At 41.6% G+C, this 60,948-nt stretch overlaps 1 protein-coding gene across 1 annotated transcript; it reads right to left on the bottom strand.

The window, feature by feature from the left end:
- Positions 1-1,728: 1,728 nt before the first annotated feature.
- Positions 1,729-17,405, bottom strand: PLET1 (placenta expressed transcript 1). Its single transcript, XM_036743314.1, has 4 exons — positions 17,216-17,405; positions 10,541-10,742; positions 6,843-6,904; positions 1,729-1,844 (listed from the first exon to the last, which is right to left on the bottom strand). The coding sequence occupies exons 1-4, from the start codon at positions 17,403-17,405 to the stop codon at positions 1,729-1,731; spliced, it is 570 nt and encodes a 189-aa protein (XP_036599209.1).
- Positions 17,406-60,948: the final 43,543 nt, after the last annotated feature.

The following is a 60,948-nucleotide window of genomic DNA, read 5'->3' as shown; positions in this document are numbered from 1 at the left end:
TTAGGACATGTGGTCAGGAATACCACACATTTCATAGTTTTCTCAAGTATTGATGCTGGTTGACAAAGGTCAGAACTTTATGTGAAAGGGATAGGGCTACCACAATGGGATTTCAGGTTTCTGCCAAAGGAAGAGAATATTTGTGAGGGTGGGGTATGGGACCTGCTGGGATTTCTGAAAAGATATCCAGCTGGTAGTCATTTGACAAATGGTGAGGACCAGTCCTGGACAAAGAATCAGCAGATTTACTAGTTTATTTCTTCGTTTTGAAGGCAAAGCTTCCTAGATTATTAAGAGTCACTGCTAGGCTCTTTCAGTTTCCATGGTAGCCAGTTAGTCCAATCTTACATGAATAAGGATATCACCTATTTACACAAGGAAAATCTTAACATGAAGAGATGGGGAGTAGCATTAGAGAACACAGCAGAGGAACGAGGCACATAGAAAATGAGAAAAACAGGAAAACTGGGAAAACCACATAGTTCTTAGGAGACAGAAAAGATCTTTTAAATTTATGTTTTATAGGTGGAATTGTCTACTCCCTCCTCCCCGCCCTCCAAAGGCTCTGAGAGGCAGCTGGAAAAGAATGTTGGTTTATTGGCTTATAAAAGAAATTTGACCATTTGTAACTTGTGTTAAATGAAAACAAAAACTTTATTTGATAAATGGCACAGGAGTTTTTTGCTTGTGACAAATTCGATTCTAGGAATCTCATATTTTCTTTACATATATATATATGAATTACACCAATTTACCTAAAAATAAATTATTTGGAAGGGGAAATGGCCAATCTGGTCTATAGGAAAATGGATGTTGAGATACTATCTACCATTATGTCTGGCCTTGAACTTAAAAACAACCCCAAAACAAACACCCAAACCAAAAAACACACAATTACACTTTCCTAATGCCTTGATTTATAACTAAGGAATGAATGTCATAGTCTCTGTCTTAAGTGAAAATGAATAGAGACTATACTAGGATTTCTACTGTGTCAATTTATCTAGTTTATCCTCATAATTCATTGGGTACAATATTGAAAAAAATTTCATTGGAAATGAAAAGAAATTAGTTTTTTAAATCATTACTCTCTGCCTCTCCTCCCCATCCCCCAAAACTGGTTCACCAAACATTGTCTTTTCCTATGTTGCCCTTCAAAAACCTGACAGTTTGAATGAAATGAGAGTTTTCCAGTAGAAGGACTGATTTCAGCTCATTTCCTTTCTTCCTCAATAAATTAAAAATGCTATCAAATGTAAGCATTTTAAATAATCTAGATATATTTGGACCAGAAATCTGATCCCTCCTGGCCATTCCTTCCATGACTTTCAGGGGTGCAAGGGAGTCATTTGGCATCAAGTGAGGCTTGGATGAGTGTGGGATTGGCCATCAAAGTGATAACTGAGGATCATCTTCAATTTACACTCTGGCCAAATGGCTACTGTTATCATCCATTCTTTCTTTCACCTGGCTTGGCTGGATAGAAGAAGAGAAAGCCTAATTTCCAGTTCCAGAGATCTATTTGGCTGTCTTACGTAGCTTAATTTCACCCTCTAGTTGATTGTCAAACCTCTAGCACTGCATGCAGAGTGAATCCTTTGTCTCTGCTACAGACTTACATTGTTGTAACAGTCATACATTGTGGGAAAGTGGAACTTCCATTCACGTGGTCTTCACACCTTAGCTCAAGAAGGAGAGAAGGCCAGGGGTGCCAGAGCGTATGCTTCCCTATGAGATCAATTTGCTGGTGAAATAGACAAACAGGAGCTGAATGATGTCAATGACTGAACTGGTGTAGGCTTTTTTGGCAGCACTTTTGGGGGTGGTTAGCGATGGGGTTGATGCTGGAAAAGAAAGATCAAACATTAGGATCACTGCTAGGCAGGTGGATGGAAAATAAATCTTCCTACGTGTGAGTCCTATCACACTAGCTTGTGAGAACATCCTGTGTACCATGAAGCACTATAGTAATATAAACTAACTTAATATTGTAACTACATGTATAGTTTATAGTATATAATATAATTACATATACATATAAAACTATATATAGTGTTACTATAATATAAGACTATAGTAATATAAACTATCTGATAATAGTTATTTTAATTTTAACAACAATAATAACTGAGCAGGATTGCCAGCTTTTTGGAGGAGAGAAATTATTATTTTTTTTTCTGATTTAATATCTTATTTTTCCCAATTACATGTAAAAACAATTTTAACATTCTTTTTTTCTTTCAATTTTGAGTTCCAAATTCTCTCCTCCCCTCCCCCACATTGAGAAGGCAAGCAGTTTGACATAGGTCATACATGTGTAGTCATGCAAAATACATTTCCATGTAAAGTCATTCTGTGAAAGAAAACACAGACAAAAAACCCTAAGAAAAATAAAGTAAAGGAAAAGTAATTTTGATCTGCATTCAGCCTCTACCAGTTATTTCTCTGGAGATTGACAGCACCTTTCGTCGTGAGTCCTACAGAATTGTCTTGGATCATTGTATTGCTGAGAACAGCTAAGTTATTCATAGTAGACCATAAATACGACTGTTAAATGTGTACAATGTTTTCCTGGTTCTGCTCATTTCACTTTGCATTAGTTCATGTAAATCTTTCCATGTTTTTCTGAGAGCATCCTGCTCATCATTTCTATTTTTTCCTTAATAGTATTTTATTTTGTTCCCAATAACATGTCAACATTCGTTTTTGTAAAATTTTGAGCTTCAAAGTTTTCTCCCTGCTTCTCTTCCCTCCACCCTCCCAAGACAGCAAGCAATCTGATATAGGTTATACATTTACAATCATGTTAAACACATTTATACATTAGTCATGTTGTGAAAGAAGAATCAGAACAAAAGGGATAAATCACGAAAAAGAAAAAAACAAAAGCAAATGAAAATAGTATGTTTTGATCTACATTCAGACTCCATAGTTCCTTCTCTGGATATGATTAGCATTTTCCATCACAAGTCTTTTGGAATTATCTTGGATCATTGTTTTGCTGAGCTAAGTCTATCATAGTTAATCATCACACAATATTGCTGTTACTGTGTACAACGTTCTCCTGGTTCTGCTCACTTCACTTGGCATCAGTTCTTGTAAGTCTTTCCAGGTTTTTCTGAAAGCATCTTGCTCTCATTTCTTATAGCACAATAGTATTCCATTACATTCACATACTTAGTACAACTTGTTCAGCCATTCCCCAATTGATGGGCATCTCCTCAATTTCCAATACTTTGCCACCACAAAAAGAGCTGCTATAAATATTTTTGTACAGTGGGTACTTTTCCCATATTTATGATCTCTTTGGGATAGAGACCTAGAAGTGGTATTGCTGGGTCAAAGGGTATGCACAGTTTGATTGTCCTTTGGGCATAGTTCCGAATTGCTCTCCAGAATGGTTGGATCAGTTCACAACTCCACCAACAATGCATGAGTGTTCCAATTTTCCCACGTCATCTCCAAAATTTATAATTTTCCTGTTTTTCATTTTAGCCAATCTCATAGGTGTGAGGTGATACCTCAGAGTTGGTTTAATTTGCATTTCTCTAATCAATAGTGACTTAGAGCATTTTTTCATGTGACTATAATTTCTTCACCTGAAAACTGTTTGTTCACATCCTTTGACCATTTATCAATTGGGGAATGACTTGTATTCTTATCGATTTGACTCAGTTCTCTATGTATTTTAGAAATGAGGCCTTTATCAGAAACACTGGCTATAAAAATTGTTTCCCATGTTCATCATTTCTTAGCATAATAATATTCCATCACAATTTTATACAAGTTGTTCAGCCATTCCCCCGTTGATGGACGTTGAGGGGAGAAATTATTGTAGCGAACTCTGGCTTCGATGTGTTAATTCTGATATTAATTCTGCCTGGTTGCTATTATTAACGTTAATAATAATAGCTGACTTCCATGGTGCATTATGATACCTAGAGCGCTCCTACCAAAGGCCTGTGAAGTAGGTAGTGTATGGATATCCCTACTCTACAGATGAGGAAACTGAAGCACAGAGAAGGTAAATGGCTTGCTCAGCATCCGCAGCTGTCTCTGACTCCAAGTCCAAGGCTGCTCCTACTACATATCTCATGAGTCTTTTTTAAAATTATTATTGAAGGGGACTTGGCGGCTCCATGGATCTGAATCCCCTAGACCTGGAGTCAGGAAGCCCCGAATTCAAGTCAGGCCTTAAACGTTTGCTAGCTATGTCACCCTGTCTGCCTTGTTTCTTCATCTATAAAATGGGCCTGTAATAGGGCCTACCTCCCAAAATTATGAGGATAAAATGTGGTAATAGTGAGAAGTGTTTTGCAAACTTTAAATGCGAGCTATTGAGTATCATTTTAATATTATAAATCTTTCAAAGAATACAACATTATTTTTAATCACAGCATCAATACTTTTTGCAATGGTGTTTTCCTCCCTTTCAACTTGTTTCAAAGTGCTCAAGAGCAATGCATGTTGATTGCATCTATGATCGAGAGGGCGAGACTCTCTCGTAACCTTAAGGATACCACACTTCTAGATTTTCTTAGGATCAAGGATCCATATGCAAGTGTTAGGCACTCCCAAATACGGTGAACTGAATTGTACTTTGATTCTCTATGCCAGGAACTTTGGAGTAATCAAGTCATGTATGGCCTAGGCCTATGGAATAGCTTGACTTGAGCCTTCTTGTTGGATTCAGAACCTTTATTTAAGAGGAACAAGGCAATGACCCCTCCACAATGTGTGTGTATATAAGAGAGTTTGAAGGCAGCTTGGTGGCATAGTGGATAGAGTGCTGGGTCTGGAGTCAGGAAGACTCATCTTCCCAAGTTCAAATCTGGCCTCAGACACTTACTAGCTATGTGAACCTGCACAAGTCAGTTAACCCTGTTTGCCTCAGTTTCCTCATCTGTCAAATTGAGCTAGAGAAAGAAATGGCAAACCGCTCTAGTCTCTCTGCCAAGAAAACCTCACAAAGAGTCTTTCATGACTATATAACAAGGGAGCTTGAGTTTATAGAATCAGGGCAAGGGGGACTTCTAGTGGTTCACTTAGGAACATGCCTTTTTTTGAGAAAAAGCATTGTACACTGGATAGAGAGCTGGCCTTGGAGGCAGAAAAGCTTGAGTTCAAGTCCTGGTTGTGACATATACCAACTGTGTGACCCTGGGTCACTTAACATCTCAGTGCTTTAGGCCAGAGTGGCCTAACATGAGTGGCCCACAGTACTCTGAGTGCAGCCTGAAGAAGATTAAAATGTAATTGGGAACTGTTTAATAAAATACATAAAAATACAACAAAACACAGATAGTGTTAACATGCAGTTTTCTAAGACGGTGTGCCAGCAGGGATCCTCATGACACTTTAGTGGCTTCTCCCATACTCGCCTTCCCCTTAAGAGTTTGACACCACTAGGGAGCTCTCCAAGACTCTTCAGTTCTGACCTGCATTGTAGAGGGGCTTTCTTCACCTGCCAATGCAATCACAAACCAGGCCCTATTCCTTAGTCTTCTTCTGCTCTGGATGTACATTGCAGGGCTGTCACATTCTGGCATTTTGTGGCTTCCACTCATGTCATGCTGCAACACCTTATTCAGCATTTCCTCATGACAAATGTTTTCTGGCTATCTCCTGGAACAGGTGGGTTTGAGCATAGCACCAGAGGTTCCAATCCTCTTTTCACTGAAGGATTTTGTTGACTTGGAAGCTGAGAGGTAGTGACTAGGAACAAAACTATCTGCTTTCTTAGCCCTTTATACCCATGGAAATTATAGGAAAATAAGCTACAGTTAAGAGGAAAGAAAACAGCAAATGCCAAACCTTGCCAGTCAGAGAAAACACTAAGAGAAGGAGCTTATGAAATGTAATTGCATGTGGTTAAAGCCCCCTGGGAGTGTTCCGGGTTGCATGATCTCTAACCACTTCTGAATTTGTTGTTTAAAATGGATTTTCCCTTTAACATGTTTTATGACAAGTGGTTGGCAGGACAACCGAGTATTCACTGCATTTTTCATCGTTAACTTTGAATCCTGTGCTGCTGGTTACCAGTGAGGAGGGCATGTTACTGGATCAGACCCAATCAGTTTCCTGTTTCTAGGTGAACCTTGTAATTAAGAATTTAATTGAAAAAATGACCTGCATGGTACATTTGTGATACCCATATAAACAGATGCTCTGGAGGAGAAAGGGCCAGGTTTCCAAGACACAAGAGGCCAGGAAGGTTGCTTTAGAATCCAGCTGTTTGGATGTGACTTAGGAAAAACTCATTTCCCAAGCTAGAAGGGGGCAGGGTTGTAAAGTAGGAATAATTGATACTTCTTCCTGAGGTCCTACAGGGATTCCAATTACCCATCCCTGCTAGAGATGAGTAGAAATGGAAAGAGCTGTGATTTGGGAGTCCTGGGTTCTATCCTGGCTCTGACACTGCTATTCTGCATGACCTGGTAGGTAGTTGGTTTATCTTCTTGTGAGCCTTAATTTTCTCATCTGTAAAATGAGGGTGTTGGACTAGATGATTTGTAAAGGTTTCTTCTAGCTCTTGCATTCTAAAAAACAAAACAGTACAAAAACACCCCTCTCTGCCTTCCAAGCCCTCCAAACCCTAAGCTAACCTTTGAAAACAAAGACAGGCTGTGATTCTTTGGCGTGGGGAACTTCTCCCTCTGCAGGTTATCACATCCATTGCAATTTATCTTCTAAGGGATTTACCTAGAACTGACAGATTAAGTGACTTGCTGCTGGGGTCATTTCAGGTAGTACGCGTCAGAAGTGAGATTTGAACCTGGGTTTTCCTGGCTTTGAGGCCTTTACCCAATCCACCACACCGAGATGGCTCCAAAACAACTTACCTTTCCTGTCCAGTTTGAATGAAGAGAAGGTGGCCCCATAGTCGAAATAGAAGGTGAAGGCCCTGTGGGAAGGTAAACAACAGGAAACAGGGGTGAGAAGCTCAATCTATTTCATGTTTTCCTCCGTTATGGAGGAAAGAGTCCAGCTAAGACATCTATATACCAGGTAGAAGAGCCCATGTGTTAACTAGAGAGCCATCACTTTGATCTGACCCACAGAAAATGTGAATCTGGGACTGCCTTCCATTAACATCTTAACCATGAAACAATCCTTAGAATGGCCTCTTCAGGGAAGCCTTCCCTGCTGGCCCAAGCCCACTGATATTTCCCTTTAACAATTTTTGCCTTCCCTCTTTTTATAGTAGAGCACAATTAGCTCCTTATTATATACCATGTTGCTTTCTATTTTATTTTATTTTTGTTTGTTTGTGAGACACAGTAAAGAAGGCATGCGGGGGGGGGGGGCAGGGAACCTGCGACCTCAAGGCCACACGAGGCCCTCTAGGTCCTCAAATGCGGCCCTTTGACTGATTCCAAAGGCCCCACACAAGGACCTAGAAGGCCACATGTGGCCTCAAGGCTGCAGGTTCTGTACCCCTGCATAGTCCTTTATTAGGACAGCATAGAATGCTGAAGTTCACCAGCTGCCAAACGCCAATGATAATTAGGGATACATCACAAATTGTTTCCCAGTTATGTCTTGTCTCTTCCAACTAGACCATAAAATTCTCGTGGTCAGGTACTGTGTTTTATAATTCTTTTGTGGCCCATAGTGCCTAGGAAAGGGCTAAAAATATACTAGGTTCTCAATAACCACTTATTAGTTCTCTATAATTGGTCAGTTCCATGCTGCCTCCCCCTCACCTCCCACTACCCTGTGTATTATTAACCTTCAATTAGATTGAAAAATCAAACAAGCCTCATGAAATACTTGAATCTACATTTCAGCACACAAATATTTGTCTTCTACTAATCTCAGTTCATAGGAAGCATTCAATAACTCTTGTTTATAACTACTTGTGAAATAAGTTTGTTTTATCAGATGGGGAGGTGTAGCTAGAGAGGAGTTAATCTGAAAAAAAAAGTTGGAATCTTAGTGGATTACACTTAATGAAGCTTAATGACTCAACAGTATGATTGTTGTTGTGCAATTGTGTCCAACTGTTTACTACCCCATTTGTGGTTTTCTTGGCAAAGATACAGGAGTGGTTTGCCATTTCCTTCTCCAGCTCATTTTATAGATAAGGAAATTGAGGCAAACAGGGTGAAGTGTCTTACCTAAGGTCACACAGCGAGTAAGTATCTGAGGCCAGATTTGAATTCAAGAAGATGAGTCTTACTAACTCTAGGCCCGGGCATTCTATCCACCATGCCACATAGCTGCCCCAACAATATTACATGGCAGCCTAAAAAAGCTAATGGAATTAGAGGAATAGTGTCTAGGACTAGGAGGGGATAGCTCTGGAGTATTCTGCCCTGGTCAGACTAGACTGGGAGTATTTGTTCAGTTCTGGATAGCACATTTTGGGAAGGAGACTGATAAGATGGAAAATATCCAGAGGAGGACAGTCATGAAGATTAGTAGCTTCAAGTTCATGCTTTATGAGAAAGCTGACCAAAAAACCGGGGATACTTAACGGGGAGAAAAGACTTGTCGGTAGTGGTGGTGGAAACAGGACAGCCTTTAAATATTTAAAAGGCTGCTGTATGGGAGAAGGATTAGGCTTTTGCTTAGTGTTAGAAGGCAGAAAAATCAAGGAATGGATAGAAATTGCAAAGAAGCAAGTTTAGGTTTGATGTAAGGGAAAAAAAAAAACTTCCTAACAGAATATTCTAGGAGCAGAAGGGGCAGGGTTGGAGTGGGGTTGGGGGGAGGTAGTAGGTTATCTTTGATTAGAGGTTTTAAAGCAAAGTTTGACTACTTGGAGATTGAAAAAGCAAAGATATTTTATAGAGGGGATTCTTGTTCAGGCATGGATTGGACTAGATGGCCTCTGAGGTCCCTGCTATAATCTCTAAAATGGCAGCTATGGCAGTTAGGTGGTACAGTGGATGGAATACTAGAGTCAGGAAGATTCATCTTCCCGTGCTTGAATTTGGCTTCAGACACTTACTAGCCGTATGACCGTGGGCAAGTCACTTAACCCTGTTTTGCCTCAGTTGGCTCATCTGTAAAATGAGCCAGAGAAGGAAATCGCAAACCATTTTAGTATCTCTGCTAAGAAAACTCTAAATGGGGTCATGAAGAGTCAAACACGACTGAAAAACAACTGAACGGCAATCCTCGCCAACTCTAAACCCAATCCATACTGAAGAATGATTATTCTAAACTTGAACATTCTACAGCACCAGGGAAAGGATAGTTTCTGTGGAAGGATATTTGAGTTATCAGAAATTTCTGGGAATTTGAGCTGCTTATTTGGAAGAGAGGGGCCAACGGGAACTGACTGCTTTCCTTCCAGTCAGTTCCAGCCTGAGCTTTCTCTTTCATTTCTGTCTGGGGGTGTGGAGGCTTTTAGTGATCTGGAATGAAAGGGGGTATGTTATCTTACCCGGTCGGCTACTGAACCGCCGCTGCCGTCCTCCGACTGGCAGGTCAGTTTCACTTGAGATTCTGCTCATCTGAATCACTCCGTAGACATCTTACTACCCTCTGAACATATCCAGCCCTCCCCTCAAACTAATTCAGCTGATCAGCTGAGGTAGTGCTTGGCTGTCCTCATTGTTCCGTTGACACCAGCAAATGTTTATCAGGCGCCCATAGTGACTCTGTAGTCAAATACTCACTTTCATGGGGAAAAAGATAGACTCGAAGCATGTGTGGGAAAGCTCCCCTGCTGAGGAGTAAGAAACTCAATAGCTGCCAGGAGACAGTGGGGAAGGAGATAAAACCAAGGTGCAATGGGAGGCTCCTGTTAGCCTCCAGGCAGGGCTCGGCTCAAGCATTTTGGAAGAGGATGGAATATTAGCTTTATCACGACGACATGACTTAGCCAGTCCCTGAGCAGTTAAAAAACGAATCAGTTTTTTCCATCCGTTGTTGCACCTACTGATCTTCTAATAAGATGTTATACTGAAAAATAAGACAGCCTGGTACAGAAGAAAGAAGGCTGGCTGTAGAGAGAAAGAGCCTGGGTTCAGATCCTGCGTCTTATTAACTGTGTGGCTTTTGGGCAGTCACTTCAGGGCTCTGGGCCTCAGTTTCCCTATCTGTAAGATGTAAGATTCCCATTTATAGGAATGTTATAGGAGCAACAATAGTACCTACTTTACAGGGTTGGTGTGGGGATCATCTCAAATGTGACGATACGTTTAAAATGTTTTGCAAACCTTAGAGTGATATGCAAATGTCAGCTTTTACCAGACTAGGTAGGAGCTCTTCCAGTTTTAGATCTATCGTATATAATAGATTATATATATATGTATATATACACATATATGTATATATGTGAAAAATATATAAAATATATTTACTATATGGAAGGATTGAGTGAACACAGTGTCTCTAAACATTACTGTATATTGCTCAGAACACAGTTTGATTCCTGGGGTGTAGACTGATGAATTCCCATTTCAGATCTATTCCAAATTGCCATTGGCTCTTATGGAAGAAAGCCACAGACTCTTCCCCCTCTACTCTCCCTTGCCAAAAAAAAAATAAACTAAAAATCTTTAAGCAAATCAGAAGAGCTTCTTACCGTATCTCAACTTCCATGATGTCTGAGCAATTAGGGGATGTCCAGTTTGCCTGGAAGATGGTACCACTGAAATTCTTCAGTTGGTAGAGGACAGAGTCATTGCATAGGTGATCAGGATTTTGCCAATGGCCAATGGACTTGTTGTCCTTGTCCACAGCTTGCAGGATCACAGAGTAGAGGTTTTCATTCCCAGAAAAAGTCACTAGGAGGAAATGATAAAAAAGAAAAGTAAGCTGTCTGTTTCCCAAGGAAAGTCACGGGAATTGTGAGGACCCAAGTGAATACAACTATATCCTGCATCTGGAGGAGCCGGCTATGACCATCCCAGGCTGTGTGTGTGTGTAAGGTCAGAGGACAGCCTTTGAGCAGCTACCACACCTGGTGCCCCTCACACTCACCTGGTGCCCCTCACACTCACCTGGTGCCATGCCCTTCCACCTCCACACAGGTACAGAATCACCTTGCTCACAACCCAGGGTGGGGTCTTGTCCAGTTTTACAGGTCCTGATGTATACAAGGCAGGTACTTGGGAAATACTTGGGGATTTGATTTGAAGTAGAGGAAATAGAGGAAACTTTGCAACCTTCTTGTGAGTGTTTTGGGGGTGGAGGTGGTGGTGGAAGATGTGGTTTGGAGTCAAAGACTGAGGCTCAGACATACTTATTAAAGCACACTAATAATAAATTGACATTTTACATAGTATATGGAAGTCTGCAAAATCCTTTATATATATGAGTTCATTTAAGCCTTCAAACAACCCAGTAAGGTAGGAACTACAGGCATTTTGACCCCCATTTTACATATAAGCAAACTAGGGCTCAGAGGTGAAGGGATTTCCCCTTGATTACATAGGTAGCAAGCGTCAGAGAAGAGATTTGAACCCATGTCTTTCCGACTCCAGCCTTAATACTCTATCCACTATAGGTAAAGGGCTGCTAAGTTGTCCAGAAAGTCTATAGAGTGCCAGTCTCGGGGTTACAAGGATGGGTTTAAGTCCTCAGGCACTAACTAGCTATGTGACCTTGGCCAGGGTATGTAACTACTCTCAGCCTCAGTTTCTTTATGGGAACTACAATAGCATCTACTTTACAGGGTGTTGTGAGGGTCATCTCAAATGTGATGGTATGTTTAAATTGCTCTGCAAACCTTAGAGTGACGTATAAATGTTAGCTTTTACTAGTGATAATCTTTGTTGTTCAGTTGTTTCAGCATCTGACTCTTCGTCAACCCATTTGAGTTTTTCTTGGCAAAGATACTGGAGTGGTTTGCCATTTCCTTCTCCAGCTCATTTTACAGATGAGGAAACTGAGGTAAATAGGGTTTAAGTGAAGTGACTTGCCCAGGTTCACACAGCTAGTAAGTGTCTGAGGCCAGATTTGAACTCAAGATTTTGAGTCTTCCTGACTCCAGGCTTGGCACTCTATCCACTGAGCCACCTACTGCCCCTTTAGTGATTATAGGATGCTGCAAACCCCACCTTTAAAGTTTACAAAATAGTTATATCCTTGAGCTTTCCAACAATATTGTAAAATAGGTACAATCATCTGCTCGTAGGTGAGGAAATAGAAGCTGGAGAGGGTTAGTGACTCATCCATTATCACACTGCTAACAAATGTCAGAAGCTGGGTTTGAACCCAAGACCTTCTGGCTTGAAATCCTGCCCTTGGTCCTGCCTCTTACTGCCTTTGCTATCTTGGGCAAGTCATAGCCCCTCTGGCCTCAGTCCCATTTATCTGTAAAATGATAGAATCATTTAAACAATCTGGCCCTCACTTTCTTCATCTGTAAAAAACGTGATGGTGTTGGATTTGATATCCTAGTTCTCTTGTGGATATAAGCCTACGATCCTTGGATCATAAGCAACTGTCTACTCCTTCCAGAAGAACCATGTAGCTGGGCGCTGTGTCATAGCTGGTGCTTAATAAATGTTTGTCCCATGGATAAAAGGGGTGCAAAGACAGGCCTGAGGACTTCAGTATGAACTGCACACCCTCAAGGGACTTCTCGATCTTCTGAGGAATGCCTCACATTTCCTCCACTTAAAGAAGAGGAAATATTTATATTTAAATTCCACTGAGCACAAACCTTTTCTCCAGTATTTTCTTATAGATGAAGCGGTAGCTCCTCTAGTCAAGTCTGGTTCTGATGCCTCCTCCCAGGGTTATAGTGGTGACCCTGGGTTTCCAAAGACTGAGAACTTTACAAACTGGGGCTGTTGCTGCCAGGCTGGAAAGTCTTCCATTACAGGCTTGGTGGGAACCCAGTTTTGGTAAGGTGGAGGTTTTCTTCTCCAGAAGAGGATTATTATTGTTATCACCATCATCAACATTATTAAACTAAGCTAAGTAGTACAGTAGATAGAGTGCTGGCCCTGGAGTCAGGAAGACCTGAGTTCAAATCTGGCCTCACATACTTGCTAGCTGTGTGACCATGGGCAAGTCACTTAACCCTGTTTGCCTCAGTTTCCTCATCTGTAAAATGAGCTGGAGAAGGAAATGGCAAACCACTCCAGTATCTACCAACACAGAGAGTCGGACATGACTGAAAGAACTCAACAACAACATTCTCATAAAATTATTGGGACAATTGCATTTTACGTTAGGGAGAATAGTCTCACAGATGAAATCAGATCTTTTGAAGTAAAAAGTAGGAGGTATATATCCTTACACAGAAGGACCTGAGCTGACTCATTGAGGAAAACCCCCTTATCTGTCCTACATCTGTCTGTCACAGCTGCCCTGGTGACGCGATGAGTGTTGGAGTCACCTCTGACTCATTCCCTTTGCCTAATCAGTCTCCTGGGCCTGCTAATTCTTCTCTCTGAATGCTTTTAGTCACGGCACTCTCCTCACACCTGTGTCTCCCGACACACCTTTCTCCCTCATTCTCACTCTCGGTATCTTTGCTCATGTTGTCTCCTCCTTGCTCATCCAAGTCTGACCCAGCCTTCAAGGCCCAATAATACTTGTACTGCCTACCTCACAGGTTTGTCGGGAGTAAAGCATCATGTCAACTGTAAAATGACATAAATGCGAATTGCTGTTACTGTAGAAACACAGCTGGTCTATAGTGCTGTGATTTGACAATAATGTTTTACTCTATTTCCTTTTTCTTCTTGAGGGAGCATAATAGACAGATAGAATACTGGACCTTGAGTTGGGAAGACCTGAATTCAAACTCTACCTCCAAGGCTCTTCCATGAAGCCTTCCTTGAAGATTTCAGTCCTCACTTATCTACCCTTTTTCTGAATTATCACAGTATTTTATAGTCTATACAGTAACAACAACGATAGCTCACATTAATATAGTGCTTTAAAGTTTACATGCATTATCTCATTTGATTCTTATAACAACCCTATGAGGTAGATACTATCATTATTCTCATTCTGCAGTTGAGGAAACAAAGAACCTCAAAGATTTGCCCAAAGATATCCAGCTGGTATCTGAGGCAGGATTTGAATGTAGTTCTTCCTAAGTCTAGCATTCTATCCATTATACTTTAATACTTTGTGCAATGTGATTTGGTTTTGAATTATACAGTCTTGCAACATTCGTCCTTATTTCAGTCATATTCATTTTGCAACCTCCTTGACGGTAGGGACAGATCATGCCTGTTACTTCTGAAGTTTTCAGTGTTGAGTGCTGAGGGGGAGGGGGAAAGCATTTGTAGAAGCTTAGGATTCCAGAAGACAAGTCCCATTTTCCCTGTCTGTACAATAGAGAAACTGGAGCCAATGTCCAGATAAATGTAACTCTCCCAGCACCTGTCTGGTGACTTTTCCCAAGAGCATCCACACTGGTGATGTGATTCCTCCTTGTATCTGTTAAATCACAAGTATCATGACTATATGCGGACACAAACATAGTGAAAACCTGAGAACAAAAGATTTCACCCCATTCTCATCCCCAAATGTTATCAGTGTCTTTCTTTCATCTGTTTCCTTTCTAATTCTAATCAGTCCCAGATTTCTTGCTTACCTGCTCATCTCTTAGTTCAGTCAATAAGCGTTTATTAAATACCTACCATGTTCCAGCCCTGGGGCCAGAAGCCTCTGGCTCGGCCATTCACTGACTGTAGCAAAGATTCAACTGCAAGGACTCCTGTATAGTGCTGGGTCAATCCCCCTTGGAGAGAGATGAAATATGTGCAGTGTGTTCTCTACTTACAGAGGGGCAGCAGCAGTCTTTGTCTGGCCTTGGAGCCAGGACAGACCCGAGTTCAAAGGCCCAGACCTAGCACTTGGTAGTTTTGTGACCTCTGGGCAGGTCATCTCTCTCCTCTGAGACTCAGGTCCCTCATGTATAAAATGGAAACAAAAATACTTGTACTGTCCACCTCACAGGTTTGTCGTGAGTAAAGCATCACGTCAACTGTAAAATGACATACATGCGAATTGATGTTACTGAAGAAACACAGCTGGTCTATAGTGCTGTGATTTAAAAATGTTTTACTGTATGTCCTTTTTTCCTCTTGAGGGAGCACAATGAATAGATAGAATATGGGGCCTTGAGTTGGGAAGACCTGAATTCAAGCTCTACCACAAACACTGACTAGTGGTGTGACCCTAGGCAAACCACTTAACCACTGTCTGCCTTAATTTCCTCACCTGTAAGATTGGGACGATAATAGCATCTACCTCCCAGGGTTGTTGTGAAGAAGAAATGAGATCTTCGTAAAATGCTTTGCCAACCCTGTAGTTCTATATAAATGCTAGCCATATACAGGTTATTCCAAAAGTCTTAGTGCATCTTTAAGCTATTAAAACTTAACACTCTCTCCCTCTCCCTCTCTCCCTCTCTCCCTTTCCCTCTCCCTCTCCAGACATGAGTGTGTAGTCACCTATAAGTCTTTCAGAATTCTCTGGAGCTGCTCTCACATACTCACAAAAGGAATCTTGGAGTTTTCCCTTACTCCCCTTTCCATCTCCTCACTTCTCCAAATTTCATGTCTTCTTCCTTTTCACTCCCTCCACAACTTAAGTTCCTTTTACAGTTCCTACAGATAAAACTCCTTTCTGGGGACCAGGAACCTAATACTTGCAATGTTCTTGCTGGCTTCTCTGATTCTGGCTTCTTTCCTCTTTGGGGAGTTCACAATGCTGTTTCTAAAGTCGACTTCTTGATTCTTAGCTCAAACTACATCGGTCTCTTAGGTCCCTACTAGACTAATAGTGTGCGTGGGAGTGGGCCGGGGGAGCCAGCAGAACTTGTTCAGCGTAGTCTAAGATGGAAGCCCCTGCGGGGCAACTTCTCTGAAACCCCAAAGAAAATGCAAGAAAGGCATGTGATGATACTGCTTGCATTTTCGCCAACTAAAAGGTGATTCTTGAAGCCTGAACTGCTCATAGGATTATAGATTTGAAGATGGAAGGGATCTCAGAGGTCATCTAGTGAAGTCCCCTCATCTGACACATGAGGAAACTGAGACTCAGAAAAATAAAGGGACTTGCCCAAGATCACATAGCAATAGGTGGTACAGCTAGGATTTGAACCCAGGTCCTCTGACTCCAAATAAGGTTCTACTCACTGCACCTTGTGGATCAGTAGTGCATAAGCCCTGATTCCCCTCATTCTGGTATAATAGAAAGAGTACTGGACTCCGAAGACTTGTGTTTGAGGATTGACCTCTTTGCCAGGGGTATATAATGCTGGTACCACCTCCCGACAGGACTATCTTGAGAAAGTACTTGGTAAACTGTCAAGTGCCATATTGATGTGAGATGCTGTTGTTATTACCTGTAGAATATAGGCATAGCTACCACCGAGACACCCCCTACAAGGTGGTACAGTGCATAGAACACGGGGCTTGGAGTCTGGAAGATCTGAGTTCAAATCTTTCCTCAGACACTAGCTGTGTGACCCTGGGCAAGTCACTTAATCCCTGTTTGTCTCAGTTCCTCATCTGTAAAATGGGGACACACTGGAGAAGTAAATGGCAAGCCATTCCAGTGTCTTTGCCAAGAAAGCACCATGGACAAAGTCCAGGGGGTCACGCAAGATTGGACATAACTAAACAATAACCACCACCGAGACAGATACTATCTATAGGACTTAGAAGCTGAAGGACCCCCAAGAGAATAACCAGAAAGTGATCATCCCTACTTTTAGTCTCTGCTAATTCAAGAAGTCAATTGCGGACTAGTAGGAGAGACCCCTAAACCTTCATTTATACTGATGATAGCAAGGCACTCATTTTATTGAGGTTTATTGACTCTTTGTGGTTGTGGTCTGCGCAGGGAAAGTACAGAAGGCAATGGACAAAAAGTTATATTATTATTATTATTATTATTGCATTTTAGAGATAAAAAAGACCTCAGAGACCACCTTCATCATTTTTGAGATGAGTCCCAGAGAAATAGAGTGACATGTGTCAGGTCCCACTGCTATTATGTCAGAGACAGGATTAGAACTCACATCTCCTGACATCCTCTTCAGGGCTTTTCCCATTTACCATGGCTGCCTTGCAGAGCAAGGGAGACAGTCCTTGCCATTTTCTCCTTCACTCCCTTAAACATAACTTCAGTCACTGCCCTGGTAGCTCCCCCGTGGCAGGGGTGAGATATGAGATATAGAGCTCTGCATATTTTGCCTCCACAAAAGCATCTCACACAAAAATGCTAGCCATGTCCCTCTGTAACAGAGTCCAGGACTGAAGAACAAGTTGATCTCACTTACCTGTATAGGTTTTGTTGGTTTTGTAAATGTTTGAATCTGCTTTGATGGAGAAGTTACTGGATGTGTTGGCTGTTTCAGGGAAGATGCAGTCTTCAGGGGAACTCACAGCCAAGCCTGGAAAGAGTAGTACCTGGAGACCCAGCAGCTGTACAAACAGCAGCAGCTTCAGGGCTGAGCTGAGGGCTGCCATTGTCTCTGCTTCTGTCTGAGAAACACTTGCACCTGTGAGGAGAGAGGACTGTCCTATCTGCAGCACCCTGCTGCTTATATACTCCGGGGCAGGATGACGTCAGGCAATCACAATTTTTTCTTCCCACCCCTTTCCAGAAGGAGATTGTTTCCTGAATCTGGAACGAGATTTCACCAGAAGTAATTGCTTAGTAAGCACTGGTATCTTCTTTCTTTCTTTTTTTTAAAACAAATGCCAACTCAGATCAAGAAGACACTCCGGAGTCAAATCTCTTTGGTATTTCACTTCTAAGCTGTCTCAGTGGGTATCATTTGAAATGAAATCAGAGCAAGTGCCCACCCTTCAGCTCTGGTTGACTCCTTAGCCCATTCCCCATGGTAGCTTCTTCAAACCATTTCCAATCCTCTTTGGCCCCAGTTGCACACATCACTGCCCATCTCTCTCTCAACAGATAACTTCTTCTTTAGTGAGAAGCATAAAGCTCTCATGCATACATGCCTTCAATTCTCCTCCTCTTCTCTTTAGTATTTCTCTATATTTTCAGCCATTTTTCCTCCTCTTTCCAAAAGGCAAAGTAAAGTTTAAAGTTGAAAAGATTCAGAAAACTATATCCATGTGGCAGGATTGTGGAGAGGGCTTGATGCAGTGGGGAGCACATTGAACTTGGAGCCAGGAGATCTGAGTCCAAGTTAGTTAGGTGACCTTGAACAAGTCATTTAATCTCTTTGAGTCTCAGTTTCCTGAACTATAAAATTGGGATAATATTTGCCCTGCCTATATACACACATATGTATAACATGTGTATATATACGGACAATATATGAGCTATTGTGAAAGTTAAATGGAATATATGCAAAAGTACTTTGTAACTATAACTGTAAGGTAATAATTCCCATTCTGGAAACATCAGATTTTAAAAAGTCCAACTGAATTGTTTTCTATTAATAGATACTTGTTTTATTTGCCAAGCACTTATTTCAGCTTTTTACTTTACTTTTTTTATGGTGGGGAGACAGACAGACAGACAGAGACAAAGGCAGAGAGAGAGACACATATACAGATACACACACACACACACACACACACACAGAGAGAGAGACAGAGAGAGAGAGAGAGAGAGAGAGAGAGAGAGAGAGAGAGAGAGAGAGAGAGAGAGAGACAGACAGAGAGAGACAGAGAGAGACAGAGACAGAGACATAGAGAGGACAGAGAGAGAGAGATTTTATTTGTCTGTTTGGTCTGTGATGTTTTTCACAGTAGCTTTGTGACATAAGGATGGTACTAAAAATCAGAAGAGGGTTTTTGTGTTTTCACTCTAACTCTTATGATATATTCTTAGCAGGATAGTTGGGAGAAGGAAGTAAATTTTCAACAATATAGTAAGGTGATGTTCTACTCAGGGGTGGTTCAGAATAGTGGAATGGGTTCTGGACTTGCAGCCGGAAAACTTGGCTTCGAATCCTGGTGCTGACATGGATTAGAGTATGTGACCATGAGTGAGTCATGTTACTTCTCAGTTCACTCATCAGTAACAGGAAGGTGATAATACTTGCACTCCCCATCCACCTCATAGGGTTGAAGTAAGGAAAGCGCTTTAGAAGCCTTTAAAGTGTGATATAATGGTAAGTTATTATTTGTGGGTAGTTTGTAGAATCAGTTTCTTCTTTGTGTTGAAATTTAGGACATTTGCTTCCTTCTTCCCATACTTCTTTCCTGTCTCCCTTCCTTTTTTCTTCCTGCTTTTCCTCCTCCCTTCTCTCTCTCTTTCTCTTTCTTTCTTCCTTTCTTTCTCTCTCTTTCTCCTTCCTTCCTTCCTTCCTTCCTTCCTTCCTTTCTTTCTTTCTTTCTTTTGTTCTTTCCTTCTTTCTCCCTTTCTTTCTCTCTATCTCCCTCCCTTCCTTCCTTTGTTTCTTTCCTCTCTTTCGTATCCATTATGTATAAACATTATGCTAGGTGCTGGACATGGCATATAAAGATTTAAATAAGACAGTTATATTTTTCTTTACAGAGTTTGTCATCTAGGAGGGGGATGTATTCTGTACACACTCAAATAACTATGGTGCAAAATAAAATAATAGACGAATAGGAAAGGTATAAGCAAAATGTTTTGTGAGGTGTGAGGGGGGAAGATCATTACTTATTATGGAGTAACAAGGAAGACTTCTTGGAGAAGGTAGTATCTGATCTGGCCTTTAAAGTATATTTCAACAGAGAAGGCAATGAAAGGGAGTAGGGTAGAGCATTTTAGGTGGAAGAAACAGTCTGAGCAAAGACATAGAGGAGGGACAATGTGGAGGTATATATGTAGGGTGACGTATAGTTTATTGTTCTGGAGTTCACAGAGTATGCAGAAGGGAAGAGTGTTGAAGTCACAAGGTGAATGGTGCAGACTGTGAAGGGTCTTGAATGGTGGGGTAAGGATTTTGAACTTTTTATGGTAGCTTATGGCGATCATTGAATGGTTTTGAGCAGATAAGTTACATGTTCAGATCTATGCATAAGAAAGATTAGTTGGTTTCACTATGAAGGATGGAATTGGAGATGGGGAGAGATTAGCAGGTAGGATGGTCTAGTATGAGGATGGTGACAGATGTAACCGAGGGGAACGCCTAGAGAAGATAACTGGTTCTGTTGGTTGGTTGTTGTCTTTTGTTCTTGAAGAGGACCAAAATGACATCAGTATGTTAGGGTCAAGTTACAATGTGTCTGACCATGGCTGATCAGACCAATACGAGCTTGGAATGCACAAATAGTCCATGTGAACATTTGGGGCGGATTCTCTAAATTTGTGCATCTTGTGTTTCTTTTGAGCTACTTCAATTCTGCTTTGCTTATAGAGCACAGCAGCTTCTCTGATGAGGTCATGCCGTGCTGGGCGGTCCTATGCCAGTGTCTCCTATGTCATAAATCAATTCTAAAGTTCTTAAGAGAGACCTTGAGAATGTCATTGTATCTCTTCTTCTGACCACCATGTGAGCACTTGCCCTGTGTGAGTTCTCCACAAAATAGTCTTTTTGGCAAGTGTACATTTGACATTCAAACTGGTTCTGTAGTATCTTTCTGATTTTCCACAGAGACACAAAAGATATTGCAGAGGTAGAGTCAATAGGGTCTGATAAACTGATACTCTATAGGAGGTGAAAGAGATGAAGAGTTAAAGAAAACATTAAGGTTTCTAACGTGGGAGTCATTGAATGCTCATCCTTTTGAATGGTGACAGAATGAAGTCAGAGTAAGAAGCAGGTTTGAGTGGAAAGATAATAAGCTTGGCTCTGGAGAAGTTAAGTGTGAGTTGCTGATGAATCATCCAGATAGAGATGGATCCAACTCCAGCAGTTGGAGATGTTCATCTGGAGCTTGGAAGAGAGTTAGGGCTAGACAGATGTAGAGATTTGGGAATCATCTACATAGAGGTGGTCTTTGGAGCCATGATTGTGAATGTAGAGAGTCTAGAGACAAAAAAGGGCCAATGCCTTTGGAAGATAAAATATCCAGAAGTAGTGTGTAGTCAATTGTATTAAATGCTGTAATACTACTAGAAATACTTCATATTTATATAGTGCTTTAGGGAAGGAAAGAAAGAAACAAGCATTTATTAAGTTCTTACTATATGCCAGGCACCATGCTAAGTAAGCACTTTAAATGTCTTGTAATCCCTTAGATCCTCACAACAACCCTGGGTGGTAGGTGCTATAATTATCTCCACTTTAGGATGGAGGAAGCTGAGGCAAATAGAGGTTAAGTGATTTGTCTAAGGTCACACAACTAGCTAGTAAGTGTCTGAGACTGGATTGTAAACTCAGGTGTTCCTAATTCTAGGCCCAATACTCTATCCATTGTACCAGCTAGTTGCCCAAGTCAAAGAGCATGGAGACTAAAAAAAGGCTCCTAAAATTTGTGGTTAGAAGATCGCTGATGACTGTTGAGAGGACAGTTTCATTAGAGTGATGGAGGTAAAGGCCAGATTTCAAGTATTTGAGAAGAAAGAGTGGTAAGGAAGTAGAGGCACCAGTGTAGATTTATGCACTGAATGGGAGGAAAGAGATTTAGCACAGCTGGATGAGGTAGAAATAGCAAAGGAAGGTGTTTCTTTTCTTTTCCTTTTTCAAAGGATTGGGAAGAATTAAGTTTGTAGACAAGATGGGAAGATGCCAATGGATGGTAAGAGATTGAAATCACTTAAGAAAAAGGAGATGGTTGATGGAGGAAGATCATAAGTGAGTTGGGAAGAGAGGGAGAAAATTTGGAACTTAGAATTTTATAAAAAATGAATGTTAAAAATTGTCTTTACGTGTAATTGAAAAAAATAAAATACTATTAAAATGAAATAAAAAAAACCTCTCCTTTAATTCCCTGAGTGGAGGTAGTGGATGTGACCATTGTGGAAGTCAAGGTGTCTCTGGGGCTGTGTCTGATGGTTTTGCCACTTTCCTATATGCATAGACATCACGTCTTTGTTCTTATACTATGCTGGGATAGGCAAGGCCCCAGTGAATTTTTTTTTCTGTCTTACACTTAGTACATGCTTAGCAAATCTTTGCTTATTGGTTGATTCATTAGAATTTGATCAAACAAAACAGGAAGAGGGTGTGCTGGCTCTAGAGGCAGGACACTTAGGTCCTGAGGTCCAGCTCTGACCTGGTCTTTCTCGGTAGCCCTGGGCAAAGTGTTGTCCCTTTCTGAGTCTTAGCTTCCTAACCTGTAAAATGGGGATCATAATACTTAACACAGATTGCATAGGATTGTGGTGCTGAAAGTGCTTGGTAAACCTAAATGTGCAAATAAGTGTGTGCCATTGTTCTTTGTTTTCTTTGGAGAATCCAGAAATTCCCTAGGAAAGATTATTGCTTCCTTATTGTTCAGCTGGGGAATTCATTAATGAAGATATATCCTGGGCCAAGACAGTCAGTGGGGCAGGAAATACCAAGCACAGCTTTGGTTATAGCTTCATTACTCAGAAAACTCCAGTTTGGCAACACATAAGGGCGGTGACAAAGATTCTTGGCCAGAGAAGGAGGTATCTCCTAGGTGCGACTAGGAAGCAAAAAAAAAAAAAATTAAATCATCCCCCCCCCCCAACTCAACAACAATAATCCCACACCAATTTATCTTGAGAATATGTGCATGAGAAATTATGCAGTAGTGGCTGGAGAACTGGTCTTGGATTTAGGAAAGCTGGCTTCTGGTGGGCAAGTCACTTGGCCTCTCAAGGTCTCAGGCAGCTATTCCATGCCATAAGCTGCAGAAATCTGCTTCCCTACAGTGTTAGAGGGCATTTATCACCAGGAATTCCTTATATCAGTGAAAACCACAGGTTTGGTCTTGTCCCATGTGTCTTGAGAACATTCTTCATTATGACATGGCTCTTGGAAACTAGATCAGAATCCTTCATTCCCTGTTGATATCCTTAGCTCATATAGGCAATAGGTACTCACCATTAATTTAATCTCTCAAGTGCTATTGTTTTCTGTCATTCGGTTTGACTAAAAGGACCTAGAAACACTATTATGGGCAGTGAATGCTGGAAGCTTTTCCCCGTTTCCTCTCTCTTTCCTTTCCAAGTGATTGGGAAGGCACAATAATGAATGGGACTGATGATTGGAAGTCTAGAGAAGAAAGAAGGAAGGCTTGGAGTGAAGCAGTGACAACCAGAGGAGGCTTTAGCCTTTATCTTTCAGGCATCCATACAAAGAATGTTCAAAATTTGTATTCACCTTTTTTGAGAACCTGGTGGGTGATTCTGCTGTGAAGCAGGGGGAGAATAACCAGGAAATTAGAGAGGGAGGAAATACTGTCACGCAGGTGAAGAAGTGGAAGATCTGGGTTCTGAGTCTAGGTTCAATTCATTCATCAATAAGCATTTATTAAGCACCTACTATGTGCTAGGCCCTGGGCTAGGTTCTGTTGCTTATTAACAGGGTAACCTTAGACAAGTCTCTTAGCCACATTAAGCACTGAACAGAAATTGTTAAACTGAGTTGAAACTTAGTCTGAGTTTTTCTGATCTGAGGATAAAAATACTCTACCTCATGGAATTGTTTGGGAGAATCAAATGAGATAATGTGTGTAAAATAGTTTGTAAAAACAAAGTTTTATCTTTATGTGTCTATATAGAGGTTTATAGATCTCTCTCCTCCCCCTTGCTCTCTTCATATATGTATGTATACACATATGTATATAATACATATATTTATATATATGCTATTTTTACTCTGGGAAGGGAAGGTATGCTTATGAAAATTTATTGATCATGAACAAATTAAAATATGAACAACAAATGAAACTTCCTAAATGAAAAAAATGACTTTTTTTGGTCTAGACCTGTGATTCTTTTTTGTACTTCTTTTAAAAATATTTATTTATTTTTAGTTTTCAACATTCACTTCCATAAGATTTTGAGTTTCAAATTTTCTCCCCATCTCTCTCCTCCCCCCACTCATGATGGCATTTAATTTGATATAGGCTCTACATATACATTCATATTGAACCTATTTCACATTAGTCATGTTGTAAAGAAGAATTAGAACCAATGGGAGAAACCATGAGAAAGGAGAAACAAAAGAGAGACAGAGAGAGAGAGAGAGAGAGAGAGAGAGAGAGAGAGACAGAGAGAGACAGAGAGAGAGACAGAGAGACAGAGACAGAGAGCAAATAAGATGCTTCAATCTGCATTCAGACTCATAGTTGTTTTTTTTTTTCTGGATGTAGACAGCACTTTCCATCATGAGTCTTTTGGAGTTGTCTTGGATCCTTGCATTGCTAAGAATAGCTAAGTCTATCAAAGTTCGTTACTGTGTACTATGTTCTCCTGGTTCTGCTCACTTCACTCAGCATCAGTTCATTCAATAGACTTTTGATTTCTTTTGTCAATAGAGCTCCTAGATAAGGAAATTCCCTGAGCCAATGCAAGTTGGAAATCAGTCTTCCATTTTTAATATTAGAGTATTGCCTGGGTCACTGAGGATAAATGGATTGCATAGGGTCTCACAGCCAGTATGTGTCAGAGCTGAGACCTGAACCCAAGGCATACTGACTTTAAGACAAGCTAGCCATCTACTGGAACATGCTGCTTCTCTGTTCTTTGTTTATGATATCCTAAATAAGATAAGCTGGTGGAGATGCTTCTGTGTGTATATGTATGTGTTTCTATGTGTATGTATTATGTGTTAGGCATGTATGTATATGTGTGTGTGGATGTGTGAATGATGGCTGTCCAGGTTGGAGGGAAGGTCCTTAGGTCTTATGCTCCCTCTATGACTGAGTACCTCAGTAGGGAAATTTTGTTCTAACTCCCTTGAGTAAGTTATGGGTCTTCTCTATATGGGTAGAAGGGAAATGGTGATTCAGACATGGTAGAGACAAGATCATGAGTTATGACTCCTGGAATTTGCAGCTGGAAGGAACCTTGGAAAATGTCTTCATTTTGAAGGTAAAGAAATAGGTTCGGAGAATCAAAAAGACTTGTCCATGGTCACATGGGTAGTAAGTAGCTATTCCTAGGTTGTGTTCACCCCCAATGTAGCCTAGGCCTCCTACTCTCAGCCCCTTGAATATCGGCTATTATTTATTACTACTACAGGTCCTTTGAAGTCTTACCTCTGTTGTTCTATTTAATAAACATCTTGTATTTTTAAGCAGACCAAAAGAATTAAATTTGACAAAAAGATTTGTTCAAGGTCCATCCTTTAGTCTTGGGAGTAGGCAATTCTATAAGCAAATGCTCTGAAGAGTTTTTAATTTGCTTCTCAAATTCTCTGAATGTGGCCCCAGTGTCTTATCTTTTACATTTCCAGGATGAAGCCACGTCTTTCTTCTAATCAGTTGAAAGGCCAAACAATTGCCAAACGGTGATGTGACATGGTTGTTGTTCATCCATTGGCCGTAGATTTAGAGCTTGAAGTAAACTGGGAGATTATCTAGTCCAGTTCCTTCCTCTTTCAGATGAGAAGATTGAGGCCCACACATGGTCACACAGGTAGTGGCCAAACTAGGATTTGAACCCAGGAACTTTGGTGCCACATACAGCATTCTTTCCACAGCACTGTGTTGACTGTCTCCCCTTCTATGTCAAGAACTGTGCTATGTACTGGGAGAGATACAAAAGTAATCTGGGCCTCCCTCAGTTGCAGGATCCCTGAAAGTGACACTGTTTCCTGCGTGCTTTGAGATAGCATCCATTCAAAACTATAGGTCACTAGCCCTTGCTTCATCAGCCCAATGAGAGGACTCCTAATTCAAAGCAGAAGATGTTTAATTATACAAGATACCAAAATAAATAACAAGAAGCATCCCCTCCCTCTTCACCGCCCCAACCCCTGTTATGCGCCTGAATACATGCTCTCACAAATTCGTCATGCACCAGAATACATGCTCTCACAAATTCCCATAACAAAACACTTCCCTGCTTACCAATGATGAGCTTACTCCCTGCAATTCTCCTTTCTCCTTTCACAGTGCTGGAGAGGAAGCCAGGTAGCTTACTGGCAGTTGCACCGGCTCTCGAATAGCCCTTTTGTCTCCCCAAAACAGTGAGGGGGTAGTTGCTCAGCAGGAGAAGTTGCTTCAGCACTTGGAGTATGCTAGAAATCTCATCACTGGCATAGCAAGCATCAATTACAACGATATGGTACCTCTGTACGAGAACTACAGTTGATGGGAAGGTCTTATGTGGCTGGTTCTACCACAGGTGCACTGCATTTGCATGGTTTAGTCCAAGAAGTCCTTAGCTTTGTTTGTGTCTTGGATCCCTTGGGCAGCCTGGTGAAGCCTGGGGACCCTTTCTCAGCATAATTCTTCTAAATGTAGAAACTAAAATAGATGGGGTTACATAAGAAATCAATTACACTGAAACACAATTATCAAACTATTAAAAACCCCAACAAATTCACAGATTCCAGATCAAGAACTCCTGGTCTACACACAGCTCAGTTAGTCAAACCATGATGCTTGGTTTTTTGGTCCAGACCTGGCATTTCATCAGTGTAGGATTCTCCTGGGTAAGGAAACTCCCCTAGCCAATGCACATTTGCAACCTGTGTACAATTTGTAATATTAATAATATAATAAGGATTTCCTGGGGGTACTGAGAATGTAACTGCCTTGCTTAGGGTCACATAGCCAGTAGATGTTATATGTATGTGTTTTGAAGTGCCTACTATGTGCCAGGTACCATACTAAGCACTGGGGTCACAGAGAAAGGTAAAAAGCTGGGGGGAAAGCCTCTTGGAGGGAGATGCTAACCTTATATCTTGCTTCTGTGTAACGTCTGCTGTTTCTGCTACCTAGAAGGCATTAGACATGGCAGCCTTAATCTCTTCCTGATTATCCTTTGTACAGAACCTCCCATGCTCAGAGAAATGTCCTGATGCTGTGCGCCCCATGTACAATCCCTCTGGGAGGTGATGACTCTGGCACCTCTCCCACTGAGTGTAGCTCTTTGCCCCAAAGCCTCGTGGAGGACATAGTTAAGAGTTTAGACCTATCCATATATAAAGGGAATAAGTATTTATTAAGTTCCTACTCTGTGTCAGGCAATGTGTTGTGTCATACAAATATCATTTCATTTGATCCTTACAACAACAGCCCTGTGAGGTAGGTATCATTTTTTATCCCTATTTTACAGTCAAGAAAACTGAGGCAAATAGAGGGTAAGTGGCTTACCTAGGGTCACACAGCTCATAAGTGGCTAAGGCTAGATTTGAACTCAGGTCTTACTGACTTCTAGTCCAGCGTTCTATCCATTGTGTCACTTAATGGTCTATAATAAACATAGACAAATAAGACATAAATTTAGTATTTAAGTAAAGTACATTTAGTACAATAAATATAGATAAATGAGACATTTTCCTTCCCCTCCAGCAACATACAGTCTAGGAGAGCTTGATAAGCTAGGTAAACAGATTGATAAAATCCTGAAATCTCAGAGTTGGATGGGACCTCAGAGGCTATCAAATTCAACCTATACCTGGCTAGCAGTCTACTCTCCTGTCTCCAGTAGTCTCACTTCCTGGAAAAAGGACCTTATTCCTCCCAAAGGCAGAACATTCTATTTTTGCATAGCACTCTGGAATTTCCCCCTTTATAACTTTTACCTAATGCCCCTAGTTCTGTTCTCTGGAGCCAGGAAGAACAAGAGGAATCTCTCTTCCATGTGATAACTACCATAGTTTTCTCTTCTCCAGAAAGGAATGTTCCAAGTTTCATGGGAAGGTATGTGCAGCTTCTTTCATTAGGAGTGTACCTGGGGGATTTAATTTAATTTTGTACTAAAGGTGAACATCCTTTGAATAGCTAAAAATAGCTAATGTTGTCAATCCTCTACTCTGTGGGGGTAACTTTTCTAGACAGAGGTGTGAAGGTAAAAAACTCCAATGTTGATATATTGAACCTTTGGGAAATAGGAGATTAGGCTCACAACCACTTACACTATAATCTTTTGCTAGAGACTGCTGAAAATATACTTTTCTGCAAGCAATTCTTTTTTAACAAAACATTAATTCTGATAATGTGCACTTTTCCTAACACAGTAACCATGAAATAACCCATAAAATGGAGAGGAGAGGAAAGGCAGTGTGGGAGTGGATGGGGATGGGCAGGGTCAAGTCCATTCACCTCAGTTTCCTCATCTGTAAAAAAAAAAAAAAGGGATAATAATAGCACCTACCTCCCATGGTTGTTGTGAAGATTGAATGAGATAATAATTATAAAGCACTTAACACAGTTCCTGGAACTTAGTAGGTCCTATATTAGATGTTACTGTTGTGACTGTTGCTACTACTGCATTCCACAAAAGTCACCAGGTCTCTTTCACTTGGGCTACCGTCTGGCCATGCCTCCATCTTTCTGTGTGTGTGGAGCTTTACTTTGTGTGTGAGTGTAGAATCTTGCATTCGTACCCATCACATTTCATGTTATTATACTCAGCACGTTGTTCTAGTCTATTGAGATGAGTCTGAATTCTCATTCTACCCCTAAACGCAGTCACTCCCACACAAAATAGAACTACAAAACCAAAATGGACTACCTGGTGACAACACAGCTAAGCTTTGATTCCATTTTCCCATCTCTAAAATGGACACGACTTATTTATCTCAGCCTCAGAATGCTGTTTTCATCATAAAAATGAAAGTTAACTTGGGATGGGTTAGGAAACTAAAGGGAAGTGCTTTAGTTTGTAGGTCCCTTTCCCTTATTTTACAAAAGTGGTAAATCAGAGGCAAATGAACTATAGGCACAGCATACAGAGAAGTGCTAGTCTGGCCATACTCTGGCCTGATCAGACCACATATGGACGACTCTGTTCAGTTCTGGGCCACCACATTTTAAGAAGGATATTGGTAACCAGGAGAGCACCCAGATGAGAGGTGGTGGAAGACCATGAGGATCGGCTGAAGGAAGTGAGGATGTTTTGTCTGGAAAGAGAAAACAGAGTGGTGGCAAAATGGGATGGTCTCCAAGTATTTGGAGGGGTCTCAGAAGCCACAACTATGAGTAATACTTAGACATTGCAGAGACAGGTTTTGGCTTGATGAAGGGAAAACCTTCATAACAGTTAGAGCTGTTAAAAATGGAAGGAGCCTTTTCTGGAGGGTACGAGTTCCTTATCTCTGGAGCTTTCCAACTGGATGACCACTTAGGGAGGATTTGTATTTAGGTGTGTGTGGGTTGGGTTAGTTGAATTCTGATGTCCCTCAGAATTTCCTTTCAGCAACATAGGCAAATGAAATACAGGCATAGTATCCAGAGAAATGCTAGTCTGAATGAGAATTCCCCAGAAATCAGTTGGTCCAGCTCCTTGACCCCAGGTAGGACTTTCCCTAGTCTATCATGGGAATTTCTCATAAAGAGGGATGCAGATAAGGGAAGAGAAAGGTTAAATCATTGACTTAGCCCTGCCCTGGGTAGCACTTGCCCTTGGCCTCTATCTGATCATCCGAAGATAATTAGGTGCTATACATCTACAGGCATTGTGTCAGGGCCTCACAGAGTTACCAGGCTTTTCCTTTGCTTGGCCTTGGGATTAGCCGAGAAGATCCAGGAAGCTGGCCTCTCTCCTTTCTCAGCTCTACCCTCCTTTACTTTTCCCTCTGTTTTGTAAACACGGGGCATTATTTTTAGATGCCTTTTGCCTGTACAGGCCAAAATCTTTTGTCCTTGTGGGATCATTCACGAGAGAAAAAAATGTTCTTCCTTCTTCAGAACTCCAGTTTAAGGTGTGTAGGACATAATGGATAAGGGATTTTTGATGATTCCTACTGATGTGGGAACAGCCCCTGAAATCCTCTTGTCTTGTGTTCTCTCTGCGAGCCTCTGAACAGGGCAACACTGGAAGGTACCTTAATCTTCATCTGGCCCACCTCCCGGCCCCTGCTCCACTCCCCATCTTCTGCAAAGAAGGGAAATGAAGCCCAGAGAATCGAAGGGACTTGTTCAAGGTCACACAACTCATAACAACAATTGTTACTGTTCAGTTGTTTTTAATCATGTTTAATCATATCCAACTCTTTCTGACCCCATTTGGGGTTTTTTAGGCAAAGATACTGGGTTGGTTTGCCATTTCCTTCTCCGGCTTATTTTGCTATTTTCTTCTCTGGCTCACTTTACAGATGAGGAAACTGAGGCAAACAGGGGTAAGTGACTTGCCCGGTGTCACACAGCTAGTAAGTGTCTGAGGCCAGATTTGAACTCAGGTTGATGAGTCTTCCTGATTTCAAGTCCAGCACCGTATCCCCTATAGCGCCACCTAGCTGCCTAAGAACAAGCATTTAAATAGTGTGCTTTAAGGTCTGCAAAGCACTTTCAATATGTTACCTCATATGAGCCTTTTGATGATATTGTTACCTCCATTTTACAGATGAAGCTGAGAGAGGTCAATTAACTTGTCCAGGGTCAGTCACAGACTAAGCGTCTGAGGTAGGATATGAACTCAGGTCTTTCTGACTCCAAATCCATTGTTCTAGCTACTATATCGCTCAGCTGTCCCAACTAATAAATGGCAGGTCTGGGAATTGAAGTCATATCTACAGGTTCTAAATCTGACATTCTTCCTACTCTGCTGTGCTGTCTCCCCTCCCACGCCTTCCCCATGTGTCTGATTTCATTGGTTTAGGGAGTTCCCGGTAAGAAAACTCCTATTATCGGCGCAGCTTAGCAATTTTCTGCAAGTTTCTGGTCTTTGAGGGTTGCCTTGGGGTTCTTAGAGGTTAAGCGATTTTCCCAGGATTGTTGTTCATCCTTTGCTGTTGAAGAGGACCAATGGCATCGTGGGTGATGTCTTAACTTGCATGCGAACTGGATTTAAGTGAGGCAGAGCTGCACAAAGTCCCCCATGTCAACTCTCTTTTCCAGAGTCATTGGAGTCCAGTGGCCAGACAAAAATCAAGATGACCGGCAATGACCCGAGATGCAGTAGATGACCTTGGCATCTTCAATGTCTGACCTAGTTCTAAGCTCTAAGCACTCCACAGTGCCTGCTCCAGCCTCCTTCATGGCCCTTGGAACAAATTCTTCTTATCTGCCCATTCTGCGGGGGAAAGTCTCCACATGGTTGGGTTAGACATCTCCCTAACTCACCGATGGAAACTTGTTGGTTACCCTCAACCTGGTTTAACCCGTCTGCAGAGACAGTTCTACTGGGGTGTGGTCAGATGGACACCAAAGGTGGATGAGCAGCTGAAAGGGCTCAGCAGTCCTCCTATCAGAGGCACTAGTCCTCCCTGGACATTCCTTGCACCCTAAGGGTTACAAAGCCAGTACATGTCCAAAGAGGGACTTGAACCTGGGTTTTTCTGATTCGTTATCCTTTATGCCATGGTGCCTCATTTTTTTTTTTTAACACCTTCAGTATGGCTGCTGGTGTTTAGGTTGTGAGGTTCACAGGATCAAAGATTTGAAGCCAGAAGGAACCTTAGAGGCTATTTTTCCAGATGAGGAACCAAGGTTAAGAGATTAAATTACATACCTGAGGTCACAGGAAGATTAGAATCAGGTGCTCTCCTACAAATCTAGTGTTCCTTTTACAGTACTATGTTCTCTTTTTTAACCAACCCCTTCATTGTTGATGGTAGTTTTTAGGTCTTAGGGAAAAGTTTTTCAAGACCCTGACCACTGGGAAGAGAGAAGGCAGGATAGTCATCTCCAAAAACAGATATTGTCATCCTTCATAGAAGTCAATATTTATTTTTCCTTTGATCATTTAAAAAGAAGTTTTTTTTTTTTTAACCCTCATGTCTTAATCTCTACCAGGAACTTCCCCCAAGGCTTATGCTGGGACAGGGTGATATTTGCTTGTCCAGGGAGAACAAACTCTGTAAATGCAAAATCCTGAATGTGGTTCTGGGCAGAATGGGGGGTGGGGGTGGGGTATGGGTGTTCATTGCACTGGGATTCTGACCACAGATAGAAGTCTTTATCATGCAAGAGTATTCCCTTCTCTCCTCAGCCCCACTTAAAATCATGAGGACCCAGTTCACACTCCTTTGCCTGGCTTTTAAGGCCCTCCAGAATCTGCCCATGCCCTATCTAGCCTACCTCATTTCCTTAAATGTACATTTTGGTGGAGTCTGAGTGTACCATGAGCATTATTTTCACCTCTTTGCCACTGTTCCTATACCAGCCTCCTCTTGCCCAAGCTATACTCCCTCTTCCTCTCAGTTTATCTAGATCAGGGGTAGGGAACCTTTGGCCTTGAGGCCACATGTGGCCCTCTTGGTCCTCAAGTGCAGCCCTTTGACTAAATTATGTGGCCTTGAGGCTGCCAATTCTTTACCTGTTGTTCTGTGAAGTTTGGATTCATTCAAAGGGTTGCACTTGAGGACTAAGAGGGCCACATATGGGCTTGAGGCCGCAGGTTCCCTACCTCTGATCTAGATCCTATGTATTCCTTAAAGTCCAACTCAATTCAATTAAATTTAATAAACATTTATTAAGAGCCTACTATGTGCTAGGCACTGTGCTAAGCACTGGGGATACAAAAGAGAAAAAGAAAGATAGTACCTACAGATTCTAGCCCCTGTATGGTATATATATATATATATATATATATATATATATATATATATATATATATACACACACACACACACACACACATATATATATATATTTAGCAAATACTGATCTTTCCCTTCTCACAAAATCATAGGCCCTAGACCTGAAATGGACCTTGGAGTTAGTTAGTCCAGCTCCATGCCCAGTAGTAGAATCCCTTCCTTCCATAATATCCCTGAAAATAGCCATTTAAATTCTCTAGGGGTGGGGAACCTGTGGCCTCGAGGCTACATGTGGCCTTCTAGGTCTTTTGCGTGCGGCCTTTTGACTGAGCGCTTTTCGGGGCTGTTCCTGTTTTACAGAACAAATCCTTTTATCAAGGGGATTTGTTTGGTGAAGTTTAGATTCAGTCAAAGGGCCTCACTTGAGAACCTAGAGGGCCACATGTGGGCTCGAGGCCACAGGTTTCCCATCCCTGAAGCCACATAGATGCTGACTTCCATTTTTTTGGCTTTATTTCCCCCAATTAATAACTTCATTTGTGCCCTTTTAGAAACAACAGAAAAAACCATCAGAATAATTTTTTAATATATCCCCAGTCCTTTGAATCATCAGTCTTAACAGAAGAAAAATTGATCCATATCCAAACCACAAAGTAATCTTGACTGATAGTATATTCATCATTCCATCTTCTTGGATCAAAGGATCATAGAGCTAGACCCGGGAGGAGTTTTGGGGGCCGTCTAGTCCTACCCCTTCATTTTACAGATGATGAAACTGAGGGCCCCAGCTAGGGCCAATGCCACACAGATTTTAAGCATTAGAGGCAGGATCTGAATCCAAGCCCTCTCACTTTTCTTTGGGACCAAGATCAGTCATTGTAATTAGTCTGAGTTTGATTTTATTTTAACTGTGTACGTCATTCTCTTAGTTTTACTGTCTTCCCTCTGCACCTTTTCATACAAGTCTTCCCATGTTTCTCTGGTTCCTGATTCTGATAATTTGTTATAGTATGATAGTGTTGCTTTTACATTTATATATCACAATTTGTTTAGCCATCCCCCGGCTGATGGACACTCACTTTGTTTCTAGCATTTTGCTACCACAAAGAATGCTGTTCTGTATATTGCTGTCCATGAGACCTGACTTTCTATCACTAACCTCTTTCAAGTGTATTCTATTTTCAGACATATTTTAGCCCTTTTCATCACCTTTGGTGTCCAGCTGTCAGCCAACTCTCACCTGTGGTTCCAAGAAGCTGTAGCATGAGCACTTTTCACACCTCAGTAAAACCTTCTTAGCAGACAAGCTAAACTAGGTCAAGGGTAACCAATGGCCCTCAAACCTGTTAGTGAGTTAGGGGGCTGTCTGCCTTAAACATGTGAAGACTTCCTCTGAAAGAATGGATAGATGAGAACAGTTTGTTCCAATAGCCATGGAGGTAGCTGAAGCAGGCATTATGGAGCTCTTAGAGCTTGGCAGAAGTTGAAGACACAAAGGTCATCCGCTGCATCCCAGGCCATTGTCAGTCATCTTGACTTTGGTCCTGCCACTGGACTTCCATGACTCTGGAGGAGAGAGTGAGACTGATGACTTTGTGCAGCTCTGCCCCCACTTAATTCACTTGCAAGTCAAGACTTCACCCTGTGATGTCATTGGTCCTCTTCAAAAATGGTGAACAATATTTTCAGATGGCACTAATTGCTAAGTTCTCCTTTATACTGAGTCATCTTCCTCCCAGCATTGTAAGAATATGATGAAATGATATTTGTAAAGTGCTATAGAAATGCTAGTGATTATTATGAAAATCTGACTTTCTATGATTCACTCATTACCCTTTAGCTTTCTTCTCCAAAATCAAGCAGAATAAATCTAGTTCTTTCAAATCAGCAGTTCTTAAACTATGGTTTGGGCCCCCTGGGGTTCCTGAGATCCTTTCTGGATCAGTGAGGTCAAAACTATTTTCATAACAATACTAAAACATTTTAATTTCTGATATTGTAAATATTGGTAGATTTAAGCCACATAAATAAAAACTCTTTGGAGAGAGGTCTGCAATAAATTTTAAGAATGTATTTTAAGAGTCTCAGGGACCTGAGACAGTTTGAGAACCACTGTTCTGAATGATAGCCCTTCAGAAATTTGATGACTAGTCATGTCACTGTGAGACAACGGGAAGAGCACACTGGCTGATGACCCAGGTTCAAATCCTCCCTCAGACATTTGCTATGTGTTCGACCCTGGGCAAGTCACTTAACTTTTGGACCTCAGTTTCCTTATATGTAAAATGCAGAGATTGGACTAGATGACCCCCTAAGGTCCCTATGATCCTATAATCATCTCTTCTTCAAACAAAGTATCTTTGCTTCCTTCAGCTGTTCCTAGTATGACATGGTTTCATGGTTTCACCAAACTGGTCTCCCTCCTACAGATGCATTCCAGCTTGTTTATGTCACTCCTGAAACGTGATGTCCAGAACTGAACCTACTCCTCTAGATGCTATCTGACCAGCACAGGGTACAGAGGGATCATCTTTATACTTATTTTATGGCTGTTGAAGTTTGAATTAGCTGTTGTTTTTTTAATTTTTTCTTTGTTTCTCAGTTACGTTACACTATTGATTTCTAGGGAGCTCTTAATTAAAACCTTGAGCCCTTATTCATAGGAACTGCTGTCTAGCCACATTTCCATGCTTCTACACCTGGTTTTTTGAAATACAAAGCATAGGTTGGATTTAGAGCTAGAAAGAATCTTAGCGATTATCTAGTCCAATTCCATCATGTTACACATCAGAGCATCACAGAAGTGATCTGGTCCCGAATGAGAGTCGCTCTTATGATATACCTGATAAGAGGTTTTGTTTGTTGTTCGGTCGTTTTAGTCATGTTCAACTCTTTGGGGACCCATCTGAGGTTTTCTTGGCAAAGATACTGGAATGGTTTGCCATTTCCTTCTCCAACTCATTTTACAGATGAGGAAACTGAGGCAAACAAGGTTAAGTGACTTGCCCAGGGTATCCGAGGCCAGATTTGAACTAAGGAGGATGAGTCTTCCTGACTCCAGATCCAGCACTCTATCCACTCTACCACCTAGCTGCCTGACAAGAGGTTATCAGGCCTTTTCTAGCTTGAAGATTTCCACATTTGGATAGCTCCAATCATTTGAAAGTATTCATTCACATCAAGCCTAAATCTACCTCCTAAAAATTTCCACCCATTTTCCCAAGTTCTCTCTTCTAGAGCCAACTGAGATAAGTCTAATCTCTCTTATCTGTGATAGCTCTCCAAACATTGCTATAGAACAGCTATCCATATGGCTGTCAGAATGTGAGCTTCTCGAGAATTTTCTGTTTTTTTGCTTTTCTAATTTTATCCCTAGCACTTGGCACAGTGCTTTGTACACAGTAAGCACTTTTAATTAATTAATTAATTCATCATGTCTCCCCTAAGCCTTTTATTCTCTGAAGCAGTGGTATTAAGTTTAAATAGAGACAGGGTGCTAAGCTGTACATAAGGATTCTCTGTGGGCTACATATTGACTTAGCCACAAATTAACATTATCTCTCCTTTGTTGCATTTTTATTTATTTTGTTAAATATTTCCTAATTGTGTTTTTATCTGGTGACCCACACCCCATATTTGACACTTCAGGTCCAGAATATCTATCCCTAGTTCTTTTAACTTCTCCTCATAGGACATGATCTCATGGTAGGTCATCATCCTGGCCACTTCAGATGAAGGATTTGAGTCCGTGAGATGTTAAATGACTTGTCTAAGGCCCAATAAATAGTAAGTGGCAAGGCCAGGATTCAAATACAGATCTTTGGAGCCTAGATGAGTGCTCTCTTCACACACTAACTAAGCAGTTTGTTTTTTGGAATAATCAGGAATTTCCAGTGAGGAAACTTTCTCTGCCAAGTCTATGTATTTATCCATGTGAAATTCCATCTTGTTGGATTTTCCAAATTTATATTAAAATCAAATATTAAAACCTGTGATTCTGATGGTGAGACTTTCTCTGTTTTTATTTGCACACGGGGGCATGACCCCCATGTCCTCTTGCTTCTGGGCCTTCAGCATGTGGAGGAGCAGCTCAAGGAAATGGAATCCTCTCACATCCAGCCAAGTCTCAGCCCTGCTGCTAATTTTTGTGAGATGTCTGTCTATTATAGGCCTGGTAGGCCGTGAACCTGTAGGCCCTGGGTGACATTCTTTCAGCTCTGACTCAATGTCTTTGCACAAGAAGGGAGGGAGACCTATGAATATGAGTATTTCCCTTGGAGAAGGGCCAGTGCCATGGGTTCCTTTCTTTTCAGGCAGACAAGCTGTATAGTTTAGCATTCAATGGTTTGCTGTGTGTATACCTTAGTTCTTTGATGCTAGGGACCATGTCACACATATTTTCTTGTATCCTCCATCCTTATGATGGTGCTGGGTACATCGTAGGTGCTTAGTAATTGCTTCTCCTTTAGGGAAGTACGGACATGTCCCTATAGAATATAAATTCCTTGAGGGTAGGGACTGTTGTATTTTTATCTTTGTATCCTTGGGGCTGAGCTCAGTATTGATTTGACCAATCAGCCAAAAATCATTTATTAAGTTCCTACCAAGTGCCAGGAACTCTGCTAGACATTGAAGGCACAACGACAAAATGAAACAATAATTTAAATTGTACAGAGCTTTAAATACCAAACAGAAAAGCTTGTGGTTTGTACTTGAGGCTAATGGAGGCCATTGGAGCTTCCCGAGCAGGAGAGTCACATGCTCAGAACTTTAGGAGTACCACTTTGTCAGCTGTGTGGAGGATGAAGTAGAGAGGGGAGAGACTGGACTGAGTGAGAACAATTAGGAGATCATTGCTATAGTCGAGGCAGGGAAATAGTGAGAGCCTGAAGTAGGGAGATGGCTTTGCAAGTGGAGAGAAGGCTATGGATGTGAGATATCTGGTGGAAGCAAAATTAATGTTGATTGTCAGCTGATTGGATGTGAGGGGATCGAAGAAGAGAGGACTCAGGATCACTGTGAGTTTGGGTGACTGGATCAGGGAGCCAGCAATAGAGAAAGCGTAGTTATGAAGAGGGTAGACAATGAGTTCTGTTTTGGACGTGTTGATTTTGAGAGGGTTATGGGGGCATCCCATTGTCAATGTCCAATAGACAGTTGGTGCTATAGGACTGGAGCTGAGGAAGCAGTCTAGGATGGCATATGGGATATTTAGAGTTGTGGAGGAGGGGGAGATCACCTGCATTGAGATGACAGTTTAATCCGTGGTAGATGTCAGAGATCAGCAAGAGAGTGGGGTGGAGAGAGGAGGGAGGGATGGAAGGAGGGAGGGAGAGAGAGAGAGAGAGAGAGAGAGAGGGAGAGAGAGAGGAGAGACAGAGAAAGACAGACAGAGAACAGAGAGAGAGAGACAGACAGACAGAGAGAAAGAGAGACAGAGAGAGAAGAAAATGTAATTAATAGTGTCAAACATTCAAGAGGTTAAGTAGGATGGAGATTAAGAAAAGGCTATTATTTGTTGCAAGAGCTCATTTGTAACCTTGGAGAGTGCAGTTTCAGTTGAATGATGAGGTCAGAAGTCAGATAGCAAAGGACTGAGAAGTGAGTGGGAGGAGAAGAAGCAAAGGCAATGAATGTAGATAGCTTTTTATAGGAGTTTGGCTGTGAAAGTGGGGAGATAGCCTGAAGGTATGGCAGCATCACACAAAATGTTTTTTTTTTTTGTTTTTGTTTTTGTTTTGTTTTTAGGATAGAAGAGACTTGGTCATGTTTTTAGTCCTTCTGTCCATGCCATATTACCTATCACAGTCCAAAGAAAAACAGTTATCCTGAACATAGCAAGTGTTCAATAAATACTAGTTAGTTGAGTCATTTGGCAAGTATTTACCGGGGGCTTACTATACTAGTCTACTAGACCAAGCACTCTGCTAGGCAATGGTGGGGATATTAATGTATTTGACATGATCTATGATCTCAGGGAATTTCAAGCCCTACTTAGGGAAATCAGACATATACATGTGAAGAGTTACAAGGTCAAGGCTGGGGAGTCTCTGCATTTAATTCCCAGAGTTATATATCCAACCCTCACCTCTCTCCTGAGCTCCAGTCTTTCATCAACATGTGCTTATTGGACATTTCCAAGTGAGTGTCCCAGAGGCATCTCAATCTCAACATGTCACCCCTGTCCTCGACCCTCTCATTACCTTCTTCCTTAAATCTGCTTCTCCTCTAGATCTTCCTATTTTTGTTAAAGGCACCACTATCCTTCTGGACAGGCAGGCTCATAACCTTGGAGTCATCCTCAAATCTTCCCGTTCCCTCTTCATCTATATCTATCTAATCAGTTGTTAAGTCTTATAAATCCCACCTCAGCATCTCTCCACCTCTGTCTTTTTCTCTCCATTCTCAGGACCATTACTCACGTTCAGGCCCTCATCATCTGCCACTCAGATTATTATAATGGACTCTTAATGAGTCTTTCTTGCTTCTGGACTTTACCTTCTCCAATCTATTATAATCCTACTGTCATGGTCAAGAAACTTTAGAGGCTCCCATTTGCTTCTAGATTAAAATACAAACTCTTCTATTAGGCATTTAAAGATGTTTTCAGTGATCTAGGATATAGCTAAGTGCTTCTTAAATTGTGGGTTGTGACCCTATATGGGGTCGAGTAACTGAATGTGGAGGTCGTAAAAAATTTGGCAACAGTAAAAAGTTTCTGATTGCTCAGTGACCAAACATTAATTCAAAATCAAGTGCATAATGAATCCAAAGTGTTTCTAGCAGCATTTTCCCGTGTTACATTGCGCAACTTCACTGCAGCCTTGTCTGTGATGACACAACACGCACACTTTGCACTTTGCATGCTGTCACACCATGCAGCGCCAATAAATGCCACCAGAAACACCTCGGCTCGGATTTGAGACTATTATATGTTATGAATTGCAGTGTTTTTACTGAGCATACAAAGTTTTCTGCTCTTACTGAACATAATAGTTAATTACAGATAATAGACCTTTAATATTTTCCTACCGTCATTCCTCAGCATGTAAGTATCAAATTACTATGGCTTTGGATTGCATGGTGTTAGAATGTTTGATTTTAAAAATTGCTGTTATCTCCTTCTTTTACAGAAACCTAAGTGTTTAATTGCAGCAAGACAAAAGCCCTCTAATAATATTTCTCCATCATCACTGCTGTATGTGTATGTGTTAACATCAATTTTAAAAATTAAGCACAAACAAATGTAATTTCATACACTAAAGCTAGTAATTATTTGAGAAATTATTAGTAATTTGTTTATATTTTATAACAAAAATATTTTTTGGTTATGGATAAGTGGCTAAATTTAGACAGAAGAGGTAAAAATACTGATGACAATACAGCAGAGTCTTTGCTACCAGGTCGTAGAACACCTAAATTGACAAGAAAAATAAAATATGTCAAATCCTATTTGCAATATGGATTTACTTATAATAATGGTGATGGGTGTGGAAAAACCTCTTTGCTTAATTTGTAATGAAGTTTTGGCTGTAGAGAGTGTGAAACCAGCCAAACTAAAATGACATCTCAACACCAACATGCAACATACTGCAATAAGCCAAAGGAATATTTTGAATGACTTTTAAAATCTTCAAATAAAGAAAAATAAGGTTTTGAGAAATTTGTTACTGTCAGCAAAAAGTATTTACTTGTAAATAAACAAGCATGTCCATCTCATTAATATGCACATTTGCTTTCTTCTTTAACAAATGGTAAAACTATATGTATACCAAAGAATTATTTTAAAATAAATCTCTTTGTTCTTTGTTATCAGTAAATGTTTGATTTGTATACCTATTTTATATAACTGTATACCCAGGGTCACATAAAAATTTCTTGGGTTGTAAGTGGAAAAAGTTTAAGAAGACCTGATCTTCCTTTCCAGTCACTTGATATTAATTCCCTTTTCCTCTAACTGGACTACTTGTATTCCATTTCCTATCTCCCATGTCTTTGCCCTTGCTGTTCCCTATGCCTGGAATCCTCTCTCTTCTCACTTCTACCTCTTAGAATCTCTAGCTTCCTTCAAGTATCAGCCAAGGGGCTCCATCCCATATGAGGCCTATCAGGCTCCCCTTTGTTGTTAATGCTCTCTATCTCCTGAGATTACTTTCTATATATATTACAAAAGAATATATGCTCCTTGAGAGCAAGGACTGTTTTCCTTTTGTGAACAGAATCTCTCAAGCCACCAGATTTGCTTCTATTCCAGCCCCTGCAGCCCTCACTGAGGGGGGAAATCATTGTGAATAAAGAACCCAGCTTTCTGATCACCACCAGCTAGGACTGTTGACCAGCTGCCATGAGGCAGATAAGATAAGCATGAGAGCCCTAGGAGTGGCAACTCCCCCAGGGCCAATGGTCCTGCCTCTAGTCCAAGCCGTCACAGTCATCATCCAAGGAAGGAGAAAGGGGCCCAGCTGTCCCCATTCACTGCCAACCAGATGCCATTCCTGGGGCAGGCCGGCCAGCCTAGGTGAGACAGACAGCATGCTCCAGGTAAGTCAAGCCACCACCACCTTGACCACCTTCTCCCCTCAGATCCCTATGGAGAAAGCCCAGGACCCTGAACCCAAGAGCCTTGGGAGTAGAAGTGCTTCCATGCCAGTGCCCATCTCTATTATTCTGGGAAGCAGCCCCTGTGGAGCGGTAACTGCTCCTGCTGGTACCACAGTCACATCTATTGAAGATTCAGGACAGACATCCTTGGTGTTGGTAAATGGTTCAATATCAGGAACTGTAATACCAATGTTACTTGCAGCTACTGTGGCGGTGTAAGGCCAATAGCACCAGCACACAGCAGGGCTGCTATCACAGGTTCTTTGATCTGCTTTTCTAAGGAAAGCAACTTTAAGGGGTTTACAATCTCACTTTAATTAAACATACATAAATCATTCACTTAGTTCGGGGGAAAAAGCCAGCACCCTGAACTTTAGAGAAAATGCAAACAAAATTACAAGCAGAGATTATATAAATCAAGCACATAACACAAATCAGCAGACAGAGCTTCTGTCTGGCTACAGCAGTACATACATAGTTACCAGAGAGAGAAGCACCAGTGTTTGGGTTTCAAAGCCGGGGGCGGGGGGGGGCTCCTTAATGGCTACCCAGAGTCTCATCTGGCCAAATCACGTGAGCGCTCTTCCAATGAGTAAGCCCCCAAAGCAAAATGCTAACCTCAAAGTATATATACACTTCTTCAGGGTCAGAGGGCATCACAACCATGTGACTCAAACTCATGTGACTTAGGCTTTCTTGTGACTTAAGCAGGTCATCAAAGATTCTTGATTCAAACAAAGACTCTTGATTCAAACAGAGGCAACACTCAATCAAAGGCACTGGATTGCCTTAGTGCTGAGAAGCACTCCAAAAGAAGAAACAGTGAAAAGTCCCACTTTGCTTGCCATTACAGGAACTGATATGATTTTATCAGAGGAAATGATAAAAAAGAAGAGGAATTAACATCTTTTTTTTTGCCACTGTACCCTAAGGACCATGGGACTTTTCCATATGACTTTCAACTAAAAGCTCCCATATATGGTGTCTCCCCCATTAGAATGTAAGGGCCATGAGAGCAGGGACTGTCTAACTTTTCTATGTGCCTTAGCACATAGTGAGCTCTCAATAAATGCTTTGTTCACCCAAATGCATGTTGGGAGTCAGTTTGGTGCCATGGAAAGAATGTAGGATCTGGAATCAGAAGTCCTGGTGTAAGTCCCCTTCTGGTTCTACCACTTATTCCATACATGATGTTGGGTGAATCACTTGCTTCTCTGGGCCTCATGTCCTCATTCCTAAAGTGAAGAGATTGGACCAGATGACCTCAAAGAGCCCTTTTACCTTCAGATCTATGATCCTATGAATTATATTGACAATATAGGATTAGGTGCTAGAATGAATAAAGAGGGCTTGCTTTGTCTTTTAAATGACAGTCGATGCCCGGGATAGCTGCCGTCCCCTCCATCTCCTTTTCACCCTTCTCTTAGTGTTCCTCTAAAAATGATTGATGTGCATTAGCAGAAACTCAGAAATGAAAATATGAAACTTCCTGAAATACTGGTTTTCTGGGGCAGCTAGACTCCTGGTCTTTGATCTTCTAGGGCCAGGCCCTGTCTGTACTTGGGAGAGGGCCTGTATGTGAGTTGTTGACCCTGTCTAATTGACTGCATTAATATTGATGCTCTGGGGAGAGGGGTGGGGGCATGAAACACACGTGCGGCATCATTTCTCAGTTTGTCATGATGGAGCTGGACTAGGAGAGACTGTTACCCTGATCTTATCAAACCCCAAGCATTCATGGTGTCCTGGGCATCTGGCACAGACCCTCCATAAACATGAAAAGAGGGAATTATGCTTTGGCAACAACAAGGGATAGCGCCTTGATAGACTCAACAATAGGAGCCTGATGGAGGCCTGGGGGTTTGATGTGGAAGGAAGGCCAACTGTAATTTCAGGGAGTCCAAGGAGAGACATTGCTCATCCTTGGGGATGAATGTTCCAGCACTTCCCAAAAGGCCAAGCAAACAGGGGCTAATGTGTGATGGAGTTACACACCTCAGCCTCGGGCCTCCTCGTGTGTCAGGATGAGCTAAAGACAACCAGGAATGGCAAATCCACAGAAGCAGCAGCAGTAGAATTCAGTTACCTGGATAGTCATGTGCCCCGTGGGTGTTTAATCACTGCTTCCTGCTGCTGAATAATAACAGCTAACACTCAGGCTGAGTTTTCTGGGTTTGCAAAACACTTTCTCCCAATAATCCTAGGAGGCAGTTAACACTAATACCATCATCCTCATCTTTATAGATAAGGAGATTGAGACTCAGGAAGGTGAAATTACTTGCCTAGACTCAAACAGCTACTACAGAATCAAAACTTGGATTCACCCAATGACTTGCTTTACTAGGCACTGAGGATATAAAAATTAAAAACAATATATTCTTTGTCCTCAAGGGTCTTAATGCCTGTGGAGGAGGGTGGGGCAGATGGGGTCTTACCATTTGCTTTGCTGCTGCATCTTAAGAACTGTGGGATAGATATGTATGATGTAAGTGGTTTCAGTTGTTTCTTCAACTGATTCTTTGTGACCCCGTTTGGATTTTTCTTGCCAGAAGTAATGGAATGGTTTGCTGTTTCCTTCTCCAGGGCATTTTACAGATGAAGAACTGAGGCAAACAGGGTGAAGTGACCTGCCCAGGGTCACACAACAAGTGTCCGAGGTCAGATTTGAACTCAGGAAAATGAGTCTTCCTGACTCCAGGGCCAGAAGTCTAACCATTGCACCATCCAGCTGCCCCTAATAATACAAGGTAGAGATTGATAAGGGTGAAGGAGAGATTGAACCTGCATATTCTGGGAGAACTTGAGGTAGAAAACAACACTTTTAGTGAAGGGAATCTGGGAAGGCTTTAAGGAGGAGTTGTACTGGAGATGAGCCTCAAAGGAAGAGAATTCTAAAAGGTGGTTACAAGGAGGGAGTATGTTTGAGGCTTAGGAGAAAGTACTTATGAATGCACAGAGACAGGGGTTAGCCTGCTGGACTCAGAGAATTGCTGGTAGGCCAGTTTGGAGCTCTGGAGCCGCCTCCTACAGGAGGTCTTGGCTAATGTCGCTAATATTCTTTCTCTCTTAAAATGACTAGTTAATGAGGGTCCATACTGGAGTGTTGGCTGTGTAAGTGGAAAGAAGGGGGGCACATGAAAGATTCCCCTCTCTACCGACTCACTTTTCCTTACTGTCATCATCATAACACACCTTTCATTTAGTCTGAATTTATGATTTCATGGGCATAGGGAACTTCTGGTGTGGAAATAGCTTCCATTGAGGTAAATCACCTGCTCTTCTGTGACTTATAGTTTTAGAGAGTTGTCTGGGAGGCGAGGTGGGGGGTGGGGCACTGAGACTTTTTGTGACTTGCCCAGATTCATTCAGCTAGTACATGCCAGAGTCAAGACTTAAACCCTTATGTTCCAGATTCCAAAGCTAGCCCTCTACCACAATGTTATTGCTTCTTCCCACGGTACTTTATCCTTAGAAATTTTTTTTCACATCTGTTACCTGGCCTCAGACACTTACTAGCTGTGTGACCATGGGCAAGTCACATCACCATGTTTGCCTCAGTTTCCTTATCTGTAAAATAAGCTGGAGAAGGAAATGGGGAACTACTTCAGTATCTTTGCCAAGAAAACTTCAAATAAAGAGTTGGACGTGACTGAAGTGGCTGAACTACAACAAAGCTTTAGTTACAAAGCAAAATATGATTAGACATTACATCTAAGGGGACGGTTATTACAGACCAGGGGATTAGGAGAGACTTCATGGATGAGGTGGTATTTTAATTGGACTTTAAAAGATGGATAGGAATGCAGCAGGTAGAGAATATGTGACAGGGTGCTCCAGGCACCTGGAACAGTGTAAACAAAGACATGGAGGAATGAAGGTGGAGGGTAGAGGGGTCCAATGTATGTGGAGCATAGAGAACTGGGCAGGGAGTGATGTAAGACAAGACTGGAAAATCGAGGTGGCACTAGGTTGTGATGCTACCTCATTATCTCCGTGGAAGGATTGCTCAGAGGAGAGGGACGTTTTAATACTCCCCATTCTAGTCAAAGCTCGAGGACCCCCCCAATTCTGATGTCGGTTATTAGACCTGTAGTGGATAGCTGAATGAGGAAATACTGGCCCCTTGTGGTCACGAGGATGCATTTCAATGTATTTGCCTACCTCTCCAGGTCTGGTCTGTCTTACACCACCCAATTACTCTTTTCATCCAAGCCCTGAAGTGAGAAAACCTCCTGCAACTGTGTAGCCACATGTTCCTGCCATGGGGAGGCCTTGGGACCCCTCAGCTGATCTTTCAGCCAGGAGAGAGCTCCTTTGATTCCGAAGTGGATCTCGGTGAGTGAAGCATGTTTATTTTCCTTTTGAAACTGCTCCTCTGCTTTCCAGTGCCCTCACTCTAGCATGGCCATACCCCTAGAAGTATAGAATTCTGGGAATCTCTTAGGATAGCTCTAACTTCTATGTACCTGCATATAGATCCACCCTCTACAACATCCCAGGGGCCATCCTGACTCAGCACAAACACCTCCAGTGAAGGAGGGCCCCCGAAGAAGACCATTGTACTTTGGCAGAGCACTAACTGGCAGGACATTCTTTGCTTCCAGTAAATAGAAATGTGCCTCTGCTACTTTAGTCCATTACTCTTAGTTCTCCTCTTTGGGGCCCAGCAAACAAACCTAATCTCTTTTTCATATGACATGAAGGAGGCTATCCTGTTTCCCATCAATCTTTTCTTCTCCAGGTTAAACAGCCTCAATTCTTCCAAATCAATCCTTGGACAGTAGGACCTCTGCTTCTTTCATCATTTTGATCATCCTCTCTTGGACCCAATACAGCTTGTCAATGTCCTTCCCAAAATGTGATGCCCAGAACTGAGCACAAGACTCCAGATAGGGTCTGAACAGTCACTGATAAAAATGTTGAACAGCCACACAGGGTTGAGGTTGAGGACAAATCTCAGGCCATTGCAAGAGCAAGTTTCCTTCAGTTTGACATCAAATCATTAATCATTTCTTTGTGCTGGCTTCTTTACTAAGTAGTTTGCCTTTGAAGTGTATTTATTAGTCTGTAACAGAATATTTATACACTGTGAGCCAGAACACGTGTTCGGTGGCCTAGGGATCTACTTTTCACTGAGGTAGAATGGAAACTCCCACTTGCAGAGAAATTGAAATGATGTTTTTCATGTGTTCCCGTCACCCCATGAAAGGGGAGTGATGTAAGATAAAGCTGGAAAAGTAAGGCGGTACAAGGTTGCAATACTGCCTTATTATAGATGCAACCTCAAAGGCTCCCATGGAATCGTGGGATCATATCCTTCCTACTTCATTTCCATACCCAGTCTAAGAGGAGGATATAAGGAGGGACATGGTGTCTAAAGAAGGGTCCTGTAACGACTGACCCTAGAAGGTCTTGGTTTGTTGACTGGGGAGGAATGTGCCATGGAGTACTGAATGGCACAGAGTAATTTCATCGAGCAATTGTAAATTTAGAGCTAAAAGGGATCTTAGAAGTAGTGTAGTCCAGCCGCTACATTTTACACAACTGAGGCCCACAGAGGTTGAGGGACCTGCCCAAGGTCACTCCGGTAGTAAGTTACAGAACCAAGATCTGAACTCAGGTTTTTTGACTCCAAATCTAGCATGCTTTCCACTGTGCCCTGTCAGCTTAGGGATGAGTTTAGGAGGGGTGTGTCCTCTCTGTTCCCATCTAGTTTATGTTGTGGGGTGTGAAATTTGTAGCATCTTAAGGTCAGAAAACACTTTAGAAATCATCTAGTGCAACGGGAACCTTTGGGATCCTCCCTTTCCTATCCCTTTACTGCTCTCCTAACTTGAGGAGAAGCAGGGGAGAGATCCTCTCTTTTCCTCCTCCCATCCTATTCACTTTAAAAGACAGGGAGCTGGTGGTTGTGGAGAAGCTGTTTAGTTCTGGGGAATAAGGGTTAAACCGACACATGGAGCAGAGACAGGGCTCAAGTCAATTGACTCTTAGTTTCTTTTAGTCACCTCTGTTTCTGTGAAGTCGCTTTTCCCTTTTGCTTCACAGCTCAGTTAATCTCCCATCTCAGACCTGGTGCTTAAGTAAAGGGGAACAGAGACAGCTGCAATAATCACACAGACTGTGACTCCCTAATCAAGTGCCAGCTGCCCTTCTTCATGCAGAGGTGATGGGCTGCCGGCTCCTATGGCCTGGCTCTATGGCTGCAGACAAATGTCAACACCACTTTGATTTCGTGTTCATTTTGTGTCAAATGAGCCTGTCTGGCCTTATTTAGAACAGTCGCCAGGTGCCAGGGAAGTGAGCAGTCTTTAAATCTCTGAGCCCCATGACAGAGAAACAGAGGGCGTTCTGCAAACCCTATGGCAGGGATGGGCAATGTTTTCCTTTTGAGCTCTCATAACTAGGGAAAGACTCTTTTGCTTAATCTTTGAGGGCATAGACTCTTTCTTCTTTGTCTTGGGCTCCCCGGGGCCTATCCTTAAGTAGGTACTTATTAGATTGGTTGACTGATTGACGTGCAACTCTGTTCACTTTCTCCTTCCTTAATCCTTCAGTCCTTCCAGGATCTGAGATTTGCTCAGTCTAGGATATTCTCTCCACTGAAGCAATCACAACACAGCTCTGATTTAGTTGATGGTCTTTTAGTAATTGCTGTGGATAGAAAATCACAACCCTTCCTCCCCTGAACCCCCAGCCCCCCAACCCATCCCAGCTAAGAGACATACTGTGCATCATGGAACCAATCCAAATGAGAGTAATTATTATTTCTCTCTCATATTAATAATCAATTGTTGAATTAGGACCAGGATTTTTTTTTTCAGAATCCTGTAGGTTATTCAGTCTCTGAAGGACATTACTCATGGATGAGATTGTCCAAATGCCAGGGGTAGGTGCCTTTCCATCATGAGTGGGAGACCCCACCCAACTAGAGAACATTACAAAGAATGTAATCTAATCTGTGTGAAATCTGGCTCTTTGTCTTCTAGACAAACAGGTCTGAATGATCAAAGTCATGTCCCCCAGTCTCTCATTAGAATGCGTCCACCTCTTATTATAATGTCCATTCTTCTCAATAATAATTAATAATTCAGAATTGATTGCTACCCTCAGGAACACCCAACTCTTCCAAGGGCATATGATCATTGAGTGGGTACCCTGAGGAAGCTTGGCATTTGAGAGTGCCACTGATCCCTTTTATTAATTACCTGTTAGCATGATTAATAAAATGATTAATTACCCAGAAACTATGTATCTTGCACTGTTTATACATCAAACCATGAAGTCTTTCTAGCCTAGGAGGACTACCAAGTTTGTAGTCTACTGACCTATGACCTTAAGAATTTGGGGTCATCTCCACCCCAAGATGAAGGAATGGAAGAGGACTTAATGGACATATTTTACTATTGCAATGACACATTATAAGTAGAGTGGTGTAATGGATAGAGAGCTGACCTTGGAAGTAGGAAACCCTGTGTTCAAATCTTGCCTCTGACAAATACTAGTCAGTTCATAAACATTTATTAAGTACCTACTATGTGCCAGGCACTGTGCTTAACTCTAGGGATACAAAGAAAGACAAAAGATAGTCCTTATTCTTAAGGAGCTCATAGTCTGAGGGGGAAGACAACATGTAAATAACTACGCATAAGCAAGCTAGATAAAGGGTAAGTTTGGAAATAATCAACCCCTTGAAGGCACTAGAATTAAGAGGGATTGAGAAAGCCTTCTTGGGGGAAGTGGGATGTTCACTGGGACTCAAAGGAAGCCAGGGAAGGTAGGAATTGGAGATAAGGTTGAGAGAGTTCCAGGATGGGGGTCAGCTAATGAAAATGCTTAGAGTCAGAAGATGGAGTGTCTTATTTGAGGAAACAGTGGGGGGCTGTTGTCATTGGCATGATATATCAGGGGAAAAGGTATAATAAGACTGGAAAGATGTGTATGTATGAGGGGGAGGGCAGGTTTTGAAGACTTTGAGTGCCAAAAAAAAGATTTTGTATTTGATCCAGAGGTTATAGGAATCACCAGAATTTATTGAATAAGGGAAATTGTATAACATAATCATACTGTGCTATAGGAACATCATTTTGATAGCTGAGTAGAAGATGAACTGGAGTGGGGAAAGACTTGTAGCGGGGAGACCACCAGCAAGCTATTGCAATGGTTCACGTGTGAGGAGATGAAGCCACCCACTAGTGGGGTGGTAATGCCAGAGGAAAGAAAGAGGCATATATGAGAAATATTATAAAGGTAAAATCAATCTGTCTTGGTAACAGATTGGATATGGGAGTTAAGAAAGAGTGAGGAGTCAAGGACAATGTCTAGATTGGGAGCCTGGGTGAATGGTGGTGCCCTCATCTGTAACAGAGAAGTTTGGAAAGGGGGAAGACTTGAGGGAAAAGATAATGGACTTGGTGAATGTAAGATATCCATGGCATATCCAGCTCAAGTTTAATAGGAAATTGGAGATGCAAGAGCAGAGGTCAGCAGAAAAGTTAGGGCTGGATAAGTAGATTTGCAAATTATTAGCATAGACAATAATCAAATCCATGAGAGCTGGTGAGATCACCGAGTGAAATTATATAGAGGGAGAAAAGAACAAGGTCCCTGTGAGACACCTATAGTTATCTGGTATGACCGATGGGGGATCCAGCAAAGGAGACTGAGAAAGAGTGTTCATATAGGTAGGAGGAGAACAAGGAGAGAGTAGAATCAGGGAAACTTAGAGAGAAGAAAATATCGAGCAGAAAAGGGTGTTCAACAGTGTCAAAGACAGCTGAGAGGTCAAAAAGGTAATTAAGAGATCATTAGTAACTTTGGAAAGAAGAGTTTCAGTTTAATAATGAGGTTGAAAGCCAGATGGTAGAGAGTTAAAAAAGACAGCGAGAGGAAAAAAAGTGGATGCATGTGCTGTAAAGTTAAGCCACAAAAAGGCAGGAGAAATTTGGGGTGATAGTGGGGATGGATGGGTCAAGTGAAGGTTCTTTTTGAGGATGAGAAAGACATGGGCATTTTTAGGCAGTAGGGAAACAGCTAGTAGATAGGGAGAGAGAACTGAAAGAGTGGGGTTGATAGATGAAACAGTTCTTGGAGAGGATGTGATGGAATAGAATCCCTTATGTATGTAGGAGCTCAGCCTTGGCAAGGAGAAGGGTCAGTTTTTTTCCTGTGAGATACCTTGGGTAAGTCACCTAATCTCTCATTATTCTGAGTCAGCAAGCTCTTATAAATGAATTTTTTACCTTATCTTGTTTAGAACCAGGTCTCACCCATTTCCTAGCAATCTCTGTACCATGCTACCTCTCTCTCCTTTCCCCCCTTTTCCAACTCCCCTTTATGCATGGTCTTTCCACATGAATGATAAATCATTAGCGAAGATCCTCCATATTACAGTGTAAATCCGGCACCTCTCAGACATTCCTCTTTGACTGATAGGCCCGAACAAAGTATAGGATACACTTCCACTAGGAGACAGATAGGTCCTGAACAAAGAACAGGAAATATTTCTGAAGCTGCTGTTTGAGGACCTAGCCAGTTCCCAAAAACAAAATGACTGACAGTTAACTTCCTCTCCTGAGGGGAGTGGCTACCCTCTCTGGTGGAGAACATCCGGGACAGTAAGCAGAGTCTCCCCTCTCTGGTGGGAAAAACTTTCTTTGTTCAGGGTCCTATAAAAGTCACCACGTGAGATGGTCACATTGGAACCTCACCCATGGGGAGGATGCTTTGCCTGGGGCTATGTTCAGAAGTGACTAACTAAGGAGGCTGCAAGCATCTCCCTGGTGGGGTGGTAACCTGTGGGAGAGTATGCTCTTATGAGTATAGAAGAATCCTTTCTTGTTACTTAGTTTGCTATGCTGTGTGGATAAATGTTGTTTGCTTTGAGCTTTGAGTATGCTTTCTGGTTGGCTTGGTAAAGTAAGTACATTAGTGCAGATTCATGCGCTAAGGTTTTGAATTAGATATTTAGCCCCAAAGTGCCTCAGATCTGGGTTGCTTTATGGTGGGATGCTGGGTGCTACATTTTTTGGAGTCTCCAGCAAACACAAGTAGATAACCTTTGTGTTTTTGACTGATGCTCTGTTGCTCCCACTCAAAGTAGTCCCAACAAATTATGGGACTCGAGGTTAGAAAATTCCTTTTAACTCCTGTCAAATGCCAAATTTTCAATGTATAATCTTTTGACCCATTTCAGAGGCTCCACCCAATGGAATATAAAGTGACCTTGTGGGACTGAAGCCACAAGGCTCCTGAAAGCCCCCTCATGCTCTTGTTAAACAACTTGGGGGAAAGATCAAAAGAGATGGGTAAATCTAGCAACTTTATAACTGCTCCCTTTTATTCATTTTTAAAAATTCTTACCTTCATTATGCATAATTTCTAGCCTCCCTACAACATCCAAACATTCTTTTCAATTTGATAAAAGCCCCAGGGGACAATTCTCTCCTTGGCTGGAGCAGCAGTGATCTGTTGTGTAAGGGACAGGTGAAACCAAATTGAAAACAAAAAGTATCTGGAGCTGTTCTTGACCTCTGCCCTGAACTCTTCAACAGAACAAAGCCAATCTTCAGGAATAATGTTTAGCTTTTCCATTATGTACTTAGCAGGTTCCTTATTGGATTGTCCATTTGTCCTGAAAAGACTGAGAGGAAAGACAAAAAGGAAGGATAAAAGAGGTGGGGAAAAGCCTACAAGAAAAAAAGAAAGGGAAAAACCTAAGGAAGACAGGTCTTTCCTATCATTTTAATCCAGACAGTGCTATTAGAGGAACAACTAGCGATAAACCATTACTATTGGATTCAGCCAGGAGCACTATAGTCATCTGGTATTACAGGTCAATCCTGCCTGGGAAGCCTCCATTAGGCCCTTAAGTTTCTAACGAAAACATTCAGTTTGCTCACAGTAGGTGATTAATAATGCCTCTGCTTCCTTACCACCCAATCTCTCTTTGAGCCCTTGCAAGCTGCCTAGATAAAGCATTTATTAATTGCTTACTATGCGCTAGGTGCTAGGCTGGATATAAATACAATAAACAAGACAGTCCTTGCTTTCAGGAAGCTTACATTCTAGGATGTTGGCAAAGGGGTGGGAAAGACTGGACTTTTCCTCTGAATAAGGAATGGAGCAAGGAGTGAAGTGTGTGGCCTGGGCACCATGTGAAATAGTGTTTGGGTCTCAGAAGAGAAGGTGAAGGTATCTCTGGTGTGCTATTGGAAAGGCAGTTATGGGTCCTGGTTGTGAAGGGCTTTCAATATCAGAGAAGACTTTCAATATCAAACAGGAATTTAGATTTGATCCTAGAGGAAATAGGAAGGCATTGGAATTTATTGAGTAAAAAGGTGGCATGGCCAGAGCTGTGCTTTAGGAAAATCATTTTGGCAGTCTTGTGGTGGATAGTGGGGAGAAAAAAAGTCCTGGAAAGAGGTGATGAGGGCTTGGATTAGGGTGGTGGCTGTGTGAGTGGAGAGGAGGGGATGTGTGTGAAAGATATTATGGGGATAGAAATGACAAGATTTGGAAACTGATTGGATGTGGAGTAGGTGAGAGTAAGGAATTGGTTATGGTGAGATCGAAAACCTGGGAGACCGGAAGGATTATGATGCCCTGAATAGTAATAGGGGAGTTTGGAGAGAGGAGTGGGGTTTTTTAAGGGAAACATAATGAATTCTTGTTTTGGACCTGTTGAATTTGAGCTAGCTAGAGACCAATCAGTTCAAAATGTCCACAGGCAGTTGGAGATGCGAGACTGAACCTCGGGAGAGAGACTAGGGCTGAGGACTCAACTGGGGAAGTCATTTGCTTAGAGTCTCTTACTCTATAGATGAGGAGGCCTTGGCCAAGACAAATGAAACAGCTTGTCCAAGGTCACATGGCTAGTTTGTGGAAGAGCTGGGTTCAACCCCCATCTTCTGGTTCTAATTTCAGTGCTCTTTCCCCTGGCCCATGCCATTGCTGAATGCAATCAAAAAAGCAATGAATTTGGCATCAAAGGATCTGGGTTCAAATGTTCCCTATGTGATTTGGAGCAAGTCACTTCCACTGTCTGGTCCTCAGTTTGCTCGTCTACAATGATAAAAATGATGGTGATGATGGTAACACCAACAGTCACATTTATATAGCATTTACTCTGTGCCAGGCACTGTGCTATGTGCTTTACAAATATCATCTTATTTGATCCTCACAACAACCCCGAGAGATAGGTGCTATTTTTATCCCCATTTTACAGATGAGGAAACTGAGGCAAATGACTTGCCCAGGGTCATACAGCTAGTAAGTGTCCGAGGTTGGATTTGAACTCAGGACTTCCTGACTCCAGGCCCAGGACTCCATCCACTGTGCTACCTAAATTGAGAGGGTTGGGCTAAATGACTTCTAAGTTCCCTTCCAGCTTGGAATCCACGAACTGGTAAGTGAATATTGATTTAATGGACAGCTTTTGTAAAATTCTCGGGGTCGGAGCCAGGGATACCCATCAAGTGTCAAATGTTAGGACTTTCAAGCTTAGCTTTGCTATTTTGGCTCATTTTTCTGTGTGGTGATTTGACCAGAAGTCTCTTGATTTATCTGTGATCTTTCTCTTGCAATTCCTTGCCCTCCTTGTATGTGGTATGAACAGCAAACATATTTAAGCATTATCAGAGAATACATACTGTGAAGCTGTCTGCTCTCTGTGGCAAGGGGCCATGTGTGGTTACCAGGGTCTTCAAGGTCAAGAGGCAGCTAGTCTGTAAGTAAAGCCTTACAAAAACCCTTGCTTCCTTCCCCAGGCTCATACATACATCCTTTCCGTAGGGTCATACCATTTCCCTGACCTGCCACTCATAGCACAGGTATTCCTCTTTCATATTTCTCTGCTCAGGACGGCCCTTCCTCCCAGCGCTCTGTCCTTCATGGATTGCCAGAGCACATCTTACTTCCATTCTTTCCCCTTCCGTTTCCAATTCTCTCCAGTTTCTCCCTAGAGGAACTCCTTCTTGCTAGGTTATTCTTTCTCTTTCTTTCTTCCATTCACTCCAGTTTGACCCTAGAGTACTAGAAAAACCATTTCCCTTCAATTTCTTTCAATTTCTAGGCTGTCAACCTAGGCTGGACTTTTTCATCTGAGTTTATATTCTTCCAAGGTCGTGCCTCAAAGAAACTACCATGTCTCTATAGACAGGGCCTGTGGGTCCGTTTGTATTTCCCTTGTTCTTCTGTCTCTTTCTTTCGATTAAGAACACAAAACAAGTTCCAGATCACCTGACTGGAGGTGGTGCTCTGTTATTTTAAGAGGAAGCATTAAGAAGTGAAATCAGATGAATCAAAAAAGCAAATTGTCGGACCTCTCGAAAGCTGGTTTCCTAGGGAAGGCATTATGAACTTTGTATTCAAGGGCTGGATCCTTTGTATTTCCAGATTGCTAAATTTTGCTGCCTAGGTTCATGTTAATTGCTTTTCTGGCACCAGCTATAAATGGTGCTTCTGCAGCAAAGGAAGCTGTGCATGGTTCTGCATGTCACTATAGAGTGAGCACTGCCACTCACCAATGGTGATCTAGACCCTTAGTCTGAACCCTGCTCGATAATTACCCCCTCCCCAACTGGTTGGTGTTTGGAGAGCAAACGCTTTACCTGGCATTATGACCTTCTTCATCATAGGTCCCTGGACATGGGAGGTTTTAACCAACTGGTACTTCTTCAGGACTTCCCGCTCCCCCAATCCCAGTGATTCAGAATTGTCGTCACCACCTGCCACTGCTACCTATCCCTCTACTTTCATCATCTATCTCTCACTATGCCCCAACCTCCTCTGGCCTCCCTTTCCATTGTACTCCCTAGATATCCTGCTCTGCCCTTAATAAATGTCCTCATTGCTGTGGGTTTGTTCTTATTCCCTGCTAACTCTACTCCATGAGTGTACCGTATTGACCATTGTTTCTTTTCTCTTCCTTATTCAATTTCCCCCATGTACTGGCTTCTTCTTTGTTGCCTTAAAAACATGTCTTACCCAGTTCTTAAAAATCAAAAACAAACAAACAAGAAATCAACTCCTGCGTTTGACTCTGATATGCTCCTAAGCTGCCATTCTTAATCTCTCCTCCCTTTCACAGTCAAACTGTTAGAAAGGACCATCTACACTCAATGCCTTAGCCACTCACTTCTCAACCCCTTGCAGTCTGGTTTCTGACACCAACCCTTCACCGATACTGTTCTTTTAAAGGTTAACAATGATCTCTCATCTGCCAATCCCAAAACAGCACCCTGAGATGTGTAGACACACTATTATATCTATTTACAACGTTCCCCTGATCTACCACTTTAGAAACCCTAAAAAAAAAGAAAGAAATGGGTTAATCAGGTCTGTTCTTTTTGGGAGGTAGGGTTAGTGATAGTTGCCAAGATCTCCAAATTTCCCTTCCTACATGGGCCAAAAGATGAAAAGAAAGGAATTTTAATTCTGTACTCATAATCTAATGGGAGAGATCATAGGTGTTTAGAATTTAGAACCAGAAGGAACTTTAAAGATTGTTTAGTCTATTCTCCCACCTCTCTTTATAGTAGCTTTTACTTGCTTTTAAGATAAGATACAAATTCCTTTGTCACTTAAAGCTCTTCACAAATCAGTCTCCAGACTACCTTTTCATATTATTGCCCACTACTTCCTTTCATTCCCTCTATATTTAGCCAAACTGACCTGTTCATTGCTCCACACACACCACATTCTCATCTCCTACCTCCAGGTCTTTGTATAGGCTATTTTCTATGGCAAGAATATACTTCTCACCACAGCTCTTTGAATCCCTGAGATGTAGTTTAGATGCATTCCTCTTAGGCTGTATGGATTCTCTCCCTACCACTTCTCCCAGGGAAGTTAGTTTGGATTTACTTTGTAGATACTTAGGTGTGTTCCTGTTGTATCTCTCCTCACGCCTAAAATGTAAGCTATTTGAGAGCAGGTACTATTTTGCTCTTGTTTTTGTATCCCAAACAAAAAAACCATGGTAGGCACTGTAGTGGGAAAAAGCATGTTAACTTTGGATGAGCAGCTCTGTTTTGTTTTAAGCTGCCATTTTGTGACTAAGTAGTTGTTATGTAAGCTATTTTTTCTGTAATAATTAGTTGAGTGGTATAGTTTGGCACTGGTGTGTATATGTGCGTGTGTGTGTGTGTGTGTGTGTGTGTGTGTGTGTGTGTGTTTCCCAAATATGGTAAACAACTACTAATGACCTTTGTTTCCCCCTAGATTTGGTAAAAACATACTTATAATGTGTGTCCCCCAATTGCTGATAAACACTTGGAAAGGATGCTAGAAAACTGAAGCTTTGGTTGACAGTTTCATTTTCACTGTATGCTTAGATATGTATGAATCAGAACTTAATTGTAACTTGTAAATATTCTAGCCAGAACCATAAAACCTCAGCAGAGGCCCCAGCCATCAGTCTACTCGCGGGCTGTGAGTAGGACAGACTCTTGAATTCTCTGTACTTTGAAATTTGATAAACCTATGTTCTCTTCAGAGCAGTGCTGACTGATGAAGACTTACCAGAATGCCACCTTGGAGGGAGGCACAGGGCATGTGGCTATGAAGAAAGGGAACCTTATTGTTGGCATTGGTACAAGACGTGCTTGCTGGGACCTTCAGGAATCAGGATTTTTTTTTTTCTAGAGGGGTTAATGTTTGTATTGTTGAATAGTCAATAAAATTTGATTGCATGAATTGATGAATATAAGTCTTAACCAGTATACTGTCAACCTTGATAAACATACATAACAATAAATCGGTTTTATGTGTACACCATGTGTTACAGGCACCCAATAAAATGCTCTTGATGAATGAATGGATGAATAAAGCGTACTGGCTTTTAAAGGTTTTTACAAACCACATTTTTAATAATAATTCTAGAATTTTGCCAGGGATCAGTTATAGAGTTTATAGACTCTATTTCTGCTTCTTTTTTTTTTTTTTTAAAAAAAACCAAGACAATATTTCCTCTATTCTGGTCCTGTTGCACTTCTTCTACTCCTTGTTATCATTCAAAAATTACGGAGAGGTTCAGGAAATACATTTGTTAGTTCTTTTTTTTAAGGGAAAGATGATAGCTCTCTTCAAGTATTTGAAGTGATATCAGAAGAGGGATTAGATTTATTCTACTAAGTTCCAGAGGACTGAACTAGGAGAAATCCAAGGAAAAACTGTCCCTAACCATTAAAACTGAGTTGCTCTGAGAAGTAATAGATTGCTCCCCACTGCAAGTCTTGGAACAAAGGTTGTTTGATCCCTTGTTGGAAACATAGCTAAGATTCACTTTCAGGTAACATTTCAATGAGAAGGTCTCTGAAGTTACTTCCAGTTCTTCAGTTCTATGGTTCCTTCAGTAACCTGGGTCTGGTGGCATGATCTCATTAAAGACAGTTAGGTTATCTCTTGCAGTCTCTCTGTTTACCTTGGGTAGGAACTTCCTACTACTTGATTTTGTTCTGTCCGTTCTAGACCAAAGATAATTTTCTTTGGCAGAGTAAACAAGCACATGGTGAGTTAGATAACTCTGTTTTTTTGTCATCCATTATCATCATCTCATGTAGGCCAACCAGACGTTCTACCCTTTCTTTGATCCTCTTCCCCACGCCCTCCCCATGGAGCTAAAAATATAAACAAACAAATAAAAAAACCCAGTAACTCAAAACCCTTTTTACTGCCCCCAATAGAATACAAATTCCTTGTAACCCCAGCTTGGCATGGTGCTTTGTCAAATTGAATTAAATTTAATGTGGAGGGTGATGTCACAAAGGCTGTGAGGCTGTCGCAGTGAGCAGAACAACTCTGAAGAGATGCATGGCATCCCTGAAGCCTTTTCGTAAGGCCCAGAATAGATCAGTTCAGCCTAAAAGTGGTTAGGAAGTTTTAGAATTTTAAGGTTGAAAGGAATCTTATGTAAAAGTCATCTCATTCAACTCTCTCATTTTATAGAGAAGGAAGCTGAGGCCAAAAAAGGTTGAAGCGAATTATCCAAGGTCACTTACCTAAAAAGTGGTAGAACTTGGATTACAATGCAGCTATTCTTGAAGGATGGGCATATTTGGGATTTGAACACACTTCCATTCAATTCATTTCAGTGCAACAAACAATTATGGCATGCCTACTCTGAACCAGGCCCTGATGATTCAGAGGTAAAAATGAAGCAGTCCTTGCTCTCAATCAATCAATAAACCTATATTAAGCACCTAGTATGTGCCAGGTACTGTACTAAACACTGGAGCATTATATTTGCCTTCTTGAACTCTTCAGCATCTGACACCATTGACCACCTTCTGCTGAATACCCTCTCCATCACTCTGCTCTCTCTTGGTTCTCTTCCTATGCGTTTGATCACCCTTCAGTGTCCAGGGATCTTCATCCTTGTCATGCACTTTACCTATGGGCATCTCCCAATTCTCTATCATAGATTCTCTTCTCTTTTTTCTCTATGATATTAATTCACTTGCTGTATAGAATGCAGCTTAGAGAGGGGTGGGGCTAGACCAATTAGGAAGCTGTTACAATAGGCTGGATGAGAGGTGGTGAAGGTCTGATGTAGAGTATTGGCTATGTGAGTGGGAATAAAGGGATTTTAATCCTTCCTTTTTTTTATATCCAGATAATCATACCCATAGACCCATAGTCACATGTTTGTTCATGAGATGTTCATAAAATGATAGCAACTCATTTGTGAAACCTCTCCTTTAGGTGTTAAACTCTGTGTGTGTGTGTGTGTGTGTGTGTGTGTGTGCGCGCGCGCGCGCAGTGCTGCTTAGTCAAAAGAAAGACAGAGAGTGATTCTTAGTGTGGTACTCGATGCCATGTGTAGTCTGATAGTAGCTGAAATATAGCTTCTCCATCTATTCAAATCCTCTTCGTATCTTAGCCATAGTTGAATCCTGTTTCCTTTATGAAGCCTTCCCAGATTCCTCTTGGCCACAGTTTTTGAATTCCAATTTCATATCAGGGGTGTGAACAAGACCCTCCATCTCTCAGCTCTGGGCATTCTCTCTGGCTGTCCCCCATACTTGGAATGCTCTCCCTCTGACTACTGACCTCCCTGACTTCCTTTAAGCCCCAACTAAAATCCCACCTCCTACTGAAAGCCTTTCCTGGTAATTCTGGTGCCTTCCCTCTGTTAATATTTCCCATTTATCCTGTATTTAGTTTGTTTTGCATATATTTGTTTGCATGTTCTCTCCCCAATTCAACTGCAAGCTCCTTGAGGGCAGGGGTTATCTTTTGCCTCTTTTTTTTTGGTATCCTTAGCACTTGGCACAGTGCCTGGTATGCAGTAAGTCCTTAATATACATTTTTTTAATGAATGAAGAGTGCTGGAGTCCACTTGTACTGTCTCCCCAAAATCGATTGTTAAATTTTCAGTGTGAACATTTACACTTTGGGAATTAGTAAACACTGCAGATCAGAGCTTGACTCATTAGTTAATTCTTTAGATCTGAGAAAGTGTTAGAAATAACAGTTGTAGATTAAAATTAAAAAAATCTTATTGTATGTATATTCCTCCTCCCCCAAAAGCTGGTTGTTAAACATTTACCAATACATCCCTGAGTGTGACCCACCTAGTTCAGTATTTCTTGCATAATGTCATGTTACTCTCTGTTTCATAACCATTACTCTTGTCTCTTCAGTAAGACTACAAATTCCCCTGAAGGCAGGGACAATGTTTTATATTTTGTTCATTAGCTCCACCTTGCCTAGTACAGTACTGAGCAAATAGGAAATATTTAAGTGAATTTGTTCTTACTGTTTAGTCACTTTTCAGTCCTACCTGATTTTTTGTGACCCCATTCAGGGCTTTCTTGGCAAAGATGCTGGACTGGTTTGCCATTTCCTTCTCCATCTCATTTTACATATGAGGAAACTGAGGCAAAGAAGGTTAAGTAACTTGCCCAGGGTCACACAGCTAGTAAGTATCTGAGGATTTGAACTCAGCTCTTTCTGGCTCCAGGTTTGGCGTTCTATCCACTGAGCCACCTAGTGAATACTTGTGGGATAATTGATTGAAAATTTACCCTCATTTCAGTTGTATACTATATCTTGCCCACTTCATTTCTCAGGCAGGGTGTCAAATTCATCCAAGTGAACAAGACAGGATAAATGATAAAATGGAAGTCAGAGATAGCAGTGTCTAAGAGACTTAAGGAGGTAGGTTCTGGTTGGCCATGGCCATAAGAGTCAGCTCATCTGAGGCCTTCCTTCCCTGGATAGCAACACCTTAACCTGTCCCTGCCTCAGGGACTCCTGGGGATTGCTTTCCGCACACATGGCAACCATAGTAGATTCCATAAAGTTGCCAGGCTTCATTTCATAGAACCAAAGAATCCTAGAATTGCAGAGTCGGAAGGGCTTGCTCTCTGAGCTCCTCTGGCCTCTGTTTTTCTTGGCAGATAACTGTCTACAGGGGGACACTTCAGGCGGATGACCCTTTCCATGGGTAAAGAAACACGGCTGTTTTATTATGCTTTTGAGGTATGAGAAAATCGTTTCCATGTTTATCATTTTTCCCTTTTCTTTCCAGGGCTCAGAGATGAGGGGTGATTACTTAGCAAGTCAGTGATTAGTAAGAACTAAGAGCACCTGTCTAGCGGGTTTTAAAAATAACAGTTGGCATAGAGAAAGGACACTCTCTTATGCTAAGCAGAAAGGACACTATCTTATGCTAAGATAGAATGGGGCTGAATGACTTGGCTTAGTTATGGTGCTCTAGAGGCTCTCATGAGCTTATGTTGTATTATAAATAAAAGTACAATTTTCAGAGCTAGATTGGTGATAGTGCCATTGTTCGATGCCTTGGAAAGCCACATCTGGAATGAAGTGGTCAATTCCAGGCACCATATTTTAGAAAAGACATTGATGAACTAGACCAAACTTAGAAAGGGGCAATCATGAGAGTGAGAGGACTGGGAACCGAAGCAATTGATTAAGGATGCAAAAAG

The sequence above is a fragment of the Trichosurus vulpecula genome, chromosome 2, assembly GCF_011100635.1.
Source record: "Trichosurus vulpecula isolate mTriVul1 chromosome 2, mTriVul1.pri, whole genome shotgun sequence".
Classification (NCBI taxonomy): Eukaryota; Metazoa; Chordata; class Mammalia; order Diprotodontia; family Phalangeridae; genus Trichosurus; species Trichosurus vulpecula.
This window is presented reverse-complemented; position numbering and strand designations above follow the sequence as displayed.

Excerpts from the sequence above, each read along its gene's own strand:
- PLET1 (XM_036743314.1), bottom strand. The coding sequence starts at position 17,405 with ATGGCAGCCCTCAGCTCAGCCCTGAAGCTGCTGCTGTTTGTACAGCTG. Across the intron at positions 10,743-17,215 it reads AACCAACAAAACCTATACAG|TGACTTTTTCTGGGAATGAA; the intron begins GTAAGTGAGATC and ends ATTTCCTCCTAG. Across the intron at positions 1,845-6,842 it reads ATTCAAACTGGACAGGAAAG|CATCAACCCCATCGCTAACC; the intron begins GTAAGTTGTTTT and ends TTTCTTTTCCAG.